This window comes from Phyllobates terribilis, unplaced genomic scaffold, assembly GCF_046119375.1.
Source record: "Phyllobates terribilis strain yellow unplaced genomic scaffold, ASM4611937v1 Scaffold_1__5_contigs__length_1240528914, whole genome shotgun sequence".
NCBI classification, from domain to species: Eukaryota; Metazoa; Chordata; class Amphibia; order Anura; family Dendrobatidae; genus Phyllobates; species Phyllobates terribilis.
Genome location: NW_027362761.1, coordinates 1,066,305,852 through 1,066,377,940, shown reverse-complemented (window position 1 = coordinate 1,066,377,940; position 72,089 = coordinate 1,066,305,852). Strand labels below are relative to the sequence as shown.

At 45.4% G+C, this 72,089-nt stretch overlaps 1 protein-coding gene across 1 annotated transcript; it reads right to left on the bottom strand.

The window, feature by feature from the left end:
• Positions 1-14,044: 14,044 nt before the first annotated feature.
• Positions 14,045-48,799, bottom strand: LONRF1 (LON peptidase N-terminal domain and ring finger 1). Its single transcript, XM_073645437.1, has 12 exons — positions 48,280-48,799; positions 41,435-41,553; positions 40,669-40,791; positions 38,122-38,277; positions 37,599-37,839; positions 34,942-35,038; positions 33,885-33,999; positions 28,411-28,532; positions 25,971-26,129; positions 21,366-21,528; positions 21,112-21,258; positions 14,045-14,534 (listed from the first exon to the last, which is right to left on the bottom strand). The coding sequence occupies exons 1-12, from the start codon at positions 48,698-48,700 to the stop codon at positions 14,376-14,378; spliced, it is 2,022 nt and encodes a 673-aa protein (XP_073501538.1). The 5' UTR covers positions 48,701-48,799; the 3' UTR covers positions 14,045-14,375.
• Between the last annotated feature and the right edge of the window lie 23,290 nt (positions 48,800-72,089).

Below are 72,089 nucleotides of genomic sequence, written 5' to 3'. Positions count from 1 at the left end.
GCTGGGTCCTCTTCTTATAGAGCTACATTGACCTGGCCCTTCTCAGTAAGGACTCCGGACCAGCAACCAACCAAGTCCTTTTAACTCGGTACCAGTTCATCGGGTTGATCTGGCCCTTCTTGTCCTTAGGACAGAGGCACAGTGCATTTGGGGCAATGTTCATCCTGGATTGGGCTCAGTCCTTAACTGAGGGGGTAGGATCCTCCAGCCGCTTCAGCGCCTTCCAATCCAGCAGAGGAAAGCACAAAGAGTGCAACAAAACTGGTAAAGGGGGACAATGATTTCAGTTATCCTTAGCTAGCAACATACGAGAGTCCCGGACATTTGGATAATAGATCCGATGAATTTCTGGGCTCTTCGGGAGCCTTCAACTGCTCCAGACACAAGGGGTGCAACGGGCACATTGCGAACCTCTCCAGCCTTCGACTCATCCTGGCTTCACTACTTCCGGTCTCCCTCAGACCCAGGTCTTCCTTGGTCCCGACTCTCGCACATCTACTGAAGCAGGACGTGTTACCATAACTGGCAGATATGAGGGCACTCCACTCGTGGCTTTCAGCTCCTTTAGAACTATTGAGGCTCAGGGTTACTTCCTCGACCTCATCTTCAACGCAGGCACCTGTGCATACGGGCGTTAAGGCTTTTGCGGTGGGCGCCTTTCCAGCCTCTATTCTGAGCCATATTGCCTTTGATTCTTCCTCCGCATCGGGCCCATCTTTACTCATGAGACAACTACCACATACCATCCCCGTGGACCATCTTCTTTTAAAGACTTTACTCACTCCCCGGACTGTAAGATCTGCAGACGAGAGGAGAAGGGACTACGCCTGACGGAGCAGGAGATCACGTACACCACGTGTCTGGTACGTTCTTCCTCTAGGAATCCATATCCCCGCTCCCTGTCAAAGGACAACACCATCCCCACGTCATCTACTGGACCAGGCACACTTCCGGGCTGTCCAACTGGGCCTTCATCCAATCATCTCTTCGTTTCTTGGCCTCTATCACCCCTGAGATCAATTGGGCCATGGCTGTACTTGTTGCTTTCGCAGGGGTAGGGGTAGGCATAGGAGGCAGTGGGGGACCCGCTGGTACTTGGGCATATAAGGCTATGAGTCATTTGGCCCTCCCGTGGGCCACGAACTAATCCGGAGTGAGGGGCCTGATTCCCAGATCCAGTTCTTCAACTGGCACTCCGCCAGGAGACCTGATGGCCTTCTCCGTCAGACCACCAAGCTTTACCTCTCCTTAAGGCCGCAGGCCTTGGGCTCTCTGCAGTCCGGGATGGAGATGGGCACGACACGCGACACCATTCATGGTGTAATTTGGGGCGGAATGAGGAGAAGCCGGCCATGGGCAGCACCAGACTAGCCTCGTCTCTCCATATAGTCACTGGATAGATCTTCAAGCTGTAGCCTGATTTATTAACACTGATGTTTTGTACGTTAATCCTAATGTGGGCACCGCTGAAGTAAGATGCACCCACAGTGGATTTAATGTTTCTAACAAGGGAAGACTTGATCTTCTAGTCATTCTTCCATGTGTGTATGGCCAGATCATGACAACATTGGAACAAAAATTGCTCCATGCACATCCAAATTAAATGGATTATACATTGTGATGACTGGAGAACCTGTTAGAATGATTTTACTAATAAGACTACTGCTATGGCTATAAAGGTTCTAGTGCAATTATACATCTGTTCTAAGGAAAAATTATCCCAAGAGGTTCCCTTTAACACATCTTTACTGAAGGCATTGGCTGCCTATATTTACCACTGGAGGGCGCTGACTGCATTCTGTTTATACACTGAATTCAACGGGTTTTCCTCAGTTATTAATGTTCTGCACGTTTCGTATTAAAGGGAACCTGTCAGTCAATTCATGCAGCCGAAACCACGGGCAGCATGAATCAGAGCCTGGCTGGGCAGTTTCAGCTAGATATCTATTTCTGTGAAACCCTGCGTCGCTTCAGAGAAAGCATCAATTTGAAACACTGCGACTATAGGGACAGACTAGACTTGTCTGGCAACGCCCCCTGTTCGGCTTCTCCCTGCACCACTCTCGTTGATTGACAAGTCTCTCCCAATGTGCTCACATAGTGCGGGGAGAAGCCGACTGGGGACAGCGCTGGATTATTCTCGTCTCTCCCTATAGTCTCCGGGCTTTCAAATTGTTTTCTCTGAAATGCCACAGCTTTTCAGGGAAAAACATTCTTGGTTGCAATTGCGCAGCCATGCTCTGATTCATGCTACCCGTGGCTTGAGGAGCATGAACTGACTGACAGGTTCCCCCGTAAGGGAGAGCTGGGCAAACTGCGGCCTGCAGGCCCCATCTGGCCCTCTGGCTGCTCCAGTCTGGCAAGTCGAGACAGCCGAAGGGCTGAAACAGTGGCCCACTGGCACCATGCCCTCGCCCGTCCATTGCCCAGTCATCGCTATCTGCAGCCTCAGGCTGCAAACAGCGGTGAATAAATTGGAGGAGGAATGGTGCTGTTGGCTCCTTCTTCCACCAATCAGTGTGTGCAACTGAGATACTAGATGTGATGCCCCTCGGGAAAATTAATTGCCCACCCATGCTTTAATGATATGTTGTGCTTTATGCACTTTTTATGTTTCTAAGTTAATGAGGATGTTCTATCACCACTTTGACGTGTGTTTTTCCTTAGCTGATGTAATTATTGTCTTCACTTTTATTGCAGCTACTGCAGTTTCTGAATTTTATGCATTTTTTTTTTAGTAAAGAATATTTTTATACTAAAAACCTTAGTGCTGGATAAACCCCTTCGTGTCTTCAGTATTGGTGAGAGATTCAGGTGAGTTGAGCTGCATAAAATTGCATGTAATTTCCCTATGATACTGGCCGAGGATCATTTTTCGGAGCACACTGCTGGCCGAGGATCATTGTTCGGAGCACACTGCTGGCCAAGTCCTGCCTCATTCATACTGGTTGTGCTACTGCCAGGTCATCTCTGTACTTTGAATGGACTGTGGCAGGAAGCGAGGAGCAAACAAAGTGCCCTGGAGTGATTACAATCACACTCACTGAGGTAGGACTACAATGACATTTAACACCTCTATGTTCAGCTGATCTCACAGGATCCACCACTGTCACAGCTCCCCTCCCTTCACATTTACCTTTTCACAGGCTCATTAGATCCTTCAATACTAAAGACATGGTCAGTCCATTCAGTGTGCCTAACTTACATGTGAATATACTGAAAGTACAGTTGTGGCCCTAAGGCTATGTGCCCATGATGCAGAAATGCTGCATATTTTTTACGCTTCTCCCTGGCTGGAAAAATGCAGGCGGATTTTACATTCATTTTTCCCGCGAGGTAGAAGCGTTTGTCAAGCGTTTTTGCATGCATTTCCGCATGCGGGTTATCAAGCGCTTTTCCAAGCGATTTTAGCATCACTTGGAAAAGTGCTTGACATCTTGTTCACACTATATAAATCCATGCAACCGGCATGGATTTATAGTAGTGTGACCAAGTTAGTTAAAAAAAAAAGAAAAAAGAATAAGAATGGTAAAAAAATAAAAAGATTATACTCACCTTCCGGTGTCCTCCCGGTGTTATCTCCGCTGCGTCCGGTCTCTTGCATTGCTCGTCCCGTTGTGAAGGACCTGCGGTGACGTCACTCAGTCATGTGTCAGGTCACATGACTCAATGACGTCATGGCAGGTCCTTCACAACAGCGCGAGCAATGCAAGAGACCGGACGCAGCGGAGATAACACCGGGAGGACACCGGAAGGGGAGTATAATCTTTATTTATTTATTTATTTTTTTCACAGGTTCTATGGTACCCAGGTCTGGATGAGAGTCTCCTCTCCTCCAGGACTGGGTACCATCCGCACTTTGAACCGTGTGATATCCGCTTATCCACATGTAGTGATGCGGATGTCACGCGGTCCAGTGCAAGTCAATGGCAGCGATTACGCTGCGTGTCCGCAAAATTAATGGACATGCTGCGGATTTTTGAGTGCAGCATGGGCATTGACATTGCGGCTTGTCATTGGGGACCATGGGGGACGGATTACCAAACGTTTCCCAAGCGTTTACGCTGCGTAAATTCCACAGTATAAACGCTTGGAAAATGCTTCGTGGGCACGCGACCTAAATCTTTTAGGCAGATGTTTCTACAGTTATAAACATTTCCTAAGTTTTTAAACTCTTTGACTAATACATCAAGTTTATGCAAATACTTTGGAGGAAGCAGTGATTGGACTTACTTTCTCTGATGAAGCCTTGTTCAGACTGTCAAGATCTGAATCTGCAAGAACGATTGTCCAAAGAAAAGGTGAGTGCTATGATGAGTCCTGTGTCATGCCAACAGTAAAGCATCTTGAGAACATTCATGTGGGCGGTTGCTTTTAATCCACTTACAATTTGATGATGAACAATGCTTTGGGCCAGCTTGATGAAGCACCATGGCACAAGGAAAAAGTGATCACTGAGCCACTTAGTTAGCAAAACACTGAATTTTTTGGGTTCATCGGTATGAGGGGAAACTCCCATTAAGGACCTATGATCAATTTTGAAAAAGCGTACAAACAAAAAGGCAGAAATTGTGATAAGGTCCAAGCACAGATTTGGCAAAAGGTGCTTTCACATAGCATTCTGTGTCCCCCGTCGGGGCATACGTCCTAAAATTCCCCGCAAAACAGGGTCCGGATGTATGCTCTGACAGGGCCATAGACCGCAATGGTGACGGCAGAGCGAACGTGCGCTCGGCTGTGCACTTTTTCGGGAATGTACGCCCACAGGAGACAGACACTCACCATTGCGATCTGTGGCCCTGTCAGAGCATACGTCCAGACCCCGTTTTGCGGGGAATTTTAGGACGGATGCCCTGAGGGGGACACAGAACGCTGTATGAAAGCACAAAAAAATAGGTAGTCATCAGTCAGGATTAGGTTTAGAAGCTGATATCCAGCTGTCATTTAGAATGGCAGAAGTATTGAAAAATAAGGGACAACACTGTATAAACGTGATGCATTTGCCATTGAAAATGTAAAAACTTACAAAATGCTTATAAAATGTTTTTCAATAACCATAGAAATATCTGACTAAAAAGATCTAAAAACACTTAAGCAGCACACTTTGTCAGTCTCAAAAGTTTTGAACAGTAGGAGTCTGAAAAAGCAGCCGTGGTTAAAGTGAAATTTGCATGATTTCTAGCTTTTACTTTTTAATGTCAATTGGGATATGAAATAACAAAAAAAATAAAAACAACAACAAGAGGTCAAAAATTACATGGGAGCACCAGTGAAGGAACATTTCTCCTTATGGAGAGCACCCAAGCCGGCATAAGGAGGCTTACAAGCCATGCAATACTCCTCTAAGAAATTAAATATACAAATTGCCTCTTCAGAGAAGAAGACAGGAGTTCTAGCATCACCCAGTAGATGTAGCAATTCCAATAGTAAATATCGATCCTTTAAAAAGAGTCCTGCCACTTAGGATAAGAAGCTAAACCAGACACGGTTTGGGGTGTTTAAAATTCAGAGAAAAGCTTTGCATGGCCTATAAGTCTCCTTACGCCAGCTTGGCGCTCTTCACAAATAAAAACATTCCCCCTTAGACCACCAGTCAGGGACCTTGCACCTAGCCAAATTGGATGTCCTGCACTGATGAGCGGCAAACACCCTGAAACACGTGTTTGCAAATAGAGATCATGGTTCGGTTTTCTTTATCCCAAAGTCATGACGTAAGACTTAAATAATCGATACTAACAACTCAGTATTGCTAAATATAATAGGTGGCGCTACAGTTACTATCTTCTTCTCTGAAGAAGCTATTTGCATTTAAAAAAAATATATAGATTATTTATTTATATACATACACAGTGGGTACGGAAAGGATTTAGACCCCTTTAAATTTTTCACTCTTTGTAGAATTTACCAAATGGCTGCAATGAGAGACAAAGTTCATTTTTTTCTCTCATTAAAGTACACTCTGCACCCCATCTTGACTGGAAAAAACAAACAAAACAGAAATGTAGAAATTTTTGCAAAATAAAAGAAAAACTGAAATATCACATGGTCATAAGTACTCAGACCCTTTGCTCAGACACTGATATTTAAGTCACATGCTGCCCATTTCCTTGTGATCCTCCTTGAGATGGTTCTACTCCTTCATTGGAGTCCAGCTGTGTTTAATTAAACTGATAGGTTTGTGCCTTTCCAAATCACATCCTGTGTATATAAGACCTCACAGCTCACAGTGCATGTCAGGCCAAATGAGAATCATGAGCTCAAAAGGAACTGCCCAAGGAGCTCAGAGACAGAATTGTGGCAAGGCACAGATCTGGCTAAGGTTTCAAAAGAATGAATGCATTACTAAAGGTTCCTAAGAGCACAGTGGCCTCTATAATCCTTAAATGGAAGAAGTTTGAGACCACCAGAAGTCTTCCTAAACCTGGCCGTCCAGCCAAACTGAGCAAACATGGGAGAAGAGCCTTGGTGAGAGGTAAAGAACAACAACAAGATCACTGTGGCTGAGCTTCAGCGATGCAGTAGGGAGATTGGTGTAACGTTCTCCTGTCGGGCCTTTATGGCAGAGTGGCCCGACTGAAGCCTCTCCTCAGTGCAAAACATATGAAAGCCCGAATAGAGTTTGCTGAAACACACATGAAGGACTCCCAGACTATGAGAAATAACATTCTCTGGTCTGATGAGACAAAGATAGAACTTTTTGGTGATAATTCTAAGCGCTATGTGTGGAGAAAACTGTGCACTGCTCATCACCTGCCCAATACAATCCCAACAGTGAAACATGGTGGTGGCAGCATAATGCGATGGGTGTTTTTTCAGCTGCAGGGACAGGACGACTGGTTGCAATTGAAGGAAACATGAATGTGACCAAGTACAGAGATATCCTGGATGAAAACCTCTTCCAGAGTGCTCTGGACCTCAGACTTGGCCGAAGGTTCACCTTCCAACAAGACAATGACCCTAAGCACACAGCTAAAATAACAAAGGAGTGGCTTCAGAACAACTCTGTGACCATTCTTGAGTGGCCCAGCCAGAGCCCTGACCTAAACCCAATTGAGCATCTTTGGAGAGACCTGAAAAGACGGATTTTGGTAAGACCTTACCTGTAAAATCCTTTTCAGCGAAGGAAGGAAGGGAGACACAGATCCATTACTAGTGGGTAGGCGGAGCCCCACAGGATAGTTCACCTCAGATTAGAAAAAAGTGATGACCGGCCCCTCCAGCTTAGGCTCCTCCTACTCCCATGTCCTTCAGTCCGTACACAAGCTAAGGAAGAGCAGACAACACCAGCGGAACAACACAACCCCTTCCGAAAATTCAGAAATGCGAGAGAACAGGTTATGCATATAACAGAAAAAACACACAGTCCCAGCCACTACTCACTGGACCTGACAACTGCGATGAGCTGGCAAAGCTGGAACAGAGCCCTAGCGCGCCGACCCCAGCCCAGATGACCGCCATCAGAGAGGAGTCGCGCTGCATCTGGAAAACAATAATACACTTCTGCCATGGGAGGGTGCTGTGTCTCCCTTCCTTCCTTCGCTGAAAAGGATTTTACAGGTAAGGTCTTACAAAAATCCGTCTTTCAGCAGCAGAAGGGAAGGAAGGGAGACACAGATCCATTACTAGTGGGACGTCCCAAACCAGTCCAGAACTCAAGGGTGGGAAACAGTGGCAGAATCGCCAACACCCCAACAACTTAGGCAAGCGCGCAACAAGCGCCGAAAACGAGATAAAGAGATAACCTAAACCACCGCTGCCTGCAGGACCCTGCGTCCCAAGGCCGCATCGGCGGAAGCACTCACGTCCACTTTATAAAATTTAGTAAAAGTGTGAACGGAGCGCCAGGTAGCCGCCCGGCAGAGCTGCGCTGCCGAGGCCCCCTGACGAAAAGCCCACGACGAACTAACAGCTCTCGTGGAATGAGCTCGAACCTTAACCGGACAAGGCTCGCCCTTGAGCCGGTACGCCTCCAGGATAGCCGAACGTATCCACCGAGCTATAGTGTCCTTGGAAGCCCGCTGACCACGTCGACGACCAGCAGGAATCACAAAAAGAGAGTCCGACTTCCGAAACCCTTGCGTGATTGTGAGATAGAACTTCAATGCCCGCACCAAATCCAACGAGTGCAAGGCCCGCTCCTTTGGACTCTTCGGTTTCGGACAGAGGGAAGGCAACACGATGTCCTGATTGACGTGGAAACGCGACACCACTTTAGGCAGAAAATCGCAACGGGTACGGAGTACCACGCGATCCGAGTGGAACTCCAGAAAAGGGGGCGAGCAAGACAGTGCCGCCAACTCAGAAACCCTTCTCAAAGAGGTGACCACCCCCAGGAAGGCCACCTTCCAAGAAAGCAAGTAAAGCGTAGCTGAATCCATAGGCTCAAACGGCCCATGCTGAAGAGCCTCCAAGACTAGATTGAGCCGCCAAGGAGCCACAAACGCCCTCCGAGGCGGAAACTGATGTGCAACCCCGCGAAAAAATGAACGCACATCCCTGCGCGAGGCAATAGCCTTCCGAAAAAGCACGGATAGTGCAGATACCTGACCCCGCAAGGTACCAACCGCCAGACCCTTGGCCAAACCACATTGCAGAAAAGCCAAGAAGTTGGGAATGGAAAAAACCCTCGGGTTCCTTGCCAATCCAGAACACCATGAATAGAAGGCCTCCCAAGTTCTGTGATAAATCCTAGTGGTAGCTGGACCTCTGGCCGCCCGCAAGGTGGCAATGACCTCGGCCGAAAACCCACGACGGATCAAGATCTTGGTCTCAAGTGCCACGCCGTCAAACGAAGTGACTTCCGGTCCGGATGGCGAATGGGCCCTTGGGTTAACAGGCGAAGAGGCAGTGGAAACGGAGGCGCCGCCAGAAGAGACACCAGCGTTGAACACCACGCACTCCGTGGCCAATCCGGCGCCACCAAAATTGCCGAAATTCGTTCGAGTTTGATCCGCCGGATCACCAGAGGAAGTAAGGATACCGGCGGAAACCAGTAGATCAGCTCAAACTGGTCCCACGGGGCCACTAGAGCATCTACCGCCACAGCCTCCGGGTCCCTGTACCTGGACATGAATGTCGGAATCCTGGCGTTCAGCCTGGATGCCATCAAGTCCACTTGGGGAGTCCCCCAACGGGAGCACAGCAGTGCAAAAACTTCCGGATGAAGACTCCATTCTCGGGGATCCACCTGCTCGCGACTGAGGAAATCCGCCATGATATTCAGCACTCCTGGGATGTGAGTCGCGGAGATGGCTGGAACCCTGGACTCGGCCCATACCTGGATCCGAGAGACCTCCATCAGGAGTCTGGAACTCCTCGTCCTGCCCTGATGGTTGATATACGCGACAGCTGTCGCATTGTCTGTCTGAATCCGGACCGGCAGACCGCTCAAAAGGGACCGTCCAATGTCGGAGGCAGAGAAATATTGCTCTCAACTCCAGGATGTTGATCGGCAGAGACGACTCCTCTGACGACCAGACCCCCTGAACCCAGAGATCGTTCCAACTCCCCCCCTGCCAGTCAGGCTGGCATCAGTGGTAATGACCGACCACCGTGGGAGGAGGAAGGATTTCCCCAGGGATAAAGCCTCCGGACGTAACCACCATCCAAGAGACTCTCGCACCCTGCAGGAGATACAGACACCGTGATCCAGCGAAGCCGGGAATCGATCCCAACGGGTCAGAATAAGATCTTGGAGACCCCGGGAATGAAATTGTGCAAACGGTACCGCTTCCATTGCCGCCACCATCAGACCCAGAAGGCGCATACACTTCCGAAGGGACATCGCCATCGCCGACCTCATAGCCTGGACATGATGACGAAGGTTCGCTTGTTTGTCCGGAGGCAGGGACACCACTGCCCGTACCATGTCGAAATGCATCCCCAAGAACAGGATTGACTGCGACGGCTCCAATGACGACTTCTTCCAATTGACCAGCCACTCGAAGTCCTCCAGGTGCTGAAGGGAGAGATCGCGAGCTGTCACCGCCTCCTCCGCTGTGGGCGACAATTAACAGGTCGTCCAGGTAGGGGAGAATCGTAACTTGCCTTCGAAGGAGCACCATGAGCGGCGCCAGAATCTTTGTAAAAACCCTGGGCGCCGAGGCCAACCCGAATGGTAGGGCCACAAACTGGTAATGGGCCTGACCTATGGCGAAACGCAGGAAGCGCTGGTGAGCCCTGCCGATAGGGACATGCAAATAGGCGTCGCGGATGTCGATCGACACCAAGAAATCGTACTGCGACAGGGCCACCACGACAGAGCGAAGAGACTCCATATGGAATTTCCGGGTCCGGACATGAAAATTCAAGTCTTTGAGGTCCAGAATGGGGCGAAACTTGTCCTCCTTTTTGGGGACCACAAAAAGGTTGGAGTAAAACCCCCTTCCCCGGTCCTCCAGCGGAACCGGAACCACCACACCCTGCTGCAGAAGAGAGTCGACCTCCCGCAGCAGTGCGGCAGCCCGCTTGGGCTCGGACGGGATGCGTGATTGACAAAACCTGTCCGGGGGTCGAGAATGAAACTCTATGAAATAGCCTGCCGACATAACCCGCGTCACCCAGGCGTCTGATATGTGGGACGCCCAAATCGACCCGAATTATAGCAGACGACCTCCCACCCGAGAGGGTTCCTGGCGTCAGTCCGCTTTAGCGGGCTTTTTGTCAACCTCCCGTTTGCCCTGACGGAAATGTTGTTTCCAGGGTGTACGGGATTTCTGGGTGGTCTTCTTTCCGGAAGACGAGGGACGACCTGATCTCCAAGAGGGCTGACCGAACCGTCCCCTGGGCCGAAAGGACCGACGACCACTACCGGCACTTGACTTGCCAGACGTAGAAGCCACTGCTTTCCGCTGCGGCAAAGCCGTATCCTTGGCCTTAGCAATCAGCTTCGTGAGGTCCGAACCAAAAAGCTGACCGCCCTTGTACGCCAGACTCAGCAAACCTTGTTTGGATACTGCGTCTCCAGTCCACTGTTTAAGCCACAGTGCTCTCCTGACTGTGACGGCCGAGGATTGAGCCCTGGACAGAACCGAAGTAGTATCCAGCACTGCGTCCCTGCCATATCGGGCCGCCTCTTCCAACAGCTGGAAGAGCCTTTCCAAGTCAGACAGCGGAGTCCCATCTTGCCACGCCGTCCGCAGCTGATCCAACCACCGCAGAGAAGCCTCACCAGCCCACATGGCCCCCAAGGCCGCTCGGAATCCATGACTCGCGGCCTCGTAGATGGACTTCGCCGCTAACCGTCCTTCTGTCCAGCGGTTCCTGTAGACTCGCCTTCCCTTTAACAGGAAGCAAAGAAGATTTGCTCAGCTGAGACAATGGCACGTCCACTTCAGGAGAGGGGACCCAATTAGCGATCGTCTCCGTGGAGCAGGGATACAGGGCATCAAAAAACCGCATCCCCTGGAAGCGTTTATCCGGACACAGGCGCTCTTTTTCCACCGCCTCGTTAAGTTCATTGTGCGCCGGCAGCGTCAAACGATCCCGACGTGACTCCTGATACAGCCGGGCCGACTTGCCAGGGCGCCTCGTCACCTCTTCAGACTGCTGTAACGCTTCCCGCATAGACCCAATAAAAGCGTCCACGCGGCCCGAAAGCGAAGCAGAGCGACCCTGCCGATCCTCTTCATCAGAAATCTCACCAGCAGAGTCTGTCGGTGATTCCGAAGCCTCCGACGCACTGCGCGGAGGAGACAGCGCCACCACAGGCCTGTGGCGCTTCTTGCCTCGTGACGTGGGTTGGGACTTAGCTGATACCCAATGACCCAGGAGGTCAGACAGACTGTCAATGGAGCGTGTGAGCGCCTCCACTTTAACATCACTGAGACCCCCGACCAGTGTCGAACCTGACGCCGTCGAAGACCCCGGCGTATCAGATACGCGTGACCGATCCTGAAGCGGACCGGGAGAGAGGTCCGCGCCCCCTGGTCCCTGATCCGACATGCCCCCACACAGTTGCGAGCGTCGCGGATAAGGTGGTAATAACCCCTTACAATGGGTACAGTAACAGAGGATGTGTGATTCCGCTACCACAGCCTGTTCCTACACAAAAAAAATCACCAAGCACTGAAGGGTTAAAGCTCCTCCTTAGAGGGAGAAGAGCCACCCCAGCTGCCTGCAGAGCAAAAGTTAACCTAACAGACTAGGGTGATGCACCCTCTGATCCCAGAAGCATGCACATCCAGAAAGGGTTAACTGCCCTGATGAGGCCAGACCCCGTTCAGAAGGGGTTAATGCTGCTGACAACGCAATACACCTTTGCCTTAAAAGGACAGAGGTGTGCGAGTCCCAGAGACTCCTCAGCAGAGAGGTAGCAGCGCCGGATATAGCACACCCTGTGCCTTAACAGGCCAGCAGTAAGGTGCTCTGCGCTGCAATAGTGAGAAAAAGGAATCTTTTGCCTTAAAAGTGACTCACCAGCTGGCCGTGGTGACTGCTCTTCCCGGTGTCTGGTGGTGTAGAGAGCGGGGAGCAGGAGGCGCTGCACGAGGTAATGGACGCCGGCAGAAGGACCCGGAAGAAGAAGGGGCTGGGTCAGCTCCAGCGCGCGCTTTCCGGGCGCTTCCTGCCTGAGGCTAAGATGACAGGCAGCAGAGAGGCGCGAAGCCACGCCCCCCGCCGCCGCATACTAACGGAGCCCGCGGCTCCTCCGTCCCTGCTCCCCTGCTAGCAGAGAGTTACACAAACGCCGTATGCAGCGGTGATATCCTTCCTGCAAGGACAAAAACAGCAGTCACCACTTGTAACAGTAACAGCGGCTGCCGCCGCAGCCGCTGAAGCACTCAGACCTTGAGAGCACTTACCCAGCTAAGCGCCACAGGGACCCCCAGGGATGTGTGGCGCCGTGGCCCTTTGCTCCCCCCCACGGCGGAGCGCGCAGGGACCCCACAGAAGCGGTGTGCGTCTCCGCCAGGGAGCGCCCTGTATCCCCCGGGGCTGGCAGGCTTCTGCGGGGACCTCCTTCGGGGGTACGCAGATCTGCCAGGGGAGGGTCAGGGTTCCCAGCAGCGCCGAGACCCCCTAAGACCTCTAGACCACGGGGGGTCCAGGTCCAGAAATGATAAAATAAATTTTTTTTTCTGAGGAGCTGCAAAGGCAGCGACTATCCTCTGCGACCTCAAATTTTAGACTGGAGAACATGGGAGTAGGAGGAGCCTAAGCTGGAGGGGCCGGTCGTCACTTTTTCTAATCTGAGGTGAACTATCCTGTGGGGCTCCGCCTACCCACTAGTAATGGATCTGTGTCTCCCTTCCTTCCCTTCTGCTGCTGAAATGGCTGGCCACCAACGTTCACCATCCAACCTGACGGAACTGAAGAATGGCAGAGGATCCCCAAATCCAGGTGTGAAAAACTTGTTGCATCATTCCCAAGAAGACTCATGACTGTACTAGCTCAAAAGGCTGCTTCTACTCAATACTGAGCAAAGGGTCTGAATACTTATGACCATGTGATATTTCAATTTTTCTTTAAGAAATTTGCAAAAATTTCTACATTTGTTTTTTTTTCCCAGGCAAGAGGGGTGCAGAGTGTATTTTAATGAGAAAAAAAAATGAACTTTTTAGAATTTACCAAATGACTGCAATGAAACAGAGTGAAAAATGTAAAGGGGTCTGAATACTTTCCGTACCCACTGTATATTTGAAGAGTGAGAGGGGTCGTTTTAAGTTACTAAAGACACGTTTAAAGCTGAGAATAGCTTGCTTCAGTACGAATACCATGCTGGTAAACGTTTATCACTAGTTAAAACAAAAAGGACTAAAAAAAAAAAAAAAAAAAAAAAAAACAACTGAGAATCCACCATGTTATATCAGGTGCCAACACTTTTTACAAGAACTATATCGTTCACATGTGAAGCAGGTGGGCAACAACCGTGCACTGAGACTACAAATGCCATGGGTGCCCCCAACTTCTAATGGAGCGAAATTGACAGGAACTACAGCGCGTGTATGATGGGACTATGCATCTTCTGGTGATTTACCTGGAAAGAAACGCTCTGGACACTAGAACACAAATACTGCATAGTTTTATAAAATAATAATTCTCACAAAGACGACCAGGTAGCAGATTCCCCACTGGATCCGTCCCTTACAATTCATTCACATGTGCTCAGAGCAGCAGTATACAAATAATAATTCAATTGATACCAAAATAATTTACAGTCTTTAAAATACAAACAAATGATATCTTTATACATAGTGCAATAGGTTTCTTGTAACAAAAAAGCAGATTCATTCCACACTGTTTACAGCGAGAAGCTCAGCCATCCACAACAGTCCAGAAATTCACACCAATGACATATGTGCAAAGACAGCAAAGACTCCAGCAGTGATCAGGGTCAGCACTGGACGTCTTTTAAGGAAGCTCCAGGCGGTTAGTCATTTGGTCTGGTCTCTAGAAAAATACGTCAGAATATGCTGGATTTTCAGGAGGCGGTCCTTTAATGATCTCATAGAAAGAACAGAGAGCTGATACCTGGGATCCACAGGTAACACAGCCAGGAGCCACCAGCACCACGCTGGTCCACTGGGGGACACCTGAAAGCAAAATGGGAGTCATTAGGTTAAACATATTAATCTTCCAGTTGCAAAATAATAGTTAAATGCTTAATGGTTCCTATGGGCAACAATCTTGTTTCCAAATCATGCAGATAGTCACATTATTCTGCACACTTTGTAATCCACGCATCTGAAACGGACACATTTGCTGTATTAGACACACTCCCCACAGTTGGGCCAAGACTTGTGTACCCAAGGCTACATTTTTTTTTTTTTTTTTTTAATCTATGTAACTATGTAAAAACTAAACTTACATATGACACATTAACTTTAAGCCATTAAATCTCATTCAAGATTTCCCTGGAATTTTAGGTGTTAGAAACAATATGTCAGATCCCCTCTTTGAAGCAAGCGCAGAAACTGCCGATGGTGCAAAAATACATACTAAAAACAGTATTTTACAAAAATGTGTGTAAAAGTAGCAACGAAAAAAAAAAAAAAAAACCTTGTATAAAATCTGGTATTGCTGCAATCACACTGAACCGAAAAATATAGCCATCTTAAAATCACTTATATCGCATGAAAAAATAAAAAAATAAGGACTTTTTTTCAATTCTTTATTTTAAATTTAGAATCAAAGAAATACTATGTAACTCAGCGACACATATTGGTTCCACTAGCAGAGAAAACATAATCACCGAGTCACACAGTTATGATACAGTAAATACAGAATTTAACAATTCTCTCTTAACAAAGAGAGAGATAATGCAAAACGAAACAAGTCAAAACATTCCCAATTACAGGAGAGTATCAGTAATGTATTAGCGTATTCTTGAGGTGTACCGATTTTGAGTATACATAAGGGATCCGAAATACCCGCTCCCCACCAAGCTAACACTCTATAGGGTAGTGTGCCCCCCGAGTCACCTTACAAGATTTGGAGATATATATATATATATATATATATATATATATATATATATATATATATATATATATATATATATATATATATATATATATATATATATATATATATATATATATATATATATATATATAAAAAGTTAGTATTGCCACCCACAACACCCAGTGGTGGTTGGCCACTCAGTAGACCACTGTGGCGTCCCCCACACACCCAGGGACCAGGAGGCGATGTCACCCCGTATATTGTGTCCACGGGGCCCAGATCTTCCTAAACTTGTTATGGGTCAGAGAGTCCCAACTCGTCAGTTCTTCTAACCTGAATAGATCTCTCATTTTACATTTCCATTCTTCTAGCGTCGGTGGGGTTTGCTGTTTCCACTTAAGGGCTATCAGATGTTTTGCCGCCCCTAGCATCAGTGGGGCCAATTCATGCTTTTTTGGGTGAAAGTTATCTGTGGGGAGGGATAAGAGCACCTCCGCAGCCATCAGATCTGTCTCAAATAGTTTGAGAGATCACATAACCCCCATAACCCCAGACCAAAATTGTCAGAGGGCCGGGCAATACCAGAAGATATGGGACAAAGTGCCTCGCGCTCCCTCACACCTCCAGCATTCAGGGGAGTTAATTAGCCCCAAATGGTGAAGTTTATCTGGCGTGTAGTACCATCGCGAGAGCAATTTGTATGCCAATTCCTGTGATACCACACATCGTGAAAAACCATGTGAATTGAGGCATATCTTTTGTTTATCCTGTGGAGAGAGATGGATGTTCAGTTCAGTCTCCCAGGAGTGTAAAAATAACGGTAAGGCATTGTCTGCCATATTTGTGAGATTAGAGTAAAGTTTAGATACAATTTTCGGGACAGGATGATTAACTTTTGTTAGAATCTCCAGCCAGAGCCATTTGGTGCGGGTTTGAGGTAGTTTTGAGGTCAAATTCATATAATGGGCAACATGTAGATGTTGTAGATGATTGAGGGGGCGTGTCCCAGCCGCCAATGGCCAACCGTTAACACACGGAATTTTCCCTTGTAGCAAATGTGAAATGGGTTTTTGTGGTAGGGAGGACCACAGTCCGTAGGGATCTATAAAGTCAGGCGAGAAGAGGTAGGGGATAAGTCCTATTGGTATTTTATCTATAAAATTACAAGTTGGTGCTCGGATTGGAATCAGTGCACGTCTGGTTTGTAGAGTGGCTAGGAGAATGTCTCCCAATCCCTCTCTAGGAAGGGGGCAGTCTGTCCATAAATATTTCAAAGCATGTTTTCCCAGGAGTTGCATTTCAACGTGCGAGTCATGACCCTTCTCCGCCCATCTTATTAATTTTAACCAATTTGCCAGAAGGATGGCTTGGTGATAGAAGGTTAGGTTAGGTAGACCCGCTCCTCCCCCGCATTTTAAGCGCATCAGAAGTTTCAAAGGTAGTCTGGCTTTTTTGTATTTCCAAACAAATTTGGCTATTAAGTGGTTGAGAGAGCGTATGAAGGAAACGGGGAGTTGGATTGGGATCATGCTCATCACATAGGACTTAAACACATTTACCCTGCCGAGCCAGGACAGGAGAGGGGTATCATAGGAGCGCAGGAGAATTTCAGTTTGACTTATCAGTGGGGAGAAGTTGTGTTGGAAAAGCGTACTAGGGTCGTCCGTTATATATATCCCCAGGTATTTAAGTTTGTTGTTGCCATTTAAAGGGGGCAAGGCTCTTTAGAATTTGTACGTCCTCTCTAGGCACCAATATATTCAAGGCCTCCGATTTGTCCAGATTAATCTTGAAATTGGAGAGTTCTCCAAATAAGGAGAAGAGTTCCAAAATCTTTGGGACTGCCATTTTGGGATTGGATAAGAGAAGCAAGAGATCATCCGCAAAGGCAGCCGCTCTCAACTCCAAATGATTAATCCTCAACCCCTCAATCTCAGGCTGTTGCCTGGTTGCTTGGATAAATGATTCCATCACTAGGATGAATAAAGAAGGGGAGAGAGGGCAACCCTGCCTTGTGCCATTAGTGATATTAAAGGGCGCTGACACGAGTCCCATTCACCATAACCCGGGCCGTAGGAAAGGTATACAGTGACATGATTGAGTCTATGAAAGGAGGGGGGGGGGGGGCGAACCTATGTAGAACACACGCCATATAGAGCCAACTGATGCGATCGAATGCCTTTTCAGCATCCGTGGAAAGTAATATAAGTGGCTGACGATTGTGCCTAGCATAAGAAATCGCCTGTAAAACGTTAGTAGTATTGTCCCTTCCCTCTCTTCCACGAACGAAACCAGCCTGATCAGGATGAACTAGGTCGGCCAACACTAGGTGTATTCTATTAGCTAAAATTTTAGCCCAGAGTTTGAGGTCTGCATTCAGCAGGGAGATAGGACGGTAATTGCTGCACAAGGTGCCATCTCTCCCCTCCTTAGGAAGCACAAAATAAGGACTACTCTTGTACTATATATACTAGATTCCTTGATAGGGCGTAGATCCAGGGAACTAGTCTGATTGTCGTATGGAGTCAGGAAGGAATTTTTTTTCCCCCCAATGTGGAGCTTGGCGTTTGCCACATGGTTTTTTTTTTTGCCTTCCTCTGGATCAACATCTTAGGCTATGGGTTTAACTAGATGGACTTTGTTTTTAAGGTTGAAGGAAGACTATGCTACTATGTTACTGCTGTCCATTTTTTTCATTCTACCTCCCAAAAATCGGAGTAAGGCTCACATTTAACCTGCTCTCTCCGCTGAGAACTTACGTTGGGGTTTCCGTGTAAATCCCAAAAACAGATTCAGACAAAACCCCCGATAGAAACATTATGAGGCAAATGGAGTCACTTTGGACTCAGTCTGGCCCCAGTTCCGGCGGTGTCCCCTCATTTTAGGCATCTTTTTAGTGCATAAGTGTGGGGACCACACATCTGTGCACGCCTAAAAAGGATACCACCGGGACAGATGGAAACGGAGTCCAAAGTGACTCCATCTCCCTCATTATAATGAGTGGTCCGTTGGTGGTTGATAAAGCAATGAAGGCAAGATCTGCTCTTCCAAGGACAAGGTGGTGCTCATGGAGCGATACAGCCTTCTTTAACCCCTTTACCCTCGAGGATGGTTTGCACGTTAATGACCAGGCCAAATTTTACAATTCTGACCACTGTCACTTTATGAGGTAATTACTCTGAAACGCTTCAACGGATCCCCCTGATTCTGTTTTTTCGTGACATATTGTACTTCATGATCGTGGTAAAAATTCTTCGATATCACTTGCGTTTGTGAAAAAATTGGAAATTTGGCGAAAATTTCACAATTTTCAAAATTTGAATTTTTATTCCATTAAATCAGAGATATGATACACAAAATAGTTAACAAATAACATTTCCCACATGTCTACTTTACATCAGCACAATTTTGGAACCAAAAATTTTTATTAGTGCGCTTATAAGGGTTAAAAGTTGATCAGAGATTTCTCATTTTTCCAACAAAATTTACAAAACCATTTTTTTAGAGACCACATCACATTTGAAGTCACTTTGAGAGGTCTTTATGACAGAAAATACCCAAAAGTGACACCATTCTAAAAACTGCACCCCTCAAGGTGCTCAAAACCGCATTCAAGAACTTTATTAACCCTTCAGGTGCTTCACAGGAATTTTTGGAATGGGGAAGAAAAAAAATGAACATTAACTTTTTTTCACAAAAATGTTACTTTAGACCCCAATTTTTTTATTTTTGCAGGGGTAACAGGAAAAAAAATGGACCCCAAAATTTGTTGTGCAATTTTGGAAACTAGACCCCTCAAGAATTTTATCAAGGGGTATAGTGTACATTTTGAACCCAAAGGTACGACAGAATTTGATAACATTAGGTCATCATATTGAATAAGTGGTCATTAGTCTTGAGCGCAAGTGCTCGCTACTTGAGTTTGCATCGGGTACTCTGATATGCACCAAGTATTGCGGGTGCTCGAATGACATGCTTGAGTCCCCGCCCCGCATGTTTCACAGTTGTTAGACACCCAAAAAAAAAAACATGCCGGGATCGCTCGTTGCTGGGATCGCCTGCCATGCACGAGCGATCCCAGCAACGTTTTTTTTTGGCCACGAAGCATATGGGGCACAGACTCGAGCATGTTACTCGAGTACCCATGATACTCAGTACATACCCGAGTACCCGATGCAAACTCAAGTAGCGAGCACTTGCGGTCAACACTGGTCGCCATGTTATTTTTTTTTTTTTCCTTTAACTTTTGAAAAAACCCCAACCCTAGAGTTTATTTATTTATTTTTTACACCATTCCTCGTGTGGTATAAGTGTTTAGACTACTTTATTCTTCGGGTCGGTGTGATTACAGCAATACCATATTCATATCGGGTTTTTATGACTGACAGCTGTCACTCACTAAAAGACGCTTTTTTTTTTGCAAAAACTAGTGTTTGCATCACCACATTTTGAGATCTATAATTTTTCAATATTTTGGCTGACCGTCATGTGAGTTGACGTTTTTTTTATTGGTACCATTTTCGGGCACGTGACATTTTTTGATCGCTTTCTATTCTGATTTTTGGAAGGCAGAATAAACAAAAACCAACAATTCAGGAATTGTTTTTTTGCGTTTTTTTTATGCCGTTCCGCGAGTGGTAAAATTGATAATGCAGCGTTATTCTTCGGGTCAGTGCATTTACAGCGGTACCGCATTTATATAGTTTTTTTTATGTTTTGCCGCTTTTACACAATAAAAACGATTTTCTAGAAAAATTATTTTTTTGTATCGCTTTATTCTGAGAGCTATAACTTTTTTTTTTTTTTGGGACAATGGAGCTGTATGGCGGCTTGTTTTTTGCGGGACAAGATGACCTTTTTAGCGGAACCATTTTTATTTACAGTCGTCTTTTTGATCGCGTGTTATTCCATTTTTTGTTTGGCGGTATGATAAAGCATTGTTTTTTGCTTCTTGCTTCGTTTATTTTTACAGTGTTCACTAAAGGGGTTAACTAGTGGGACAGTTTTATAGGTCATGTCGTTCCGGACGCGGCGATCCCAAATATGTGTACTTTCATTTGTTTATTTTTTTTTCATAATTAAATATTATGGGTTCAATATATTTTTATTTTTGGGGGATTATTATTATTATTTTTTTTTTCTTTTTCACTTTTCTACTTTTTTTTTTACTTTAACACATTGTCCCACTATGGGACTTTCACTTTTTGCAGCCTGATCGGCTGCATGGCATAGAGAGCAGCAGCTCCCTTTGTCATGCAGCCTGTCAGCGCAGCACACAGGGGAGACATTACTTTGGTCGCTGGTGACCCGGATGTTGTCATGACGACACCGGGTTGTCATGACAACATCCGGAAGCCGCCACAGACATCGCTGGATGCCGGCAGGAAAGGTGAGTATACCGATCACCTGCCCCCTTGCCACCGCAATGCTGCTATCGACTTTGATCCCAGCATTGCGGGGGTTAATGTGCCGGGAGCGGTGCGGGACCGCTCCCAGCACATAGCACCAGGTGTCAGCTGTGACAATCATAAGTCCCAGGGCACAGCTACATACTATTACTGACATGGTCGGAAACGGGTTAACATTGTAATATCTTCATAAATGGTGCAAGAATGCACAGAATTAACAACTCCTTTTAATGTGACACCTTTTATCTCAAGTGCATGCACAGTGATCAGATTTTATCCAGACATGGCCTACATGTACCTGTATGTTGTCCTCTCTTGCTGGCATGGAGCCAAAGTGATGAAGAATTTGGCTTCGAAATCTGTATCTGAGGTTCTGAAACCAGTGACAAGCCTGAGCGTAGACGACATCATGAAGTTCTCCGAGCTGCTGCAGTTCTTCATCAACCTATTCATTAAATTAGGATTACCACGAAGATCAGATTTGCAATTTTTCTATACACGCAAAGTAAAAATCAATGATTTGAAGTGTGAGAGGAACAAAAGTTCACTTACCTGAGTGTCAGTCAAGTACTCAATGTCAGCGGTGCAGTAACCATCCCTCATGCCTCGATTTAAAACCCGAAACCTTTTTCCTCCAATTGTATCAACCACAGAGCGACCATCGGGGAGGAAATGTACGTTCCGAATCTGCAGCATGCAACCATAATCTGCAAAACTAAAGAAGGATATGGTATGTCACAAAGAAAAATAATTTTGGTGAGTCCCAAAAATAATTAAAATCCTCAGTTTGTTTCAAAATAATTTAAAAAGATCATGCAGGTTGGGAATACATCTCAAAGCGTTTCTGGCAAAAAGCCCTAATTCACTGAGATACAGATTCCTTATGATACATGGTATAAAAACAAGTGGTAACCAATCGTTGATCAATGAACACATGTTAAGAATCAATCACATTTGAGAATAATTAGCATAATCACAAGGCAAACCAGAAGGAGAGAAAAAAAAAAAAAACCCACAAAAACCTGCATTCAAATCCCTAAGATTTAATATAGGTAAAGAGTATCATTCCTACGGTTCATGCCGTTGGGGTATTTTGTATCAAGTTTAATGATCCAAAATAATTCTCTTAGGAGGAGTTTTTTTCCTCCAATCCCCTCCTCTAATATGAATATCCACTTGTTCTATCCCATAGAATGAAAAAATTGTTTAATTCCCAATCATGTCTCTCTACAAAATGCTTGCATGCTCCTGAATAATGGTAACATGTTCTGCCGTCCTTTTCTTTAACTCCTTTACAGCCCACGACGTATTAATACGCGTCTGTGCCCTGGGACTTAAGAGCCTGACCCGTATTAGTACGTCATCGCGATCGCACACAGGCTGTGCGGGCGCGATCGCCGCCGGGTGTCAGCTGATTGTCACAGCTGACACCCGGTACTATGTGCAGGGAGCGGTCCCGCACCGCTCCCGGCACATTAACTCCCGCAATGCTGCGATCGAAGTCAATCGCAGCATTGCGGTGGCAAGGGGAGGTGATCGCAATACTCACCTCCTCTTCCGGCCTCCAGCGCTGTCTGCCGCGGCTTCCCGGGTGTTGCCATGACGACCCGATGTAGTCATGACAACATCCAGGTCACCAGGAACATTGTTTGGTCATGCGCAGAGCACGACCAAACAAACTTCTCACTGTGCAGCGCTGACTGCCTGCATGGCACAGGGATGGTGCTCCATCCCTATGCTATGCAGGCGATCAGAATAAAAAAGTGAAAGTCCCAGAGTGGGACAAAGTAAAAAAGTGTAAAAACTGTCAGAAAGTGAAAAAAAAAAAAAAAATTGTAAAAATATTTAAAAAAAAAATAATCCACCAAAAATAAAAATATAATGTACCCATCAATAAATATTATGAAAAAAAAGCAAACAAACAATAAAAGTACACATATTTGGTATCGCCGCGTCCGGAACGACCTGACCTATAAAATTGTCCCACTAGTTAACCCCTTCAGTGAACACGGTAAAAAAATAAATAAAAAACGAAGCAAAAAAACATTGCTTTATCATCATACTGCCAAACAAAAAAATGGAATAACACGCAATCAAAAAGACGAATATAAATAAAAATGGTACCGCTGAAAACGTCATCTTGTCCCGCAAAAAACAAGCCGCCATACAGCTCCATCATCCGAAAAATCAAGAAGTTATAGCTCTCAGAATAAAGCGATGCAAAAATATCATTTTTTCTATAAAATAGCTTTTATTGTGTAAAAGCGCCAAAACATAGAAAAACGATATAAATGTGGTACCGCTGTAAACGTACTGACCCAAAGAATAAAGCTGCCTTATCAATTTTACCACATGCGGAACAGAATAATAATAAAAAAATAATTCCTGAATTGTTGGTTTTTGTTTATTCTGCCTCACAAAAATCAGAATAGAAAGCGATCAAAAAATAAAAACGTCAACTCATCCCGCAAAAAACAAGCCAACACATGACTGTGCTAAAATATGGAAAAATTATAGCTCTCAAAATATGGCGATGTAAAAACTAGATTTTACAAAAAAATGCATCTTCGTGTGTGACAGCTGTCAATCATAAAAACCCCATATGATTCTGGTATCGCTGTAATCGCACCGACCCGAAGAATAAAGTCGTCTAATCACTTATACCGCACGGGGAACGGCGTAAAAAATAAACTCTAGGGTTAGGGTTGTGGTTGTGATGGGGTTGTGATTTTTTTCAAAAGTAAGAAAAAAAGATGACGATATGGCGACTAGTGTTGAGAGCAAGTGCTCGCTACTTGAGTTTGCATCGGGTGCTCTGGTATGCATTGAGTATCGTGGGTATTTGAGTGACATGCTCGAGTCTCCGCCCCATATGCTTCACGGCCAAAAAAACTTTGCGGGGATTGACTGCCATGCACGAGCGATCCCCGCATGTTTTTTTTTGGGTGTCTAATAACCGTGAAACATGCGGGGCAGGGACTCGAGCATGTCACTCGAGCACACGAAGTACATGGTGCATACCTGAGTACCCGATGCAAACTCAAGTAGCGAGCACTTGCGCTCAAGACTAATGACAACTTATTCAATATGATGACCTAATGCTATCAAATTCTGTGTGGTACCTCTGGGTTCAAAATGTTCACTATACCCCATGATAAAATCCTTGAGGGGTCTAGTTTCCAAAATGGGGTCACTTGTGGGGGGTTTCCACTGTTTAGGCACACAGGGGCTCTCCAAACGCGACAGGGTGTCCGCTAACAAATTAAATGGAAAATCGCTCAAATTGTTAGCGGACACCATGTTGCGTTTGGAGAGCCCCTGTGTGCCTAAACATTGGAGCTCCCCCACAAGTGACCCCATTTTGGAAACTAGACCCCCAAAGGCACCTATCTAGATGCATACTGAGCACTTGGAACCCCTAGGTGCTTCACAAATTGATTCGTAAAAATGAAAAAAAAAAAAAAAACACTTTCATTTTTACGAATCAATTTGTGAAGCACCTGGGGGTTCAAAATGCTAGGTAAGTTCCCAGGGGGGGGGGGTCTAGTTTCCAAAATGGGGTCACTTGTGGGGGGTTTCCACTGTTTAGGCACATCAGGGGCTCTCCAAACGCAACATGGTGTCCGCTAATTATTCAAGCAAATTTTACAATCGAAAATTCAAATGGCGCTCCTTTCCTTCCGAGCCCTGCCGTGCGCACAAACAGTGGTTTTTCCCCACATATGGGGTATCTGCGTGCCCAGGGGAAATTGCACAACAAATTTTTGGGTCCATTTTTTCCTGTTACGCCTGCGAAAATAAAAAAAATTGGGTCTAAAGTAACATTTTTGTGAAAAAAGTTAAATGTTCATTTTTTTCTTCCACATTCCAAAAATTCCTGTGAAGCACCTGAAGGGTTAATAAAGTTCTTGAATGTGGTTTTGAGCACCTTGAGGGGTGCAGTTTTTAGAATGGTGTCACTTTTGGGTATTTTCTGTCATAAAGACCTCTCAAAGTGACTTCAAATGTGATGTGGACCCTAGAAAAATGTTTTTGTAAATTTTGTTGGAAAAATGAGAAATCGCTGGTCAACTTTTAACCCTTATAGCTCCATAACCCAAAAAAAAATTTTGGTTCCAAAATTGTGCTGATGTAAAGTAGACATGTGGGAAATGTTATTTATTAACTATTTTGTGTGACATATCGCTCTGATTTAAGGGCATAAAAATTCAAATTTTGAAAATTGCCAAATTTTCGCCAAATTTCCGTTTTTTTTCACAAATAAACGCAAGTGATATCGAAGAAATTTTACCACAATCATGAAGTACAATATGTCACGAAAAAACAGTCTCAGAATCAGGGGGATCCGTTGAAGCGTTCCAGAGTAATTACCTCATAAAGTGACAGTGATCAGAATTGTAAAAATTGACCTGGTCATTAACGTGCAAACCACCTTGGGTTGTAAAGGGGTTAATTTACGCATTGTGCGGCCAATGTATTTTATTTTACATTCTTTACAAAATATGCAATACACAACATAATTTGTATTGCAATTAATAAATCTTTTAATATCATTGGCTGCATCAATTAAATAGGACACGGTGAGGCTGTTTTTTTTGTTTATTTACCTTACGGTATGTCACAATCTGCCCTGATGGCAAGGTGGTCTGTACATGACCAGACCTCCGCATTACAGACAGTACATTCATGTCTGGTATATATGTCTATATGCTGCAGGCTACGGACACCTTGTGGAGTTGGTCTATGGATTTCACCCTTTGTAATGTAGTATATCACCACAGCAGGCACATTTCACAGTGTGACAAGAGAAGTGTTGCTGATTGCTACAGGCGGCTGGTATGAAATTCTCCGCACTGACTTTAAAGCCAGAATCACACATCCAAGTAATGACGGTGATGCACAGACTGGCCTCAAGTCCTCAGATCAGAGCTCGACAGCCTCCTCTTTGCCCATGTTGCTGTTGAGTCTGGGTCCGGAGACTCGCAGTCGGTCCGTCCATCACAATCCATACTCTGACTGTGAAAACACTGAAGTCAATCTGAGCTAATGGCCATAACTGCAATATAGGTAAAAACAATATGGATTTCTTGTAGTTTTGCCCCAGTTTGTATACATATATATACTCATGTGCTTTTTCGATATTACATGCAGAATTACCTCTTTTCAGGGTCACTGATGCACATTCCAAATTGCTTCGTACCGGTCTCCATACATCTCCGAATCATAAGTCGGTATCGTGGTTCAAACACATGAAGAGGACAAGGCACGGTAGGATAGGCCATGGTGCATACAAACATAGGCACGTTTTTTGTTAAGCTAAATTAGAGAAAAAGAAAGAAAAAATGTGATGATTATTTAGTTTCTGATGAAGCAAGTTATACATATAGTATTAACTGGGAGGTCACCCAGAGCATGTGCCCCAGGGCCGCCCCGACATCCATACCTGTGCAGTAGAGCGAGGATCTCCTCCCTCGCCCTGTGTTACTGCAGTGATGCCGCTGTCAGAGGGCAGCAAAGCCACCAAATGAAATGATTGGCATCTCCGTAGGCAAAAACTACAGAAGCTTTGGCATGCCTGTAAGGCAGGGAACATGGCAGTCGTTCACATAACACAGGCTAGCAGGACCTTGGGTCACATGCCGATGGCTATACTCCGCTATGGTAGTATGACTGTCTAATTAGCATGGACTGTTTATGTGCTGTTCAACTGTCCATCATATTGTGGTATAAGACTACCTAGAGCACTTTTTAGCAAGAAATAAAGTCTTGCTACTAAGTGGGTCTTCTAGTCCCAAAGCCATGTTTGCGCGATGAGCATTTGACGCTGCAGATTTTCGGCATCTATTCGTTAACTTAGGCTACTTGCGTTTTTATCACGTTTTTAAACACTGCATTTTGTCTCTTTTTGGTATGCCACATTTTAAATAAAACTGCATTGTTTTTGGCATTTCCTGGTATTTGCCTTTGACAAAACTTTCTTGATACAGTCATGTGCGGATTATAGGCTTTATTCACCTGCAAATTTTCCACATGTAATGCAATATCATTGGGAAGATCCGCTCATAAAATTGACATATTGGGGATTTCAAACATGCCCGCCGCTCAGTTTACATGGTGAAAAAAAAAATAGCTACGAGTATGAGATTTCTAGAAATCCCATCCTGTTGCGTTTGTTTCGCTGTGTCAAAAACTCATTGTGGGAACTTAAGCTAAGTCAGCGGCCCCTTGCAGTTCAAGATCCCACTGCTTGATCTTCAGAGAAGCAAAGTGCTCTACCCTAGCACTGATAAACTATGCGAGGCAGCACCTACTTCCTCTGGGCAGTCACTCTGGTCCTAGCAGCATCTTGTATACAGTGCTGACAACCCCCTTTTTCTTCTGAAACACAGCCCATAGACAGATCACATCTCCCAGGGTGATAAGAGCTGGCAATCCATCAATAAAACTGGTATCGACAAGCAACCAATTCTTTTCTGACCCCTGCCACAGAGGCAGCAGTCTACATATAGCCTGGTCCTCTGACTGTAGATACCAGACTGGCCACCAAATTGCGGTAGTGTTTCTGCCTGGATAAATTCTGCTGATACACCCACCTAGACCCCTCTCAGCTTTCCTGGTGCCAAAGCTTTGCTTCACAGCTTAATTATATCAACTGGGGGCTCTGGCCCTCTGCATTGCACCATGCAACCCAGAGGTTTTATTACCTACTACTAATAGAGTGGTGAATTATGTAGTGTTCTAGTTACTTAAAAAAAATTATACAATCCTCAGCACTGAAATTGCAACAGCAATTAAGAAAAGTCAAGTAATTATGGAAATCAGAGGATGGATAGACATGTTAATGTTGAGCAAAGGATTAAAAAAATAAATAAAAAAAAAAGTTCTCACAACATTTTTAAAATTTACCCAGTATTGAGTTTGAGCTCAACGTGCAGAAATACAAGCTGCTGTGAGCAGTCGACGTCTGCTAAATGTGCTACCATGGCCTGCAGAGTCTCTGGACTAGTCGTCCATCCAGCATCGTTGGTCAGCAATTGCAAAAGGAGCAGCCAGCAGAAGATCTTGATGATTTGTCCAGGTGCATTTATCGTGGCAGAGCATTCCTCAGACACCCATTAATAACCTCACTGAGCACATGGCGTTCTCATTCTCGATGCTGAAGAAATCAAAATGTTTGAAAATTTTGTATCCATTTTTCATAATATTAACATGTCTATGCATCCAGAGACTTCCAGAATTCCACGGCTTCCTTCTTCGTGTGCAGTTTCAGTGTCGAGCAGTGTACATATTTAAAATACGGGTTGTGAGGGGGTGGAGGGTCTCCCATCAGATTTTTGCTTTGTATTCTCAGAGCGGGATTAAGGGAGCTGGTGACCCCCAGGCAAAATTACACATAAAATAAGTCTGGGCACCCATCAGTAGCGCAGCTACTCTGTGCCCAGGGACACTGGAGGAAAATCTAGTGTTAGTAGCATACTTTACAACAAATATATAACTTTTAAAAAGAGGTAATTTGACATTTCAGCTCCCTGGGCAGTTTTGTACATTTTCCCCTTGCACACTCGATCAGTAGTTGAAGTATAAGAAATATAATTACTCTGATAGTTCTATGGTTTCCTCTTCATGGAGTCTTTTCCTCTCGCATAGCTCTTCAGGAAGATATTGAGTAATTAATTCTTCCAACAAGAAGGTCACATTGAAGGTTCTGCGTGCTAGATACTAAGGGCAAAGAAATCATGTTAAAAGCGGGAATTCACAAAATCAGCAATGGGCCTCATGTATCAGTTTCAGAATTGGCATGAGAAAGTCCCGCACATGGCCACAAGAGGGCAGCAAAATGCTTATCAAAACTCTCAAGACTCTTAGGCTACCCAGGAAAACAAAATGCATGTCAGCTTAATAAAAAATAGAAGCTTAAAAAGGTTTTCCTCAACAATTAACATCACATGACCCTGGCTGCAGCCGGCTCCGACATCCGCTGAGGTCACGTCAAGTTCCGGCTGCAGCAGGGCGTGACCCATTGTCGCGCTCCCCCCAGATTGATGGGCTGTGGGCAGGGTTTCACTGTACGTCACAGCCCAGCATCCACAGCGCTTTCCCAGCAAATGCAGAGAAGAGGGAGAGCGCGAGGTGGATGCTGGGCTGTGACGTGCAGTGAAACCCCGCCCAGTCGGGGAAGAGTGGTCGGACCGTGTCAATGGGTCATGCCCGGCTGCAGCCGGAACTTCACGTGACATCAGCGGATGCCAGAGCGGCTGCTGCCGGGGTCACGTGATACCTGGTGAGTGACCAGCGATAGCGCCGCTCACAGGCAACAAAGAACACGCAAGGTATTTATAAGAAGACTCGTCGCCACAATTTAAATCCATGGGGGCAATGTTAATTGTTGTGGACAATCGCTTTAAAGTTGTAAATAAAGTTTGTAAAAGTAGATTTTAACCCCTTAACATTTGCCGTACTAATACGCGTCTGTGCCCTGGGACTTAAGAGCCAGACCCGTATTAGTACGTCATGGCGATCGCGCGCACACAGGCTGTGCGGGCGCGATCGCCGCCGGGTGTCAGCTGTGACAATGTGCAGGGAGCGGTCCTGCACCGCTCCCAGCACATTAACCCCCGCGATGCTGCGATCGAAGTCGATCGCGGCATTGCGGGGGCAAGGGGAGGTGATCGCCGATACTCACCTCCTCTTCCGGCTTCCAGCGCAGTCTGCAAAGGCTTCCCGGGTGTTGCCATGACGACCCGATGTCGTCATGACAACATCCGGGTCACCAGACAGCAGGAAGATTGCTTGGACATGCGCAGTGCATCTCCAAGCAATCTTCACACTGTGCATTTCTGACAGCTTGCATGGCATAGGGATGGTGCTGCATTCCTGTGCCATGCAGGCGATCAGAGAAAAAAAAGTGAAAGTCCCAGAGTGGGACAAAGTAATAAAGTGTATAAACTGTGTGAAAGTGGAAAAAAAAATAAAAAAAATAATCCACCAAAAATTAAAATATAATGTACCCATCAATAAATATTATAAAAAAAACAAAACAAAAAAAAAAAAACAAAAACAAACAAACAATAAAAATACACATATTTGGTATCGCCGCGTCCGGAACAACCTGACCTATAAAACTGTCCCACTAGTTAACCCCTTCAGTGAACACTGTAAAAAAAAAAAAAAAACGAAGCAAAAAACAATGCTTTATCACCATACCGCCAAACAAAAAGTGGAACAACACGCGATCAAAAAGACGCATATAAATAAAAATGATACCGCTGAAAACGTCATCTCGTCCCGCAAAAAACAAGACACTACACAGCTCCATCAGCCGAAAAATAAAAAAGTTATAGCTCTCAGAATAAAGCGATGCTAAAAAATATTTTTTTCTATAAAATAGCTTTTATTGTGTATAAGCGCCAAAACATAGAAAAATGATACAAATGTGGTACCGCTGTAAACGTACTGACCCGAAGAATAAAGATACCTCATCAATTTTACCACACGCGGAACAGAGTAAAAAAAAAAAAAAAAAAAACAATTCCTGAATTGTTGGTTTTTGTTTATTCTGCCTCCCAAAAATCGGAATAGAAAGCGATCAAAAAATGTCACGTGCCTGAAAATGGCACCAATAACAACGTCAAGTCATCCCGCAAAAAACGAGCCGTCACATGACTGTCTGCCAAAATCTGGAAAAATTATAGCTCTCAAAATATGGAGATGCAAAAACTAGATTTTACAAAAAATGCGTCTTTTAGTGTGTGACAGCTGTCAGTCATAAAAACCCCATATGATTCTGGCATTGCTGTAATCACACCGACCCGAAGAATAAAGTCGTCTAATCACTTATACCGCACAAGGAACAGCGTCAAAAATAAACTCTTGGGTTAGGATTGGGCTAGGGTTAGGGCTGGGTTTGGGGCTAGGGTTGTGCTAAGGTTAGGGCTGGGGTTGGGATTTTTTTCAAAAGTAAGAAAAAAAGATGACGATATGGCGAATAGTGTTGAGCGCAAGTGCTCGCTACTTGAGTTTGCATCGGGTGCTCTGGTATGCATTGAGTATCGTGGGTATTTGAGTGACATGCTCGAGTCTCTGCCCCATATGCTTCGCGGCCAAAAAACTTTACGGGGATTGCCTGCCATGCACGAGCGATCCCCGCATGTTTTTTTTTGGGCGTCTAATAACCGTGAAACATGCGGAGCAGGGACTCGAGCATGTCACTCGAGCACACGCTGTACATGGTGCATACCTGAGTACCCGATGCAAACTCAAGTAGCGAGCACTTGCGCTCAAGAATAATGACAAGAATAATGACAACTTATTCAATATGATGACCTAATGTAAACAAATTCTGTGCCGTACCTCTGGGTTCAAAATGTTCACTATACACCTTAATAAAATCCTTGAGGGGTATAGTTTCCAAAATGGGGACACTTGTGGGGGAGTTCCACTGTTTAGGCACATCACGGGCTCTCCAAACGCGACATGGTGTCCGCTAACAAATTGAATGGAAAATCGGCTCAAATTGTTAGCGGACGCCATGTTGCATTTGGAGAGTCCCTGTGTGCCCAAACATTGGAGCTCCACCACAAGTGACCCCATTTTGGAAACTACACCCCCCAAGGCACCCATCTAGATGCATAGTGAGCACTTGGAACCCCTAGGTGCTTCACAAATTGATTCGTAAAAATGAAAAAGTGTTTTTTTTTTTTCACTTTTTCATTTTTACGAATCAATTTGTGAAGCACCTGGGGGTTCCAAGTGCTCACTATGCATCTATAAAGGTGCCTTGGGGGGGGGGGGGTCTAGTTTCCAAAATGGAGTCACTTGTGGGGGAGCTCCAAAGTTTGGGCACACAGGGGCTCTCCAAACAACATGGCGTCCGCTAATTATTCAAGCAAATTTTACAATCAAAAAGTCAAATGGCGCTCCTTCCCTTCCGAGCCCTGCCGTGCGCCCAAACAGTGTTTCTTCCCCAAATATTGGGTATCTGCGTGCCCAGGGGAAATTGCACAACAAATTTTGGCATCCATTTTTTCTTGTTACCCCTGTGAAAATAAAAAAAATTGGGTCTAAAGTAACATTTTTGTGAAAAAAGTTAAATGTTCATTTTTTTCTTCCACATTCCAAAAATTCCTGTGAAGCACCTGAAGGGTTAATAAAGTTCTTGAATGTGGTTTTGAGCACCTTGAGGGGTGCAGTTTTTAGAATGGTGTCACTTTTGGGTATTTTCTGTCATAAAGACCTCTCCAAGTGACTTCAAATGTGATGTGGTCCCTAAAAAAATGGTTTTGTAAATTTTGTTGGAAAAATGAGAAATCGCTGGTCAACTTTTAACCCTTATAGCTCCCTAACAAAAAAAAAATTTTGGTTCCAAAATTGTGCTGATGTAAAGTAGACATGTGGGAAATGTTAATAAATAACTCTTTTGTGTGACATATCGCTCTGATTTCAGGGCTTAAAAATTCAAATTTTGAAAATTGCAAAATTTTCGCCAAATTTCCGTTTTTTTCACAAATAAACGCAAGTGATATCGAAGAAATTTTTCCACAATCATGAAGTACAATATGTCACGAAAAAACAATCTCAGAATCAGGGGGATCCGTTGAAGCGTTCCAGAGTAATAACCTCATAAAGTGACAGTGGTCAGAATTGTAAAAATTGGCCCGGTCATTAACGTGCAAACCACCCGCGGGGCTTAAGGGGTTAAAAGAGCTAAAAAATAATAAAAAATAAAAAACCCTCTAATGTTAAGTTCCTGTGATGAGTTTTTGATGTTGCATATTTTCAGAGGGCAAAAAAAACAAAAACAAAATAAAAGCACGTGTAATCCACACATCCATTGAGTCGTCAAAGCCAAATACCAGGAAGTTTTTTAAAAAAAAAAAAAAGCTTAATTGAATGCAGGACATACCAAAAAGATAACTGAAAAACTGCAGCATCAAAAACACGATAAAAAACACATAAATGAAAGTAACCTAATGTTGCAGCATTTCTGCAAAACACTCATGGGAAAGAATAAGGCTATGTGCCCACGATGCAGAAATGAAGCAGAGAATTTCTGCATCTCCCTGGCAGAAAAAACGCATGCGGATTGTACATGCGTTTTTCCTGCGTAATACATGCGGATTCACAATGCGTTTCCGCATGCGAATTGACAAGCACTTTCCAGGCGATTTTAGCATCACTTGGAAAGTGCTTGTCAACTTGGTCACACTATATAAATCCATGCAAACGACATGGATTTATATAGTGTGACCGTAAGAATGTTTAAAAATTAAAAAAATAAAGCTATACTTACCTTCTGATGGCCAGGGGTGTGCTGCCGCGTTCGTTCCTGGCTCGTTCTTGGCTGCCGGGATATCGCGAGACACTGCGCTGAAGGGACTGCGGTCACATGACTGTGACGTCACCTCAGGTCCTTCAGTCTTGCACGCAAGCAGAGGGAAGGAGACCGGGGGCCGTCAGAAGGTGAATATAATCTTTTTTTTTTATTTTATTCTTGTTTTTACAGATTATGGTACCTGGGTGTGGAGGAGAGTCTCATCTTCTCCACACTCGGGTACCATCCGCACATTAGAACGCGCCAATAACGCAAGTACAGATGCAGTCTTGTGGAATTGGCCCGTTCTAATGCAAGTCAATGGCGGCAAAAACGCAGCGCTACCGCAAAATTAATGGACATGCTGCGGATTTTTTGAGCGCAGCATAAACGCTGCGGAAAAATCCGCAGCATGGGCATTGAAAGTGCGGAATTGCATAGGGGACCAAGGCAGAAGGCTTACCATGCATTTATCATGTGTTAACGCTGCGGAAATTTCCGCACCAAAAACGCATGAAATATGCATAGTGGGCACACAGCCTAAGGATAACAGACACCTATAACTACATAATTGTGCCCTTGTGAAGTTACACATGACAATGTACTGTGCTAGAATCTCACTTTCTGGATTACTAGATGCTGCATGAACAAATTTTCACTGCATCATATGAAACTGAACATGGATATTGTGTATTCTGGACTGCAGACACTCGTCAGATGTGGATCCGCGGCTCTGTACTCTCATACTACGGAGCACTCACCTCTGTTAAACTCTGCTTACATAAGGGACACTGAGGTGTGTGATCCAAGCAGCGTTCCAAGCACTTCTTACAGAAGGTGTGTCCACAAGGTGTGGTCACAGGTTCATAAAATAACCTGTCAATAGAATAATGGGCTTTGAATTCAGTAATTCAGTCTACAACACAAAGAAAAAGAAACTCCTAATCTGAACATCAACCAAAACGCACAACACTCCAACCACAAAGTTGATCATAAATCAATGTGCAAACATGGTGAACAGGTTATGCAAGATTTGGAGTTTCCCTCCCCCAACTCCTCCCCATAAACAGTAACACTCTTGCCCATGGACTATGTCTGGTACTGTAGCTCAGTCCTTAATCACTTGAATGCAGCCTAAAGGCCCTGTCACACTTAGCGACGCTGCAACGATCCCGACAACGATACTACCTGTCAGGGATCGTTGCTGCGTCGCTATGTGATCGCTGGTGAGCTGTCAAACAGGCAGGCTCACTAACGATCAGGGAAGCAGCGACATCGTGGAAAGAATCTTTCCACGATGACCTGCTCCTGGTTACGAGCCTGCTGAAGCAGGAGCAGGCTGGTAACCATGGTAAACATCAGGTTACTAGGGGCACACGCGCATCTAGTAACCCATTGTTTATCATGGTTACCAGCCTGCTACAGTGAGCGGGAGGTTACTGATCACTGTAGCAGGCTCGTAACCATGATGAACAACGGGTTACTAGGTGCGCGTGTGCCCCTAGTAACCCGATGTTTATCATGGTTACCAGCCTGATCGCTGCTCCCGATGGTCACACACAGCAATGTGTGCTGACCAGCGGGAGGGCAACGACCAAAAAAATGGTCCAGGACACTTTGCAGCGATCAGCGACCTCACAGCAGGGGCCTGATCACTGCAAAGTGTCACACATAGCGACATCGCTGGTGAGGTCGCTGGTGAGTCACCAAAACCGTGACACAGCAGCGATCTCGCTAGCGATCTCGCTATGTGAGACGGGGGCTTAAGACAATATTTTCTAAGTGATAGCAAAGTATTGAAAAAAAATGAAAACTGACCTCATACAAAGAGAGCACTCAAAGTCGTTTCCATCAATCAGCTTATGTAGTGTGGATGGGTCTGCTATTAAGTTGGAGGAGTCACCATACGAGGTTTCTAGAACAGAACAGATATAGTTGTAGTCGGCTGAATTTTATAGTTAACAGGTTGTGGCATCTTGATCTTAAATCAATAATCATTAGCCAAAATGCAAGAAATCTTAGAGTTTTTACACTAATTAAATTTTCAGTGTCATGCAATACACAGTACTGTGCAAAAGTTTTAGGCTGGTGTGGAACAAAATGCTACAAAGTAGGAATGTGAATAATAAGAATATTATTAATAATAATTGATAAAAATAAACTATTAACAAAATGATTGAACAAAAGTCAAATCAAAATCAATATGTGCTGTGACCACCACTTGCCTTCAAAGCTGCATCAATTCTTCTAGATACACTAGTGTAAAGTCAGTGATTTTGCAGGATTATAGTTAAGTGTACAAGTAATCGATTTTAGCAGATTATAATGATCATTTTTATTTGTGGGTTGCAACAGTCGTTAACTAAAACAAAAACTGTGTAGGCTTAAAACTGGGCGAGAAAGTCAAACTGGTACAAAAGGTGACGATGTGAAAGGCAGTTCCATGTCACAAGTCATTCATTATGGCAAGACGGAGCCCTGCAACAAGACAATGCAGACACACAGGGCAGGATCCTACAGGAGCGGAACCTTGCAGTGCGTCAAAGGGAAAATTAGAAGAAAAAAAAATCCAGTAAAGAGGGGAGATCCATAAAAACTTGAAGTTTATTGAAAAATTATTAAAAATCTACAAATCCATAAAAACGTGTATGGTAATGAACCACAGCAAACACATTTCAGACGAAGTCCTTCTTCATTGCTCACGAACTACTGTGGAATCATACATTTATATACAACATATCCCATAGTCACATGTGTAAGTCAGACCAATGAACATATAAGAGTCATGAAGTACAAAATGTAACCCCTTATATGCAAAAAGGGTTGAGATCATTGCTGAATTATTCTGTTTTATATACTTACCAGGTTTTTATGAGTTGTTCCAGACAATATATGAAAATAAAATGCCTTTTTGCATATAAGGGGTTCATTGGTCTGAATTACACATGTGACTATGGGATATGTTGTATATAAATGTATGTTTCCACAGTAGTTAGTAAGCAACGAATAAGACACAATGTACTTATACTGCATCAGCAAAGGTTCATCAGGCAAAAATGTTAAAGCAGACTGGGTTTTCAAGATGAAAGCCCCCCTCTCTCCCCGCCCCCCTCCACCAAAGCTCTCGAAAGAAGAACCAAGAGATGGGCAACTTTGAGGACTGTAGACACAGTCAGCCAAGGAAACTTAGTGCAGGAAAGGAAAGACGCATCATGCTTACTTCCCTTTGAAACTGCAAGATGTCCAGCAGTGACATCAGCACAGAACTGGCAGCAATTAGTGGGAGCCAACTATACCCTTCTAATGTTTAGAGAATCTGGCCAGAAGTGATCTTCGTAGAAGAATTGAGGCCAAAAGCTATGCCTTCAAAATGGAAACAAGGACAAGCAATTTAACTATACACCAAAACAAAGGAACTGGGGTGCAGAAAAATGGCAGCAGGTTCTCTGGACTGACGAGTCAAAATATGAAATATTTGGCTGTAACAGAAGGCAGTTTATTCGCTGAAGGATGGAGAGCAGTACAATAATGAGTGTCTGCAGACAGTAGTGAAGCATAGTGGAGGGTCATTTCAAGTTGGGGCCACAAATGGAGGATTTGGTCAGGAGTAATGCTGTCCTCAATACAGGTAGATAGTTATCATGCAATATCATCAGGGAGGCGTCTGATCGGCTGCAGAATAAACTTGGAGCCAAACATCAGTCAATGTCATTAAGAACACGATCTTCAGCATCGAGGAGAACAAGGAGTTCTAGAAGTGATGATATGGCCCCCACAGAGCCCAGGTCTCAACATCGAGTCTGTCTGGGATTACATGAAGGATTTGCACAAACATACATTTGATCTGTGGTTGATTTTCTAAGATGTTTGGAACAAACTCCCTGCTGATTTTCTTCAAAAAAAACTGTGTGCAAGTACAAGTGTACCTAGAAGAACTGATATTGTTTTGAAGGTGTGAGAACAGATTCCATTTTGTGACTGTGGCATCCATATGGTCTTGTATCCCTGTGACATGGTGATCAAATAACGCTGATGAGCAGGGAAGTTTTAAATTTCTATTCATGCCCCTTAAGCTCCGATTGGCTCAAAGTTAGGAGGGGACATTTCCTTTGTTTGCGACCCAATTTAAGTGCCTACATGTGCTAATAAATTAGAAGTCCTGAGTATACCATACAAGGCTGTGCTGTATTGCTTTTTGGAGCACTCTTAAAACAAATCTTATTAATTTGGAGTTCTGAAGGCATAGAAGAGAGTGTATTTCGCTCAAAGACAAAGCTTTTTTATCAATTAGCAAAATGCAAACTTTTTTTTTTTTTTTTAAAGCTTTTACTTTGCAGCATTTTTCCCCACATGCCTAATCACTGTATACACAACTTATCTCTGTATCCCCATAGAGAGAACATTGGTACGTTTGTCACATCTCATCATACTGAAGTATAATTATTTTTTTTTGTTTTCCACTGTAGAGATTTTACCTCCATGACGTAAATGCTTCTTACGACCATCGTCACATCTATTTGCTTCTTGCTCAGAGAGGGAAATCTTTCTTTTGAGCAATACGCCATTTTCTTGGCTTGATAAGAGGGGTTCTGAAGAAACCCTTTTCAAGCCTTCCTCAGCGTTTGTCTTTTCCTCACAATGCAGAACATGCACAGACCGTGCACGCTGCAGGCCACTACTGCTCGGGCTCTTCATTAGTTTTGGCGTGCCCTCCTCCTGTAATTGAACACAAATGAGTAACCGATACAAGACATAACTTGCCTACATACAATCAATATATGTAAACGCAGGAAAGTACGGTAGATCCTGAAACCCAAATCTATCTAGGCAAGCGACTTGCAGCCATTCCCTGTGCAGTCTTCATTTTTCCAGATCAGTTTAGGAAATTAAAGCCGAGCTCTGATCATTTTTGCCCACAGTAACCACATTTTACATTCAGTTTTGATAAGCGATAACAAGACTTTCAATCTGCAATGAAGGGGAATTTCTGAAAGTTACCTGTTCCCGACTTATGTGCAAATGATATGTAGTTTCTTTCTTATCGGCTCCTAATACAAAAGGTTTCAATGGCAGATTTGGCAAAGGTTTTATTTCAAGATCTCTTAGAATATCTTCTACGGTTTCTGGAACAGGAAAAAGGAAGTCCTGTAGAATCTGTGTGGAGACATTAATAGACAGTACGTTTAGTGTATTACGGCCATAGGAACTTGTTTATAGTGACATTGCGCTAATATATAGTGATTGAAGTAACCCATGAAGTGTGCAATGCTGAAGCTGGCCCTATGGTTATGCATCAGGACCGATAATATGTATAAGATTTTCTGCAGGCCAACTATTACATCAGGTATCAAGCAGCAGGTTCAGACTATTTATTAATATAATCTTGCATTTTAATTGTCAAGAAGCAGGCTAAATCCAGTGCTTTTCATATCATACTAGTAACCGTTAGCAACAAGCCTCTTTACAGCAATAAGAAATCCGATATACCTTAAATAGAGGTTTAAGATTCAATACGATTCAGGAATTACTTCGGAAGACACAACCTGACCTTCCAATGTGGTGTTCTTCACCTTCTGAGCCAATCACTCATGCCAGTAGACGACTGTAGATTAAAGGGGTTGTCTTGTACTTTTATATTGATGACCTATAGACTGACTAGGTCATCAGTGTCAGATCAGCAAGGGTCCAACTCTTGGTGCCCCCCTCAGGTGGCGGTTGGATGTAAGCAATGAACGGTTACTAACAGTACATTGCTGCAGGGTACTAAAGTTCAGCTCCTAGTCTTCTGAATAAGAGCAGATCTTCAGTGCCCGGCAGTGGAGACTGAACATTGTATGGGGCAGTGCTGTTACACTGCTTACATCCAGCCGGTACCAGATGTGATCATAGCTAAAATCGATGGGTGTGCCAAATATCCATAGGCTCAATCATCAATATTAGATTGATGGGCAAGTCGTCAATATAAAAGTACAGGACAACCCCTTTAAATGTTACTTTGCAAATATTTTGAGGTACAAAGAAAAATGGTTTGATCTAGTTCATCATGTGCTATAAATTAGGCATTTTTACTGAAATAGAGAATGAAATTACTGAAACCTTACTTAAAGGGGTACTACAGGGAGATAAAACATTTTTTTTTGTTCTGTCCCTGCCCAGTACAGTATTATCTTTAGGACTCTTGTAATTCCATGTTGACAGCAGCTGCTCCTCACTGCTCCCCCTCCAGTCTGGGACATTACAGCACAGCAGTGTGAAGCTCCCCGCTGTGAGTAACAGACAGCCTGAGCAGTGAGGAGCAGCTCCTGTCATACGGAATTACAAGTGTTCTTAAGATAATAGAACTGCACTGTGCATCTCATCTTTATATAGTGTATGAGAGCAGGGATAGTACAAACATTTTATCTCCCCGGACTATCCCTTTAAAATACAGTAGGGGGAAACTGCAGTTTACAAGGCTGAACCAACACTCAATTTCACTAGGTATCGGACACATTATGGCAAATAAAGCAAAAGCCAGAGCCTTTGAGACAGTGACTGAAAAACAAGAAGCACTAAGCAGCTGAAACAGATCAGGCCATAAAGATTGACACTGAACTATTGCGTAGGAATAAACCAGATACACAGCACACAAAACAGACGTATTATCTGACTAATGGGTAGAGCCATCAGAAAAGAGCTCTGCAGGGGCCTACAGGCGCCAGGGCTGTGGAGTCCATTTTGGTGGAGTCGGTATAAAATGGACTGATTCCGATTGCTAAAATATATAATAAATTGGGTACAGTAGTACAATGCAGTATGTGCTGTAAATGTTTTCATATGAATTTGGGAAAGTTATGAAATGTTCCAGAAATGTCTGTTCTGTCCCTGATCTAAGGATCTCGGCTTTTAGTTGAGATGAATCTGTGCTGCACTTTATGTACATGCTCAGTAGTGAGGCAGGGCTGTGGAGTCGGAGTCAGGGAAGTTGAGGAGTCGGAGGATTGGCTTACCGACTCCACAGCCCGGATAGGCGCATAACATTAGGGGCTCTGAGCACTGACTCAATCAAGAACTGAATGTCCGCATTGCTGTTCAATTATATCTTGTAGATAGGCAAAGAAAATTGTACAGTAAACATAAAATAAGGGAAATAGTGGTTGAAGTCTTTTAATTGTGCCTAGCTCTGAGACCCTTCCTATAGGTCCTCAGCATGATCAGCTATTACCTGGGGATTTAATAAATGTAAAAATCAATGGGCGTCTGTTTCCTTGAATGGATGTCAGCAGTTTCGCTCTGCATATTACATGGTGTGAGCACGTGATGGGCTTAGAGAAATCCATTCACAACCTCAACGTACGACTTTTAAATGTCTTAGTCCTCGGCCTAATACGGCTTGTACTTATTAGCTCATATGAAAAGCTACTTTACACACCAGCTTTCCAGCAATGCTATACTTCATGAGGCACATAGAAAAGGGAAAGCCAGATTTACTACCGGGCAAATGGTATGAAGACACGCAGAAAATTATAGAGGCCATCATTGACACAGCAAACAATGCGCAGTTACCTTCTCTATCTCGTTCCTGGCAGATGTAAACTCCTTATCTAAGGCCAGGCACTGGAGATAAAAGGTTAATGATTCATACAGATTGCCAGTCTCCTGCAGTACTTTGGCTTTCCTGAAGTACACCTATGGAAGTAAGCAGAGTGATTGGAGGGTCATCTAACAGAGCAAGCAAAGGGCAACAATAAGAAGGGAACGTGGTGCTGCACAATTACCTGGACAACCCCCTCCCAATCCCTAGGTTTCCCACTTGCAAAACAACATTACCTATACTCCCTTCCGGCACACTGTTGTTGGCACTGGCTTCCTCAGAGATCACGTGACCTTGTTCTGTCACGTGATGACTGCGACTAATCAGCACTGGCTTCACTCTCCTCACCTTAGGACAAATGACACATTCGGAGAAGGGAGCGCTGCTGCTCTCTGACTTCCTCCGGATGTATGTGAGGAGCCTGAAGGTAGGGAGAGAAGCCAGCAGTGATTGGCTGCAGGGATTGCATGACAATGTCACGCACTCCCAGGGAAAGCCAGTGTCAACACTGCAGGCGAGTATAGGTGATGTGATTTTACAAAGAGGAAACAGAAATTGAGATGGGATAGTCCGCGTACTGAACAATCCCTTTAAGTAATAAAGCTAGAGTGTGTTGTAAGGTTACAACCGATTATTTGAAGAAATAAAATCAGTGTGCAATACCAGAACGACCCCTTAAATATAGCACCTCTCCCGATAATTCAGAGGCGACATTTCCTTATACGTTATCATCCTCACCTCTGGCCAGTCACGCTGCTTGGAGAGGACAAAGTCCAGATCCTCATGCGCTTTCCCATACTCAAACAGTGCGGCATAGGACTCTGCTCTGTAAACACGTAGTGTCAAGTCACTGGAATCTGCAAGAAATGAACACGGATCAGCACAGAAATATTGGGAATGGGCAGCGCTAACTGGAGTCATCTCAGGAATTTGAAGGCGCACAATGGCTTACAATTCCCCAAATCCAGGCCTCACACAGACATTGTGTCAGGTATTTGGTTCTATCCCCATTTTTGCACAGATAAAATACACAGCCCGTGGGTCTGTTCACATATTGTAGGTTGTTTTTTCACTGCTAGGAGATGCTTAAACACTGATGGTAAAATGTGACCAATTCACAGATATTGAGAACACAGAATGAATTCCAGTGTTATCCAGGAGCGTACACACACAGGCGATGCTTTCGCCCCTCCTCTGCTCTCCCGGGTGCTAGTTGTATAACAAATGACATCACAAGAGGATTATTTCATAACCAGCAGTCACATGAGCCCGGAGAGCCGGCTTCATCCCCGGGCAGAAGGTTATACCTGCTCACGCCAGGCGCTTATCACATCCCTCATGGACTGAGCTTGGACTTCAAAACTCCTTTCCCAAAGCAAAGTTCTCTTCTAACTATATGAAAACTGAGGAAAGTGCTGCATGTATGGGGGTCCAAACACGAGTGGGCACCACTTACTGAATATGGAGTACTAGCCAACCAAGTATCAAACGAGAAAGTCTCATACATATAAACAAGGCAGCACGTCCAATTATAGGTGAGAAAAATATCAATATTTATTATTCAGACAAAGAAGCATGCACAATGAGTAGGAATTACTGATGAGCGAGCGTGTCCTGTTAACCCTTTCGGCAAGCATGCTCGGGTGCTCGACGAGTATTTGCGGGCCGTGCTCGAATATTATGTTAGAGTCACTGTGTGCATGATTTGCGACTGCTTGACAGCTTTAATACACGTGAGGAATGCCTGTTTGTTAGTCATCATGCACACACAGTGACTAACACAACATTCGAGCACGGCCGCAAATATTAGGCGAGCACCCAAGCATGCTTGTAAAGCTCGAGTAACGAGTATGCCCGCTCATCACTAGTAGGAATATTACATACAACACATAAGCTTGTCTCCAAATGAATCCGAATACTATGGCATAATGCACAAAACACAGACAATACCTCCAAAAGTAACAGAATGCCGTATCAATAAACAGCAGAGTGAGTAAGGGCAATGAGAAAAAAAAAGTCCAAGCAAAATGCAAGGAAATATAACCATTAGTGGAAACGAAGGCTATAGTCAGTCCCAAATGACTCCTCCGGTAACTGGCGAGTGGAGTCTGGCACCCTATGGGTATCATCGTGCACAATGGCAATTTCAAAATGTTTCAATTTCCATGCTTCGTTTCAATATAGACCGACACTTTCTGTTCTGTAGAGATCACTTCTCAAAAGTCGTATCACCAAAAACGGATTACTATAAAAACGCAACACCGATCTCTAGATGGCACAGGATCCAGCGGTCAGAACATGTGGTAGCACAGCTCACTTCCTCCCCCTCCTGTACAATGACTTCTGCACAAAGCACGCCCAAGAGGCTGCTGGAGAGCATTTCCCTAAATGCTGTTCAGAACAGAAGATCAGACATGATAGTTGCCCCCATAATAATGTACTGAAAATAGAATGAAAAAAAATCCAGATTATAAAGAAAGGCTATGTATATATAACTGGCTCTAATTCGTAAAATAATATAGGTGATACATTCATTTTAAACACATGATGAGCTGCTCATTAAGAACAGGAGCTCAAAAAGATTCGGGTATAGGTTATAGATGAATGTAATGTGATGGTCATTACCGCACTACTAAATCATGTGCGACTCCTGCTTCATATCAGACAGTAATTCACTTGGATCATGCAGTTTATCTGGAGGCCGTGTATATTAGGTATTTTAACCTGTGCAACTATTTATTTCTTCGGGAATATATGAAGTGTCAGATGTATCAGCCTCTCCCACATATACTAAGAAAATATGCATGCTATTGAGGACCAGAGAACAGCCATCACATGTGTCTGCACATTACCATACTGTCTTTTTGGGAATATGGAAAAAAAAACAAACACATTTCTATTAGTTGAGGTGGAGAACCATTGAATGAAGCAGCTACTGATCTAAATGACAGTCAGCCATTGGAATGACTGCTGAGTAATAGCACATGATGGTGATCAGCTGGGTTCCTGTATAGATGCAGTCTCCCCAACAAATTATACAGGAGAGGTCTTCTAGGATCAGGCCAGGCTCCTAGTTTGACTTTAAAGCCGGATCATTGACAGACTGTGAAACACTGGCTGCACAGACAGGTGAAGGATAATGCTTCAAAAATCAGATTTAGCCTTCTTAGACTACCGTTAAATTATTATTGAAGTTTTTTTTTCTGTTTTCCGCATTTTGAGAACTATAACCATTTTATACTTCCATTGGAATAGATATACAAGGGTTTTTTGTTTTTTTTTCCCTCCACCTTCTTCTTCTCCTCCATAAGTAGGACAACACTTTGGCAGCAGGAGAGGATAAAATTCTGATCAATTGGATCCATCGACACACCATAATCTTATTGTTAGGGTCTGATTGACTTACAAGTCGACCTCCCTCCCTCTGTAAAATGTATTGGGTGCAACAGTCCCCATAGATCTTGGAATCTATAGAGCCATCGAAGCCTTTTGTGAAACCATTGACTGTTCTCGCTGTGACCCGCTCTTGTAGACTATTCCACAGATTATAGTTCTCACAGTAATGAAGGCCTGTCTCCAAAGGAGAGTGAACCTTTTTTGCACCAGACGGATGGAGTGTCCCCTTATCTTTTGAGGGAGTTTACATGAAATAGATTTTGCTTCTATTTCTTGTATGGGCCACTTATGTACTTGTACAAGTTTTTAATCATGTCCCTCCTTATTCATCCCTTCTCAAGACTAAATTTTTCCTTCTAAGATCCTCCATGCTCCTTATCAGTTTTGTGGCTCTTCTTTCTACTTTTTCTAGCTCCTCTCTATGAACTGGTGCCCAGAAATTAATGGCATATTGAAGGTGAGGTCACACAAAAGTTTTTTTTGTTTTTTTTAAAGGAGTAGTAGTATTCTGTCCCTGTCCCACGAGCTCATACCTCCTTTGATACATAATATCCTAGCTTGACCTTAGAAGCCGCTGATTGACATTGCATGCTGTTATTTAGTTTGTGATCTACAAGTACATCCAGATCCTTCTCTACAAATTAGGGCACAGTAAGACGGCCATATAAATCGAACAATGATCGGACCGCAATGCAGACTGGCCAGTGGCTCTCCCTACCCGAGTGAGACAGCTTCATATATATATTTCTATTCAGCTGTCATGCTTGGATCGGGAGAGCCGCAGCCAGTCCGAGCATTGCGGTCTTGTCTCAGTCCGATTTACACAGCTGTCTGACCGCACCCTTACTCTCCCTAAAACACATGGGGCCCGTAGATTAAAAGTGCATAGAGCAGGTTCTGATCCATCCACTGCAGCAGCATGGCACAGCTAACAACCACTGCCAAAGCTGCAGGCACCGTCTGCTGCCATGGCATGGTGTGGCCATCATCCACTTACCATGATAGATTATTTAACCCCTTAAAGACTGGGCCATTTTCCATTTTTGCGTTTTCGTTTTTTGCTCCCCTTCTTCCCAGAGCCATAACTTTTTTATTTTTCAGTCAATATAGCCATGTAAGGGCTTGTGTTTTGCGGAACAAGTTGTACTTTTGAACAAAACCATTGGTTTTACTATTTTGTGTACTGGAAAACAGGGGGAAAAAAAAAGTCCACAACTGTTTTTTGATTTTTTTACCATGTTCACCAAATGCTAAAACTGACCTGCCATTATGATTCTCCAGGTCATTATGAGTTCGTGGATACCAAATATGTATAGGTTCTTTATTTAAGTGGTGAGAAAAAAAATCTTAAGTTTGTTAAAAAAAAAAAATGTTTTCCGAGATCCGTAGCGCCTCCATCTTTCGGGATCTGGGGCTGGGTGAGGGTCTAGTTCTATTCCCCACCCAGCACCACTACCTCTATTCCCCACCCAGCACCACCATCTTCTGCTTAACTTAAAGGTCAGCAGAAAAAAAATAGTTGGATCTTAGCGGGATAGGCGGGGGGCCTCCAGAAGCCTAACAACTTTACTACAATTTGTCAAAAATTGGCATAAAATTACAGTGCAAGTCAATGCTAGCCAGGGCAGGGTGCCCAGAGGGGTGTCAAACTTATAGGAGACCTCTTAATAAAGTAGGTGCATCTTGCTTTCTAGAAAGAATGGCTTATGAAATGCCAGCCTTAACAAATGTGCCTCTTTTTGAGAGGGGGGAGGGTTCACTCATTTATTTATATGTACGAGAACAAAAAAAGTCTGAATAAGGCTCCTATTCACAGACAGCAAGCGTACATTTAGTAATGGTGAGGACCTGAAACACAAGAGCCCACTTTTACTGTTGTTGCTGTGCATGGAATATTCTTGGACCCTCTTCTGGGTCACATGACGGCTTTTCGAACTTGTGGGATCACACTGCGCTCTATATGTGAGCTGGAGGTCTCTTTTACAACGCAAGTCTGTTGGGCCTTGTTCTGACGCTCCATATGCTAACATTGTAAAAGCCACTTTCAGGTCACGCAGAGGGCAGTGTGACCCAGAAAGTCTGAACTTCAGTTATGTGACCCAGAAGAGGACCAGAGTGGCGATGAATACAGGAGAAGGCCACGTTCAGTATTTTCCATCAGCATTTGAAAGCCAAAACCAGGAGTGGAACAATCAGAGGAAAAGTATAATAGAAACGTCACCACTTCTGTATTTATCACCCACTCCTGGTTTTGGCTTACAAATACTGAATGTGTGAACGTAGTGATCAGTGACATTATTAATACACCTGTTTAGCCCATACAAGTTTTAGAGGGAGTGCATCTTTAATGACATGCACCAGTTTTAAGATGCAAAATAATGGCCTAAAAAGGAAGCCATGTAAGATTTGGCATATGTGTAACTTTATACAAAATGTGCCAAATATAAGCAATTCCCAGCTTCTGATGCAATTTAGTGCATCTTGTGACTGCCAGGTCCAAAGTCTACAGGACTGATGGAAATAGTTACTTGTCCTTGCACTCAGACATCCACCGTATCCATCGATTGTCATCTCCGTGTAATATGACATCTTTGACGTCACTGTATTTATACGTTGTGACATCACTTGGTGCAATATTACTGTATTACAACACATGATCTGGGAGTCAGAAAGCAAAAGTTCCCCAATTCTGATCCCATATTTTTCCCCACTGACTAATAAAAATATATTTATATTTTTAAACATTAACCAATAATGGATAATATATTTTTTAATACTGGAGTTGGAACATGTTACCAACTCAAACGCCAACTAAAAACAACCCAACTCCATGACCTCAGAACCTTGCTATGACATCACTGATTATTAAACTGTGTATGACATCACTGCGTGATTTGTCTGGAGCTCTCCCAACATGGGTAAATGTGCTCATAAACGTGAAAAGCCACTTTAGGCCTTGTTCAGACGTCCATCATCACATAGGAGTTCTGTGTTTTTTCACAAATAGAACATGGCCCATTACAATACATGGGGCTGGACCATATCTGTTTTTAACTCCTTACCAGATCAAATAAATTAACACTGCAGAAAGACCTAGGGTCTCTTGCTTTTGTGGTGCCGAGGTTCCCACCTCAATATATAGGGCTGGTCACATTGTTTTTTTTTCTCATCTCAGTCATGGATCAAAATTAACCATACAAGTCTATGGGTACATAAACCTCTCTGACAGCACGTCGCATTCGCACTATATCCAGGAGTTCACATGAGATCAGTGTGCGCTTTTATTCTTAGTGTTCATCCTTTCAGATGTGCAGAATGATGTATTCTACTATACTTGTGAAATAAAAAAGGAATCGGGTGCTGGGGTGAGTGAATATTTGCATTTATCCTATACTGACCATGTATTACCACATTGCCTTCAGAGATTACCTGCTGACTATTGGGAGTATGTGGTATGGGATTTCCCAGTCTTTCGTACATTGTATACAGGCGTCTCCTCCGCTCTTCACTCTGTAAACCATTAGGGCGCTCCTTGTGATGGCAGATTATGGAAGCAGCCTATATGAGATTCCCATGGAGCGCTATGTGTCCTGGTGTCCAATTTATTTTTCTTTCATGCGCCGATTCTTGTTGCTCCTCTCACTCAGTTTTACGTCTATTTTACCGATATTTAAAGATCCAATTAAGTTATTTATGTGACATTTATTCTTCTGTATAGGTTCACACTCCGTCCTGATATTTATACTATTGCACTATGTGGGTTGATATATTTTTGGGCCCGTCTGAAAAGACAGACACAAGGGCATGTGAGCGCTGGTCACCCCACTGCAGCCATGTCGGGTGGGCCCACTGACAGGCTTAGACAGCACCCCCGGCATAGGCCCTGTTCACACTGCGTTTACACACATCACAAAAGTGATCAGCCTCAGCACCACAGCACAGAACCTTCACTCATCTCCTGTCAGAGGCCAGGGGCTGGTACACTGAGTGCGGGCACCTATATGGGCACCATACATGTCACAGCCTGAGATCACAGAGCTCAGCGGCACAGTGATCACCATTACCAGGCAGATCGGCCAGCAGCCCGGGGACAAGTCTTGCCCATTCACCCTATGCGGCTTTTGCCCGTCTCCTGGGGGGCACTGCCCGGCCCGGCCATTTCTTCTCGCCCACCCTCCGGACATTACCTGTCTGCAGGACGGCGCGGATCCGGTGCAGGGCCTCCCGGTGCTCTCCGGCCTCCAGCAGCTCTGCGATGTCCCGGTGCTGCCAGCTCCTCCCGGGAAGACACTTGTCCGCCAGCCGCTTGAGCAGGACGCCGGTGCGGCGGGGAGGATGCCCCGTGTCCCCCTGGCACAGCCGGCAGCGCCTCCTGGGCTCTCCCCGCAGACAGGGCCAGCAGTACGTGTGTCCGCACTGCACGGTCACCGGGTCCCGCAGGAAGCAGCCACAGCCCGGACACCGCAGCACACAGGACGCCTGTTCCCGGACAACCACTGAGCCCCGGTACCGCTGCAGCAGACACTCCAGCAGCGGCTCCAGCTGCACCGGGCGGGACGTGCTGAGGGAGTCTATGAGGGCGCAGCGCGGAGCGGCCGGAGACGACATGACGAGCGCTGTCAGCCGCACACTGCTCAGCGCATCACCCCCCGCATTACATAACGTGCCGCGCGGACAGCTGGTCAGCTGACTGCCGGGGACACTTGTGATTGGTTAAGGCGCTTGAGAAGGTTACAAAACACGTCGCGGCCGCTGCCCAGTTTCATAACAAGACGTAAGAGGCCGGGCGGCTCCTAACCGCGCATATGTAATCACTGCACCGCCCCGTCAGCGGCACCAGGGCTGAGGGCTCCGTGTTGTGTAAACGAGGAGGCAACAGTTTATGTAACGGCGACCGAGCTCTGGGGTCTCTGAGGGAACATGGCACTTGTTGCCCCCAGCAGCCAAACCGGAAATTGTCTTTATAAACTGTACTGGAACATCATGCAGCGGGGATACATGACAGTGTGCAGGCACAGGGGGTTCACATCAATGGGCTAAGCCAGTGAGACAGGGCAGGTGAATATACCTCACGTAGGAGGCAAGGAGACTGCTGTATACACATTATATAGGAGACACAGACTGCTGTATACATCACATAGGAGACACGGAGACTGCTGTGTACACATATAGGAGACACTGAGACTGCTGTATATATCACATAGGAGACACGGAGACTGCTGCGTACACATATAGGAGACACAGACTGCTGTATACGTCACATAGGAGACACGGAGACTGCTGTGTACACATTATATAAGGAGACACTGAGACTGCTGTATACGTCACATAGGAGACACGGAGACTGCTGTGTACACATATAGGAGACACTGAGACTGCTGTATATATCACATAGGAGACTGAGACTGCTGTGTACACATTATATAGGAGACACTGAGACTGCTGTATACATCACATAGGAGACACGGAGACTGCTGTGTACACATTATATGGGAGACACAGACTGCTGTATACGTCACATAGGAGACACAGAGACTGCTGTGTACACATTATATAAGGAGACACTGAGACTGCTGTCTACGTCACATAGGAGACACGGAGACTGCTGTGTACACATATAGGAGACACTGAGACTGCTGTATATATCACATAGGAGACTGAGACTGCTGTGTACACATTATATAGGAGACACTGAGACTGCTGTATACATCACATAGGAGACACGGAGACTGCTGTGTACACATTATATAGGAGACACTGAAACTGCTGTATACATCACATAGGAGACACGGAGACTGCTTGTACACATTATATAGGAGACACTGAGACTGCTGTATATATCACATAGGAGACACGGAGACTGCTGCGTACACATTATATAGGAGACACAGACTGCTGTATACGTCACATAGGAGACACGGAGACTGCTGTGTACACATTATATAAGGAGACACTGAGACTGCTGTATACGTCACATAGGAGACACGGAGACTGCTGTGTACACATATAGGAGACACTGAGACTGCTGTATATATCACATAGGAGACTGAGACTGCTGTGTATACATTATATAGGAGACACTGAGACTGCTGTATACATCACATAGGAGACACGGAGACTGCTGTGTACACATTATATGGGAGACACAGACTGCTGTATACGTCACATAGGAGACACGGAGACTGCTGTGTACACATTATATAAGGAGACACTGAGACTGCTGTATACGTCACATAGGAGACACGGAGACTGCTGTGTACACATATAGGAGACACTGAGACTGCTGTATATATCACATAGGAGACTGAGACTGCTGTGTACACATTATATAGGAGACACTGAGACTGCTGTATACATCACATAGGAGACACGGAGACTGCTGTATACACATTATATAGGAGACACTGAAACTGCTGTATACATCACATAGGAGACACGGAGACTGCTTGTACACATTATATAGGAGACACTGAGACTGCTGTATATATCACATAGGAGACACGGAGACTGCTGTGTACACATATAGGAGACACTGAGACTGCTGTATATCACATAGGAGACTGAGACTGCTGTGTACACATTATTATTATTATTATTTATTATTATATCGCCATTTATTCCATGGCGCTTTACATGTGAAAAAGGGGGTATAATACAAGAACAATTTCAATAATCTTGAACACAATGTGACAGCGACTGGTACAGGCGGAGCGAGGACCCTGCCCGCGAGGGCTCACAATCTACGAGGGATGGGTGAGGATACAGTAGGTGAGGGTAGAGCTGGTCGTGCAGCGGTATGGTGGAGCGGTGGTTACTGCAGGTTGTAGGCTTGTCGGAAGAGGTGGGTCTTCAGGTTCCTTTTGAAGGTTTCCACGGTAGGCGAGAGTCTGATACGTTGGGGTAGAGAGTTCCAGAGTAGGGCGGAAGCACGGGAGAAATCTTGTATACGGTTGTGGGAGGAGGAGATAAGAGGGGAGTAGAGCAGGAGATCTTGTGAGGATCGGAGGTTGCGTGCAGGTATGTAACGGGAGACTAGGTCGGAGATATATGGAGGAGACAGGTTGTGAATGGCTTTGTATGTCATGGTTAGGGTTTTGAACTGGAGTCTCTGAGCAATGGGGAGCCAGTGAAGAGATTGACAGAGAGGAGAGGCCAGGGAATAGCGGGGGGACAGGTTGATTAGTCGAGCAGCAGAGTTTATGATAGATTGGAGGGGTGCGAGAGTGTTAGAGGGGAGGCCACAGAGCAGGAGGTTGCAGTAGTCAAGGCGGGAGATGATGAGGGCGTGCACTAGTGTTTTTGCAGATTCATGGTTTAGGAATGTGCGGATCCGGGAGATATTTTTAAGTTGGAGTCGGCAGGAAGTGGAAAGGGCTTGGATATGTGGTTTGAAGGAGAGTTCCGAGTCCAGGGTTACCCCGAGGCAGCGAGCTTGAGGGACTGGGGAGAGTGGGCAGCCATTGACTATGATGGATAGGTCAGTTGGGAGGGTTGAATGAGATGGCGGAAAGATGATGAATTCTGTTTTGTCCATGTTAAGTTTTAGAAATCTAGCAGAGAAGAAGGATGAAATAGCAGACAGACATTGTGGGATTTTGGTTAATACGGAGGTGATTTCGGGTCCAGAGAGGTAGATCTGTGTGTCATCAGCATAGAGGTGATAATGAAAGCCATGAGACTCTATGAGCTGTCCCAGGCCTAAGGTGTAGATGGAGAAGAGCAGGGGTCCTAGAACTGAACCTTGGGGGACACCGACAGATAGGGGGCGAGATGAAGAGGTGGTGTGTGAGTGGGAGACACTGAATGTCCGGTCTGTTAGGTATGAGGAGATCCAGGATAGGGCCAAGTCTGTGATGCCGAGAGATGAGAGAGTCTGTAGTAAGAGGGAATGGTCCACTGTGTCAAAGGCAGATGACAGGTCTAGGAGGAGGAGGACAGAGTAGTGTCGCTTAGATTTGGCGGTTAGTAGGTCGTTTGTGACTTTAGTCAGTGCAGTTTAAGTAGAATGGTGCGGTCGGAAACCAGATTGTAGGCGGTCAAAGAGGGAGCAGGAGGAGAGGTGGGAGGACAGTTCAGAATGGACATGTTGTTCCAGTAGTTTTGAGGCATAGGGGAGAAGTGATATGGGGCGATAGCTAGACACAGAGGATGGGTCAAGGGAGGGCTTTTTGAGGATGGGTGTGATTGAGGCATGTTTGAAACATGAGGGGAAGACACCAGTTGTTAGTGACAGGTTGAAGAGGTGGGCTAGGGCTGGGATGAAGATAGTGGTAAGGTTTGGGATGAGGTGGGACGGGATTGGGTCAAGTTTACAGGTGGTGAGGTGTGATTTGGAGAGTAAGGAGGAAAGTTGATCTTCAGAAATGGTGGAGAATGTTGTTTTGGAGGAGGAGGGTTGAGTAGGTGTGGGGAGGGGCTGTGGGGGCTTTAGGCAAAAGCTTTGTCTGATGGTGTCAATCTTCTGCTTAAAGAATGAGGCAAAGTCTTCGGCTGAAATAAGAGGAGAGGGAGGAGGCACTGGGGGACGGAGGAGAGAATTGAAGGTGTTGAATAGTTGTTTGGGGTTGTGGGACAGGGAGGATATGAGAGATGTGAAGTATGTTTGTTTTGCTGCAGTGAGTGTGGACTTGAAGGTAGTGAGGGACTGTTTGAATGCGATGAAGTGCTCATGGGAGTGGGACCTTTTCCATCTACGTTCAGCAGCCCTGGAGGCCCGTCGCAGTTCTTTAGTTAGGCTGGTGTGCCAGGGTTGTCTGTTGATTGTGCGAGTCTTGGTATGCATGAGGGGGGCGACCGAATCGAGAGCTGCAGCTGTTGTGGTGTTGTATAAAGTGGCAGCAGCATCTGCATCATGTAAGGAACTAATGTCTGTAAGAGGGAGGAGGGATTCAGAGAGAGAGTGTAGGTCAAGGTGTTTGAGATTTCTACGAGGGTATTCAAGTTTGTGGAGTGGGGATTGTTGCCCCGGGGAGGAGAGAGAAGAGAATGTGAGTAGGTTGTGGTCAGAGAGAGGGAGAGGTGAGTTAGAGAGGTTAGATAGGGAACAGAGGCGGGTGAAGATGAGGTCCAGCGTGTGGCCGTCTTTGTGGGTGGGTGTGGAAGACCACTGGGTAAGACCAAAGGAGGAAGTGAGGGATAGAAGCTTAGAGGCAGCTGAGAGGGAAGTATCAATGGGGATGTTAAAGTCGCCCATGAGGATAGTGGGGATGTCAGCAGAGAGGAAATGAAGTAGCCAGGTGGTGAAGTGGTCAAAGAAAGTGGTGGCTGATCCTGGGGGGCGGTAGATGACAGCCAGTTGGAGGTTGGAGGGGGAGTAGATGCGCACACAGTGCACTTCAAAAGACGGGAGAGTAATTGCGGGCGGCAGTGGGATCTGGGTGAAGGAGCAGTTTTCTGAGAGGAGGAAACCTATTCCTCCACCGTGCTTGCCGTTGGGGCGGGGGGTATGGGAGAGGTGGAATCCGCCATACGAAAGTGCAGCAGGAGAGGTTGTGTCGGAGGGGGTGAGCCAGGTTTCAGTGATTCCGAGGAAGGAAAGCTTGTTAGTGATGAAGAGATCGTGAATGTAGGAAAGTTTATTGCAGACAGAGCGAGCGTTCCATAGAGCTCCTGTTAGTGGAACTGGGGAAGCGGGGGCTGGGCGGATGGGTGTAAGGTTAGAAGGGTTACGAGAGTTTGGGATAGATCGGGGGTAGGAGGTGGAAGTGAATGTAGGGATGTGGTGAGGAGGGCCCGGATTTGGAGAGATGTCGCCGGCAGTAAGGAGGAGCAGAGAAAGCGTTATTAGGTGGGAGCAGGAGAGGGCATGAGGTGGCTGTCTGTGTTTGGAGACAAAGGATTGTATGTTGTGGAATAGCTCTGAGGAAGAGGTGAGATGGGTGGGGAGAATGGAGGGAGAGATGAAGAGTTCCTTTCCAGGTGTAGGGATTAGGGGTGGTTGAAAGAAGTGAAGGATTAAGGGGGTGAGAGTGAAAACAAAAACAAACATTGTTTACTGTGACTTAGTATCCAGGTACCTTCAGTTCACTTCAGGTTCAATTCAGGATTAATTCAAATTTCAGACACTTCAGCTCATGGACACTTAAGCTGAGGGACACAGACTTCAGTCTGACACAGACTCCTAGTTCTCAATATATGGCCTACAGAATGCATTCAGCTGTGAACCAGAGGGGAGTGGTCTGTGCTCATCTTGATCAGCTGATTAAGGCTGAACCAGATGTAGGATACTCAAAGGTTCAGTAAACAAGGTCATAATTGAAAGTGGGGGGTGGGTAGTGTAACTTGGGTCACGTACCATTAGTATATAGTAGGAGCAGAGAGATATAGGGAAGGCTGCATGGAAATCAGGATGGAAAAGTTGGGTCACGTACCATTAGTATATAGTAGGAGCAGAGAGATATAGGGAAGGCTGCATGGAAATCAGGATGGAAAAGTTGGGTCACGTACCATTAGTATATAGTAGGAGCAGAGAGATATAGGGAAGGCTGCATGGAAATCAGGATGGAAAAGTTGGGTCACGTACCATTAGTATATAGTAGGAGCAGAGAGATATAGGGAAGGCTGCATGGAAATCAGGATGGAAAAGTTGGGTCACGTACCATTAGTATATAGTAGGAGCAGAGAGATATAGGGAAGGCTGCATGGAAATCAGGATGGAAAAGTTGGGTCACGTACCTGTAAGAGGAATGGATAAACAGAGATGCTGATTAGAGTGTGGTGGTGGCCGGTAAGGTACAGTCTGCATGTATCATATTATTCAGGATTAATTCAAATTTCAGACACTTCAGCTCATGGACACTTAAGCTGAGGGACACAGACTTCAGTCTGACACAGACTCCTAGTTCCTAGGAGACACTGAGACTGCTGTATACATCACATAGGAGACAAAGAGACTGCTGTATACGTCACATAGGAGACACGGAGACTGCTGTGTACACATTATATAGGAGACATTGAGACTGCTGTATATATCACAGGAGACACGGAGACTGCTGTGTACACATTATATAGGAGACACTGAGACTGCTGTATACGTCACATAGGAGACAAAGAGACTGCTGTATACGTCACATAGGAGACAAGGAGACTGCTGTATACACATATAGGAGACACTGAGACTGCTGTATACGTCACATAGGAGACACGGAGACTGCTGTATATATCACATAGGAGACACTGAGACTGCTGTGTACACATTATATAGGAGACACTGAGACTGCTGTATACGTCACATAGGAGACACAGAGACTGCTGTATACGTCATATAGGAGACACAGAGACTGCTGTATACACATTACATAGGAATCACTGAGACTGCTGTGTACACATATAGGAGACACTGAGACTGCTGTATATATCACATAGGAGACACTGAGACTGCTGTATATATCACATCAGAGACACTGAGACTGCTGTATACATCACATAGGAGACATTGAGACTGCTGTATACACATTATATAGGAGACACTGAGACTGCTGTATACATCACATAGGAAACACTGATACGTTTATATATGCATCACATAGGAGACACCAAGACTGTTATATACACATTACATAGGATACATCGAGACTGCTGTATACACATCACATAGGGTACACTGAGACTGCTGTATATACATCACATAGGAGACACCGAGGCTGCTGTACAGGGACGGAATGGTCTTCTGGCATTTCTGGCAAATGCCAGAAGGGCCGGTCCCTGTAGCGGGCCACTCGATCACTTCCACTCTCTCTTCAGCAGCATGCATGCCAGACAGCATTAGTTTGCCTTATGTACACAATCGCTCTGCACATCTGAAACCATCAGGGCCAAGGGCAGCGTGCCATGCTGTTCTGTGCCGCCTTTTGGCCCTGCTGATTTCAGTTGTGAAGCGCCATTGTGTGTGAAAGCAAACTACTGCTGCCTGGTGTGCATGCTGCTTAAGAGAGAGAGGAGGTGATGATAGATCAAGCCTCTATCTGGCCCGCTGAGAATTTCAGACGCAAATATTTTTGAACAGTGTGGCGCCAGGACTGGGGCAGAGGTGCGCTAGTCAGCCCTGGCCAAGATGTGCAGAAGCGTGATGAGGTCAGCACGCTGCTGACATCATCACAGAGATGCTGGCACCGCAGAGACGTCGGGTATCAGTAAGCGCTCCATCAAGGGGCCAAAGATTAAATTTTTGTCAATGTGGGGGAGGGGATTAGGGCACCTAATAGGGAAACAATTTCGAAAGAGGGCAACGTTTTGCAAGAGGCAGTGGGAGGTACATTATTCAGAGGGGCAGTGTGTGTGGAGGGATAATTTGTATAGGAACAGTGTAAGGGGAAATATTTTGCAGGGGGCAGCATGGGTAGAATATTATGGAGAGGGGCAGTGTGGGGGACATTATGGAGAGAGGCAGCGTGAGGATAATATTATGGAGATGGGCAGCATGTGGGGAATATTATGGAGAGGGGCAGCATGGGAGGAATATTAAGGAGAGGGGCCGCATGGGGGGAACATTATGGATAGGGGCAGCATGGGGGGAATATTATGGAGGGGGCAGTGTGTGTGGGGGGGAGTACATTGCAGGTCAGTCGTTTAACTACTAGATAATAAGAACATTAAGAACAGTGTATATAATAGAACGTTGCACGTTGCGTTGTATTTAGTCATCGCTGTGTTTTGATAGTGTCATAACATACTGTATTGACCTTGCCACTGTTACCCACAATACAGTGTTTACTTGTATATATATGGTATGTACTTATAGATTTATTTCTGTGTTAGTTAAATAAATAGTATTGATTGATTACCACTGTCTCCTCATTGTCTGTGATGTTGCATCCAAGTAACCTGTTGACATTTTGGCGTAGTCGGCAGGATGTAACACTCAACCTCAGAAATGGCAGATCATTCGGTAACAGAATCCACAGGGGGGCAGCCTTCCCCTCGGAGCTATGCTTAGCAACATACCAAAATTTACTTGTGACAATTTAATGGTGTGGGACTGGGTTGAACATCTAAAAAGTATGTTACGTGTGTACCCTTTGACATCTGCCTTACAGGCGAAGATAGCCCTGCTGACTTTGGACGGAGAGGCCAGACAGATGATCCTGTTCAGATAAGACCGTGATGCTATAGATAAGGTGATCAAGATTCTAGAGGACACGCACTGCGACACGACTGATTTAGGTAATTTGCACATTCGCCTCTTTTGTTGGGTCCAGAGAGAGGGAGAGCCAGTGACCCAATATGTGAATGCTCTGCAGGAAGTAACGGCTCACATCCTTAAGAAAACTGACGGTGAATATAGAGGACTAGGCCCTCTGGACGAAGTATTGACAGATCAGTTGGTCGCGGGCCTGAGCGACACTCACCTGAGGCAGTCCCTAAAGGAATGTTTATGCTACAATCCTAACTTAAGCTTCCTCAAATTCGAAGCAGAAGCTATGGAGTGGGAGCAAGAGGCTCTGACTGTAGCGGGTCTGGTCCAGGGCCATGAAATAACCACCTCGGGGGCGCACAATGCAAACCAGATTGGGCCTGTGAGTTATGACAGGAAATGCAAGAAATTATAGGGGAGCTACAAAGCACAAGAATAACCCCTACAGCTACCCTGGAACCAAACTCTGCTCCCTGGTATGAAGAGCGACCAGAGCGAGTGGGCTTTAGAAAAATGGCGCCAATCGTTGGCGCATGTGAAAATTTAGATCTCTGATCAATGACGAGCCGAGATCTCAATCTGCGCATGCACCGCCTCCGGCGCCATTTTACTAAAGGCCGCCGGGAGATAAATGTGCACAGTGGGGACTCCACTCCTGCCTCACGACGCCGGGACATTCGGATTGTAAGATGCACCAGTGACCCCTGATCCTGATGACAGGTTAAAGATTCTCTTTTTCCTATTTTTCTCTTCTAAACTTGGGGTGTGTCTTATGGTCCAGTGTGTCTTATAGTCCGAAAAATATAGTACTTTATTTTGTATGTCTCCAGTAGAGATGAGTGAACATGTTCGGAAAACGTTTTTTTTTTTTTCAAATTTGGCACGAATAGTGCACATTTGGATTCGTGATCGGACACCAAAGTGTTTTTACTGAAAATCGGCCCAATTCGGCAAAAGTGCGGGAAATGATCGAGTTTCCACTACTGTTTTTTTAGGACTTTGGCTAGGATAGTGATGCTGTGTGATGAGCAGGGGTTACGTGTTCGATGAGGGGAGGAGGTGGGGAGAGGTCAGAGTAGCAGTGTGCTGTTAATCTTAATTTTGTTTTTCTTAACTTAATGTGTGCAGATTCCAGCAAGCCAATCATGGCACAGGAACCATCCACAATGTCCAGACACAAGGGCTTCTGCCATTGGCTGCTGAAGTCATATGTCCTACTCCATATAAAGAGTGGACAAGTTGTTTTAGCTCCATTTTGTCAGTGTAAGGCTATGTGCCCACGCTGCGGAAATGAAGCAGAAATTTTCTGCTTCATTTCTGCATGTCCTCTCCCGGATAAACGCATGCGGAATTCCGCACGCGTTTATCGTGCGTTTATTGTGCAATTTCCACATGCGGAATTGCCTTGCGTTTTTTATTGCACTGCAAAGGCAATTCCGCTTGCGGAAATGCAAAATTAATGAACATGCTGCAGATTTATATATATATCTCAAGGGTGCAACCTTATACCAGTAGTCCTTAATCAAATATATTCACATATTCCAGTATAATATTCCTATAGTTAGCAATGCTAAACCCACTCACAATTTGCATTTATGTGGTAAACTGATACTCCATTTGAGGAATGATGGGGGAAACCTGAATACTTATATAAGAGTCCTATTTTTGATCATGTCATTATCATGAAAAAGTATTTGGAATGGAGTATCAGTTTACCACATAAATGCAAATTGTGAGTGGGTTTAGCATTGCTAACTATAGGAATATTATACTGGAATATGTGAATATATTTGATTAAGGACTACTGGTATAAGGTTGCACCCTTGAGATATATATATGTGATATATTGATGTAGCTTGGGAAATAATAGATATGCATTCATAAGCCCCATCTACAACAACCTTCTCCTGCTATTTTTAAGTTTAGTGACTTGTTGTGTATAGGCTATTTTTGCCCAAGTTCACACCTATAAAATTATATATCCAGTAGTGGAAGACTATCGTCGTCAGCAATAAGGTGTGTAAAAAGAGAAAAAATAATCATAAAAATAATCATGATAAATGAACAGTTCTACCTGCACTAGGTCACTTTTTATGGGCACTTTATGGGCACTTGTTGTATGTTATATGTGTCAAGTATGACTATTAAAGATTACCTTTTAAGATAAATAGACAAAGGGTTTTTTGTGTTAGCGAATATGATACATCCCAGTGATATACCAAATAGATTTTTGGAAACCCAAGAAAATGTGGAATGTCACCCTGGCTTTCTGCACAGTCCAGTGCGTAGGGAAAAGAAGATACACGGCAAAGCCTTTTGGGGGCCCCTAGGGCCCCGATGCTTGGTATCTATCCATGCGTAGCAGGGGCCCAGCTGGATCCGATGACACCAGAACCCGCTCCCTAGGACCGACCATTAAGGAGGTATAGCCTGTTTTCGTTTTTGGGAGTTTTTAGCTGCGAGAGACCAGGGATGGAGATTAAGGCTCAGCCAGGAGGCAGGAGTGGGAGTGACCCAGAGCAGTTAAGAGCCCCTGCAGCTAGAGCCCAGTGTCTTTGTCCCTGGGAGGTCGCAAGGATACATCGTGTGGGTGAAGTCCTGCAACAAAGAGAGAGGGCCCCACAAGCCTCCCAAGTGGCAGGCCCTCCCCCGAAAGTCATGCCTTCCATCTGACTGGTAACTGACTCTTGACAACTGCTTTATATCTCTTGTACCACTACTATTGTGTTTGCATCTCTGACCATCATGTATGTATAATCCTTATGTATATAGTGTATTGTCTAGTGTGCCCCTAAGGCGATTAAATTTATAATTTAACCTTGGGCTGCTCTTTTATCTCGATCCACGAACTCTCACGTCCGTTGTTCGGTCCAACGAACACGCTACCGGGCTGGTTTCTAGCCCAATATAAGTCCCATTATATCTAATAGAAACTGGTGGCAGTTCTCCCAGGCCGACAAGGTTCTGCCTCACTGGAGCTAGTGAAGGAGCCTCTCAGCCTGTTAGGGGTGTGAGCGACTGTGGAGCCACATTAGTGACTGAGTGGGCCACCTCTTCTCACTCCCTGGTGCCTTCCTGTGCCCGTGGGGACAGAGGATGTCTGTGTAGAACTGTACCAATCTGACCTTATGCGTCCTCGAGGGGGTGCGGAACGTCACGTTGGTGCAAATGGCAGATCCATATCACGTGATCCCTCTGATGTAATAGTGATGTCAGGCGGGTGGCGGGGTGTGGATCCATCACAAGTGGTGGCAGCAGTGGGATTCTGTGGGGGTCTCTCTGCTGCCATTTCTTCACAGTGATGAATAATGCAGGCCACATCTCAGCTTGCAATTTTTTGGCGCATATATTCTGATGTATACAGGCTCCATCCAAGTAAAAAATCTAACTTCTTCTGTTGCTTCCGTGATACATACAGCAGGCCACATCTCAGCTTGTAATTTTTTAGCACATATATTCTGATGTATAGAGGCCTCATCCACAGTAAAAAATCTAATTTCTTCTGTTGCTTCCGTGATACATACAGCAGGCCACTCTTATGATCTGCAACAAGTACTAAGGAAAGTAGGGGAAAGCTTTCCCTACAGTAAGACTAAGCTGAATCCCTACGATGTAGCGGGCTGCCTGTTCCTAATGAACGGACCCGCCTTAGTCCTAGGCTAGTCTGAACGAAGACCTATAGAATAAAGGGAAGGGGTCCCTAAAAGAACTAAGGACTGGAACAAAAAAGGGACACCTGAACAGAGAAAGTTGATGCAGAACACAAAACGATAAACTGACAAAAAGGTACTAGAGGTCCAGAAGGACCAAGCAAACTAACAGAGATAGGCACAGAAGCACCTGGCTAGCAAAACAGTCAAACAACACTGAAGTCCAGCACAGCCAAAAAGGCGGAGCTGGAATATAAAGGCAGATGGTCACGTGACCGCAAAACACAAGATGGAAAAAACAAACAGGAGGGTTCTAACAGTACCCCCTCTTTTAAGAGGATCCTCCGGATCCTCCAGGCCCAGGCCTATCCGGAAACCTATGGTGGAAAGCTCTGAAAAGCCTAGGAGCAGAGACATCATCCGCCCTTACCCAGGAGTTATCTTCGGGCCCGAAACCCTTCCAGGAGACGAGATACTGTAATCTCCCTCTATGCCATCTAGAATTCAAGATACGTGAAATTTCATATTCGCCGTCTTCCACCACAGGAGGAACTGTGACAGTTTGGACACACCTTCTCATTTAAAGATTTTTCTGTATTTTCATGACTATGAAAATTGTACATTCACACTGAAGGCATCAAAACTATGAATTAACACATGTGGAATTATATACTTAACAAAAAAGTGTGAAACAACTGAAAATATGTCTTATATTCTAGGTTCTTCAAAGTAGCCACCTTTTGCTTTGATGATTGCTTTGCACACTCTTGGCATTCTCTTGAGCTTCAATCGGTAGTCACCGGAAATGGTCTTCCAACAATCTTAAAGGAGTTCTCAGAGATGCTTAGCACTTGTTGACCCTTTTGCCTTCACTCTGCGGTCCAGCTCACCCCAAACCATCTCGATTGGGTTCATGTCTGTTGACTGTGGAGGCCAGGTCATCTGGCGTAGCACCCCATCACTCTCCTTCTTGGTCAAATAGCCCTTACACAGCCTGGAGGTGTGTTTGGGGTCATTGTCCTGTTGAAAAATAAATGATGGTCCAACTAAACGCAAACCGGATGGAATAGCATGCTGCTGCAAGATGCTGTGGTAGCCATGCTGGTTCAGTATGCCTTCAATTTTGAATACATCCCCAACAGTGTCACCAGCAAAGCACCCGCACACCATCACACCTCCTCCTCCATGCTTCACGGTGGGAACCAGGCATGTAGAGTCCATCCGTTCACCTTTTCTGCGTCGCACAAAGACACGGTGGTTGGAACCAAAGATCTCAAATTTGGACTCATCAGACCAAAGAACAGATTTCCACTGGTCTAATGTCCCTTCCTTGTGTTCTTTAGCCCAAACAAGTCTCTTCTACTTGTTGCCTGTCCTTAGCAGTGGTTTCCTACCAGCTATTTTACCATGAAGGCCTGCAGCACAAAGTCTCCTCTTAACAGTTGTTGAAGAGATGTGCCTGCTGCTAGAACTCTGTGTGGCATTGACCTGGTCTCTAATCTGAGCTGCTGTTAACCAGCGATTTCTGAGGCTGGTGACTCGGATAAACTTATCCTCAGAAGCAGAGGTGACTCTTGGTCTTCCTTTCCTGGGGCGGTCCTCATGTGAGCCAGTTTTTTTTGTAGCGCTTGATGGTTTTTGCAACTGCACTTGGGGGCACTTTCAAAGTTTTCCCAATTTTTCGCACTGACTGACCTTCATTTCTTAAAGTAATGATGACCACTCGTTTTTCTTTACTTAGCTGCTTTTTTCTTGCCATAATGCAAATTCTAACAGTCTATTCAGTAGGACTATCAGCTGTGTATCCACCAGACTTCTGCACAACACAACTGATGGTCCCAATGCTATTTATAAGGCAAGAAATCCCACTTATTAAACCTGAGAGGGCACACCTGTGAAGTGAAAACCATTTCCGGTGACTATCTCTTGAAGCTCATCAAGAGAATGCCAAGAGTGTGCAAAGCAGTCATCAATGCAAAAGGTGGCTACTTTGAAGAGCCTAGAATATAAGACATATTTTCAGTTGTTTCACTCTATTTTGTTAAGTATATAATTCATAGTTTTGATGTCTTCAGTGTGAATGTACAATTTTCATAGTCATGAAAATACAGAAAAATCTTTAAATGAGAAGGTGTGTCCAAACTTTTGGTCTGTACTGTACATCCGCCTTTTTCAACAAGGAAACATGAAACACAGGATTAATCTTCCAGGAAGTAGGGACATCCAACCTAACCACAGACGGATTAACAACCTGAAGCACCTTAAATGGACCCACAAACTTAGTACCCAGTTTTTTAGAGGGAATCCTCAACCGCAGATTCCTTGAGGACAACCAAACCATGTCACCCACAGTAAACAAAACCTCCTTACGTTTCCTGTCAAAATACATCTTGGACTTCTTGTTAGCCTCTTGAAGGTTGCAACGTACATTTGTCCAAACTCTCTCCAAATCACCGGAAAAATTCTCCTCCTCCGGCACCGCCGACCCCAATTTGCAGAACGAGCCAAAAGACGGATGTCTCCCAGTACAACAAAAAAAACTAGAACACCCAGCTGAGGAGGATGTATGATTGTTAAGAGCAAATTCTGCGAGAGGCAGAAACTCAGACCACACCTCTTCATTGTCCGCCACAAAACATCGCTAAAACTGTACTACATCCTGGTTCTTTCTTTCAGTCTGTCCATTAGACTCAGCATGATACCCAGACGAAAATGACAAATGGACTCCCAACCTGTCACAAAAAGGACGCCAAAAGCGAGCCACAAACTGAGGTCCTCTATCAGAAACAATATCCGTGGGAACGCCATGAAGCTTGACAATCTGCTTAACAAACGTCTTAGCAAGTGTCTTGGCGCAGGGCAACTTAATGAATGGAACCAAATGACAAATCTTACTAAAACGGTCCACGACCACCCAGATGACAGTAAAACCCTCGGACACGGGCAGATCAGTAATAAAATCCATTGTGAGATGCGTCCAAGGCGCAATAGGAACCTCCAGAGGGCAAAGCAACCCCGCAGCAGGAGTATGCGAAGCCTTTGACCTAGCACACACAGTACATTGACACACCCACTTGATGACTTCTTTCTGCCATCCAGGCCACCAAAAACTGCAACTGATAAGTCTCTTAGTCTCAGAAATTCCTGGATGACCTGCCAACCGAGACTCATGACACTCCACAAACAAGTCTCTCCTAAAGGTTCTAGGCATGAACAACCTCCCATGGGGAGTGTTAGATGGAGCATCACCTTGAGAATCCCATTCTCCAAAACGGAGTCCAATGCCACCACCACAACTCCTTTCTGTAAAATGTTCTCCTCCTCCTCAGCACCGACCGCAGGAGAGAAGCTGCGAGATAAAGCATCGGTTTTAACATTCTTAGTACCAGGAATATAGGTAACAGAAAAATGAAACCAAGAAAAAAAAAGTGCCCACCTAGCTTGACGGGCATTCAAACACTTGGCAGCATCCAGATAGATCAAATTCTTATGATCTGTGAAAACCTGAATAGGAAATCTAGCGCCTTCCAAGAAATGACGCCAATGTTCAAACGCGAGTTTAATAGCCAGCAACTCCCGATTTCCAACATCATAATTCAATTCGGTTTCCGAAATTTTTTTCTAAAAGAAGGCACAAGGATGTACTCCATCTGTTATGATAGGCTACAAGCACTAAGGAAAGATAGGAGATCTGTCCCTACAATAGAACTAAGCTAGATCCCTACGATGTAACGGGGAACCTGATCCTGCGATCAGACCCGCTAAAGTCCTCAGCTAGTCTGAACGAAGACCTATAGATGTGAGGGAGGGATCCCTACAAGAACTAGGGACTGGGAGAAAGATGGACACCTCCTAGCAGAAATTGTAGCAGTAAAAAGACAAACACACAACATAGAACATAAAGGTCAAAAAGACCTAGCTAAACTGACTGAGAAAGGTTACAAAGCACCTGGCTAGCTTAAGAGTAGAAATTACAATGAAGTCCAGCATGGCCAGAAGGGCGGAGCAGGATTAAATAGGCAAAAAGGTCATGTGACCAGCAAAATAGAAAAAAACTAACATGAGAGTTCTAACAGTACCCTCTCTTCTAAGAGGATACTCCGGATCCCCTAGGACCAGGCTTATCAGGAAACCTCTTGTGAAACGCTCTGACAAGTCTGGAAGCAGAAACATCATCCGCCCTCACCCATGAGTTATCCTCGGGACCGAAACCCTTCCAAGAGACGAGATACTGCTAATTCCCCCTATACCGTCTAGAATTAAGGACGCGGGAAATTTCATATTCCCCGTCCTCCACCACCGGAGGAACAGTGGCAGTGGCGTCTCTATCTGATACATCAGCTTTTTTCAATAGAGAAACATGAAACACCGGAATAATCTTCCAGGAGGTAGGAACCTCCAACCTAACAGCAGATTGGTTAACTACCTGAAGTACCTTAAAGGGCCCTACAAACTTGGGACCCAATTTTTTAGAAGGAATCCTCAAACGCAGATTCTTAGAGGACAACCAAACCATGTCACCAACCGTAAACAAAACCTCTTGACGTTTCCTGTCAAAGTACCTCTTAGACTTTTTGTTAGCCTCCTGAAGATTACCACGCACATCCGTCCAAACTCTCTCCAAATCACCGGAAAAACTCTCCTCCTCAGGCACAGCCGATACCAATTTGGAGAATGACCCAAAAGACGGATGTCTCCCAGAACAACAAAAAAAAGGCGAACAACCAGCAGAAGAGGATGTATGGTTGTTAAGAGCAAATTCAGCAAGCGGCAGAAACTCAGACCACCCCTCTTGATTGTCTGCCACAAAACAACGCAAGAACTGCTCAACATCCTGATTCTTCCTTTCTGTCTGGCCATTAGAGTCAGGATGATATCCAGATGAAAACGACAAATGAACTCCCAACCTGTCACAAAAGGCACGCCAAAAACGAGCCACGAACTGAGGTCCCCTATCAGAAACAATGTCAGTAGGAACACCATGGAGTCTGACAATTTCCTTGACAAAGGCCTTAGCGAGTGTCTTAGCGCAGGGCAGTTTGATGAAGGGAACCAAGTGACACATCTTGCTAAAACGGTCCACGACCACCCAAATGACCGTGAAACCCTCAGAGGAGGGAAGGTCAGTAATAAGGTCCATAGCCAGATGTGTCCAAGGTGCACTAGGAACCTCCAGAGGGCAAAGCAACCCCGCAGCAGGAGTATGAGAAGACTTAGATCTAGCACACACAGTACATTGACGCACCCACTTAATGACTTCCTTCTGCCATCCAGGCCACCAAAAACTGCGACCCACAAGTCTCTTGGTCTCAGAAATTCCTGGATGACCTGCCAACCGAGACTCATGACACTCAACAAACAAATCTCTCCTAAAGGTCCTAGGCACTAACAACCTCCCATGGGGAGTGTTAGATGGGGCATGCTCCTGTGCTTTAAGAATCTCATCTTCCAAAACGGAGTCCAATGCAGCAATCACAACACCTTCTTGTAAAATGCTCTCCTCCTCCTCAGCACCGACCATGGGAGAAAAGCTGCGAGACAACGCATCAGCTTTAACATTCTTGGTACCCGGGATGTAAGTAACGGAAAAACTAAACCGCGAAAAAAAAAGTGCCCACCTAGCCTGACGGGCATTCAAGCGCTTGGCAGCATCAAGATAGATGAGATTTTTATGATCAGTGAAAACCTGAATGGGAAATTCAGCACCTTCCAAGAGATGATGCCAGTGTTCAAATGCGAGTTTAATAGCCAGCAATTCCCGATTACCAATATCGTAATTAAGTTCAGTCTCAGAAAATTTTTTTGAAAAAAAGGCACAGGGATGTACTCCATCCTTGTTTTCCTGAGAGAACACCGCACCGACCCCCACAGAAGAAGCATCAACCTCAACCAAAAACGGCTTAGTCACATCAGGCTGCATAAGGATGGGGGCAGAGCTGAACCTCTCCTTTAGAAACACAAACGCCTCAATGGCCTCAGTAGTCCACTGAATCGTATTAGCACCTTTCCTGGTGAGATCGGTCAGTGGTTTAACAATAATAGAAAAATTTTTTATGAATTTTCTGTAATAATTGGCGAAACCCAAAAACCTCTGTATCGATTTCAAACCAATAGGCCTACTCCATTCCTGCACAGCTTGAACTTTCACCGGGTCCATCTCAAAGCCCTCGCTGGAGATAATGTAGCCCAAAAAACTAATTCTCTGTACAGCGAACTCACATTTCTCTAGCTTAGCAAAAAGCGAATTGTCAATTAATAACTGTAATACCTCACGTACACTCCGCCAATGAGACTCCAGAACAGGCGAATAAATCAAAATGTCATCCAAATACACAACCACATTTTTGCCGATCAAAGGTCTAAGGATGTCATTAATCAGATTCTGAAAAAATGCTGGTGCATTGGTAAGACCAAAAAGCATAACCAGATTCTCAAAATGACCCACAGGAGTGTTAAAAGTAGTCTAACATTCATCACCCTCCTTCATGCGCAACAAATTGTATGCCCCCCGGAGATCAAGTTTAGAGAACCTCTTGGCCACCACTAACTGGTTAAACAAATCAGGAATCAATGGCAGTGGGTAGGGATTACGTACAGTAATTTCATTAATCTCGCGAAAGTCCAGACAAGGACGTAAACCGCCGTCCTTTTTTTTAACAAAAAAAAATCCAACAGCCACAGGTGACTTAGAGGGTCTGATATGACCGGCGGCCAAGCTCGTCTGTATGTATTCCTCCAAAGCCTTTTTCTCAGGAATAGTAAGATTAAATAAACGACTTTTAGGAAGAGTCGCTCCAGGGACAAATTCAGTGGTACAATCATAGTCTCTATGGGGAGGCAAAATTTGCGACTCCTCCTCAGAAAAAACTTTCCAAAAATCCTGAATAGGTACAGGTAATTCCCCTTTATCCACAGCAGCAATGAGCCCGTTACAACACTTGTCATAACACTTAGGGCTCCAGGACTTAATTTCATTAGTAGACCAATCCAGTACAGGATTGTGCAATTTTAACCAGGGTAACCCCAAAATTACTGGAGAAGGCAAATTATTTAATACTACCAAATCCAAATTTTCTTGGTGAATACCATTAATAGTAAGGGGAAATTCATAAACCTTGTGAGTAACACATTTCAAGGGAGAGCCATCGACGGAAACCACGGCAATAGGGGATGACAAAGGTTTGGGTTTTAATTTAAGTTTTTCCAAGAATCCCCCATCAATCACATTCAGAGTAGAACCACAATCCACAAATACCCGAAATTCAATTAATTCTTCCTGAGCTGCGGTAGTAGCAGAAAGAAATACCCCCTTAGTGTTTAAACAGGCTATACGGGCGTAACTGACCTTTTTTTTTTTTTTCTTTGTTCATACGAAGTACACAGTTCTTAATGAAATGGTCAGATTTTCCGCAATAAAAGCACAAACCTTCAGAAAACCTGCAGTCTTTTTCCTGAGAGCGGGGTGACATCGCCCCAATCTCCATCAGCTCTCCAATGTCAGTACAGGCCCTCTCAAGACTAGGAGCTGACATGGCAAAGGATTTACTCTCATTAACCCTTGCACGCAGTCTCCTGTCCACCCGTATACCTAATTGCATTGCCTCCTGCAAGTTCCCAGGTGTAGGATAAGCAATAAGCAGATCCTTAACCATTTCACCTAGCCCAGCAAGAAACAAACTTTTCAGAGCTGAATCATTCCACCCCACCTGAGCAGACCACCGACGGAAGTGAGTACAATAATTTTCCACATTACCTGATCCCTGTCTCAAAAGTTTCAATTCCATCTCAGCTGATGAGACACGATCAGGATCATCATACAACAACCCCAAAGCAGAAAAAAAACTATCCACTGATCTAAAGCACGGATCACTAGGTTGGAGAGAAAAGGCCCATCCCTGAGGTTCTTTGCGCAAAAGTGACATTATGAACCCTATGCGCTGTGATTCGTCACCAGAGGATCTGGGTCTCAAACGAAAATACAATAAACAAGCATTTTTAAAGGAAAAAAAATCTTGTTGTACACCAAAAAATAAATCAGGCAATCGTACCTTTGGCTCCACAAAATGCGCTCCAGAACAGCTACTCACGTGTTGTCGGAGCTCGGCCACCTCCAGAGAGAGTCCCTGCAGGCGTTGAGCCAAATCCTGAACCGACACCATGATGGAAACTGGAGGTCTTTCCTTAGAGATATTTTTGGGCTGGGCTTACTGTTATGATCTGCTACAAGCACTAAGGAAAGACAGGAGATCTGTCCCTACAATAGAACTAAGCTAGATCCCTACGATGTAACGGGGAACCTGATCCTGCAATCAGACCTGCTAAAGTCCTCAGCTAGTCTGAACGAAGACCTATAGATGTGAGGGAGGGATCCCTACAAGAACTAGGGACTGGTGTAGCGCTGGCGTCCCTGCCCTCTGCTAGGCAGGGACGCTGCTCCCCTCACCGCTCTGCTCCGTGCCCGGCGTCCTCTCCCCGCTCTGCTGTCGGCGCGCGCTCCTTCCCGGCGTCCTCCTCCCGCTCTGCTCTCAGCGCGCGCTCCTTCCCGGCCCCTGTGCTTAGGGCGCGCGCGCGCGCGCTCCCCTCCTCTTAAAGGGGCCGCGCGCGCCGTCCTAAGGAGTCCCCGGCCAATGGCCGGAGGACTTCATCATATATAAGGCACCTCCTCCAAAATGGAGGTGCCCGAGCAATGTTGTTTGCACCTGTGTCTCACCTGTGCTTCAGCCCTCAGGTCCCGTTGCCAGTTACCTGCCAGTTACCTGCCAGTTACCTGCCAGTTTCCTGCCAGTTTCCTGCTAGTTACCTGCCTGATTCCTGCCTGAATACTTGTTACCTGCCTGCCTGCCTGAGGTCCGACGGTCTGCCTTACAACTCCGGTCAGTCTGTCTAAGGACCAACTTGTCCGCTCACCTGGGAGCGCACATCAGCTACCTGCCTGCTTGCCTGAGGTCCGACGGTCTGCCTTACAACTCCGGTCAGTCTGTCTATGGACCAGCTTGCCCGCTCACCTGGGAGCGCTTCTCCGTTACCTGCCTGCTTGCCAGCCCGGAGGCTCCGTTGTCACGTGCTGTGACCACCAGCTATCTCAGAGACTCTTGCCCGCTCACCTGGGAGCGCATCTCCGTTACCTGCCTGCTTGCCAGCCCGGAGGTCCCGTTGTCACGTGCGGTGACCACCAGCTATTCCAGAGACTCTTGCCCGCTCACCTGGGAGCGCTTCTCCGTTACCTACCTGCCTGCCAGCCCGGAGGTTCCGCCGTCACGTGCCGTGACCACCTGCTATTCCAGAGACTCTCGCTTGCTCACCTGGGAGCACACATCTACCATCTGCCTGCTAGCCTACCCGGAGGCTCCGCCATCACAGGTCGTACCTACCCCTTACCCAGAGACTGCCCTGATCACTTGCCGTAACTCCCTGTCCGTTCACCCAGAGACTGCCACCCGCTCCCTTACAAGGGCCGCCCCCTTGTATAGTAGCTCAGAGGTTCCGCCTCCCGGACCCGTTACAGTTTGCTCGGGCCATGGAACCCGGTGGCACCCAAGCTCCCTCGCTCTCGGACCTCTGTCTTGAACTGTCCCGTCAGAGGTCCCAACAGGAGGCCATCCTGGGTCACCTGCGGAATGTTAATACTCGCCTGAACACTCTGTCTGATCCACCAACAACCTCCGCCAGTGCCATATCTTGCAATCCGGCAGCTCCGCTGCCCACTAATACTATGGTATCCTACCCCGGACCCCGGCTCTCTGCACCTCCTCGCTTCGGAGGCGACCCCGTCCAGGCTCGGGGCTTCATAAATCAGTGCACCCTGCACTTTGAACTTTTGTCCCATCAGTTTAATTCCGACCGGGCCAAAATTGCCTTTATCATGTCCCATCTCACCGGGGAGGCCCTGGCCTGGCTAAATCCTCTATGGGAGAGAGGAGACCCCCTGGTGTCCAACTTGCCTGCTTTTCTCTCGGCTTTCCGGAAAGTCTTCGACGAACCCGGACGGAAGACCTCATCCGCATCCTCTCTGCTACGCCTCCGTCAGGAGGGTCTCACCGTGGGCCAATATGCCATACGGTTCCGCACCCTTGCCTCGGAGCTGGCCTGGGATAACGACGCTCTGGTATCCGTCTTCTGGGAGGGTCTGTCCGGTCGTATTAAAGATGAACTTGCTGGTCGGGACATTCCTACCTCTCTCGATGATCTAATAACCCTTGCCACCCGGATTGACCTACGGTTCCAGGAGCGTGCCAAAGAAGTCACCCGTGAGAGAAGGATTCCACGTTTAGCTCCTACTTTCCAGAGACCCGTCATTCCCTCCATCTCTCCCCAGGTACACTCTCCTGAGCCTATGCAGGTCGACCAGACCAAGATGGTCAAAACCCGTCAGGACTCACGCCGTGCCGAGGGGAGCTGCTTCTACTGTGGCAGTAAGGAGCACCGGATCCGTGCCTGCCCGGAGAGGTCGGGAAACGCCTGTGTCTAGGTTCGCTCAGAGAGGTCCACCTAGACAAGAATAAATCCTCTCCATCCCTGCTGTTGTCAGTTTCGATCATCTACGGGGAGAACCGTTATTTCGAACTAGCCCAACTTGACTCTGGAGCAGCCGGGAACCTTATTTCACAGTCCCTGGTTGAAAAATACCGCATCCCCACCAAACCTCTGGCTGTACCCTTGTCTGTCGCTGCCGTGGATGGGGGCCTCTTACCTCGCCCCATTCAACTCATCACCGAATCCATTACCCTGCAGGTGGGAATGCTGCATTCTGAAAGTATCTCCTTTCATGTTCTGCCTGGACTCTCTCACGCCCTCTTGCTAGGTCTGCCCTGGCTCCAGAGACATGCACCCGTGCTAGACTGGCAAACCGGAGAGGTCCTTCGCTGGGGACAAGACTGTCATAAAACCTGCCTGGTTCCCGTCCATCCCGTCCGTCCCTCTCCTACCCCAGCTAATCTACCTGGACTTCCGATTCCTTATTGGTCTTATGCAGATGTCTTTAATAAAAAGGAGGCAGAGACATTACCACCACATAGACCATACGACTGTCCCATCGATCTGCTACCCGGTACTACTCCTCCCCGTGGGCGTATCTATCCTTTATCCGCTGCTGAAACCCGGTCAATGTCCGAATATATTGAGGAGAATCTGGCCAGAGGATTCATCCGGAAATCTACCTCCCCGGCGGGAGCAGGCTTCTTTTTCGTCAAGAAGAAGGACGGCTCTCTCCGTCCCT

Bases quoted from the DNA above. Each gene is read 5' to 3' on its own strand.
- LONRF1 (XM_073645437.1), bottom strand. From the start codon at position 48,700: ATGTCGTCTCCGGCCGCTCCGCGCTGCGCCCTCATAGACTCCCTCAGC. The intron at 34,000-34,941 runs GTCAGTTTTCAT...TTCTATTGACAG, and splicing joins GAGTGCTCTCTTTGTATGAG to GTTATTTTATGAACCTGTGA. The intron at 21,259-21,365 runs GTAAGTGAACTT...TTTAATGAATAG, and splicing joins AGTACTTGACTGACACTCAG to GTTGATGAAGAACTGCAGCA.